This window comes from Heterodontus francisci, chromosome 14 (genome assembly GCF_036365525.1).
Source record: "Heterodontus francisci isolate sHetFra1 chromosome 14, sHetFra1.hap1, whole genome shotgun sequence".
NCBI classification, from domain to species: domain Eukaryota; kingdom Metazoa; phylum Chordata; class Chondrichthyes; order Heterodontiformes; family Heterodontidae; genus Heterodontus; species Heterodontus francisci.
The window spans coordinates 71,169,026-71,241,114 of NC_090384.1; the positions used below are offsets into that span (position 1 = coordinate 71,169,026).

General features: G+C 42.5%; 3 protein-coding genes across 5 annotated transcripts; 2 read left to right on the forward strand and 1 right to left on the reverse strand.

The window, feature by feature from the left end:
• Positions 1-462: 462 nt before the first annotated feature.
• Positions 463-15,658, forward strand: ptpmt1 (protein tyrosine phosphatase mitochondrial 1). Of its 3 annotated transcripts, none has more exons than XM_068046435.1 (4): positions 463-585; positions 4,391-4,471; positions 6,029-6,220; positions 14,754-15,658. In XM_068046435.1, the coding sequence occupies exons 1-4, from the start codon at positions 478-480 to the stop codon at positions 14,919-14,921; spliced, it is 549 nt and encodes a 182-aa protein (XP_067902536.1). In that variant the 5' UTR covers positions 463-477; the 3' UTR covers positions 14,922-15,658. The 3 variants fall into 3 exon arrangements, with proteins under 3 accessions (XP_067902536.1, XP_067902535.1, XP_067902537.1); XM_068046434.1 differs by having other exon boundaries at positions 532-735; XM_068046436.1 differs by lacking the exon at positions 463-585 and adding an exon at positions 763-1,693.
• A 5,665-nt stretch (positions 15,659-21,323) lies between these two features.
• kbtbd4 (kelch repeat and BTB (POZ) domain containing 4) lies at positions 21,324-41,865 on the reverse strand. Its single transcript, XM_068046438.1, has 4 exons — positions 41,753-41,865; positions 35,060-35,685; positions 29,888-29,994; positions 21,324-27,500 (listed from the first exon to the last, which is right to left on the reverse strand). Exons 2-4 carry the CDS (start codon positions 35,661-35,663, stop codon positions 26,643-26,645), a joined length of 1,569 nt encoding a protein of 522 aa, XP_067902539.1. The 5' UTR covers positions 35,664-35,685; positions 41,753-41,865; the 3' UTR covers positions 21,324-26,642.
• ndufs3 (NADH:ubiquinone oxidoreductase core subunit S3) lies at positions 41,568-55,936 on the forward strand. The gene is made up of 7 exons (XM_068046439.1): positions 41,568-41,970; positions 47,974-48,036; positions 49,094-49,191; positions 50,422-50,571; positions 53,731-53,856; positions 55,253-55,372; positions 55,640-55,936. Exons 1-7 carry the CDS (start codon positions 41,598-41,600, stop codon positions 55,805-55,807), a joined length of 1,098 nt encoding a protein of 365 aa, XP_067902540.1. The 5' UTR covers positions 41,568-41,597; the 3' UTR covers positions 55,808-55,936.
• The last annotated feature ends 16,153 nt before the right edge of the window (positions 55,937-72,089 follow it).

Genomic DNA, 72,089 nt, shown 5'->3' on the forward strand with positions numbered 1-72,089 from the left:
TTTTCCTCTGCACAGATGCTGCCACACCTGCTGGGGGTATTTCCAGCATTTTCTGTTTTTGTTACCACTGTAACACTAACTGGTTGTTCATCTTATTGCTGTTATGGTTCTTTGTTGTGCACTGATTGGCTACTGTATTTGACTACATTTCAAAAGTGAAATGCTGAGGGCCAACCTGAGGACATGAAGGGCGCTTTATAAATGTAACTTTGCTTTTTTTCTGAGCAGCTCTGATATTGCCCAACTCTCCGAAAAAACAAAGTTCTCTTGGGTCTGTTTTTCAGTGGTGGTTCGAAGTCGCCAGTTTCCCCCCCCAGTTTTCGAAGTTGGCATCATGTTAAAAGAAGGATCTTTTCTGTTTCAGGGATTGTGTATTGCCAACACTCCCTGTTTTTACTTCAGATGACGTGAATTCCAACAGCCGCCAGGCACCTTACACATTTCACATCGCATGACTGTGGATAACAGTCTCACTCAATGCCTGGAACTTCCCCAGTTCCTGAGCAGAGCAGCGGAGACACAAAGCCGGAACATTCCAAAGTGACGGACCGGAAGTGGTGGCCGGCGTACCGAATACAGCCGTTGGTAATGGCGTCGCTGTTTGCGCGCGCCGTCTTCTACCCCAGTCTGGGCTACAACATCTTCATGTCGAAGGTGTGGGGCCGGCACTGGTATGACCGCATTGATGAGACCGTCATCATAGGGGCGCTGCCTTTCCGTTCGCTCACTGAGGAGGTAGGTGCGGGGCTTGGGGAACGGGATAGAGGTGCAGACCCTCCTCCCTGTCTCCATTCCTCTCCCGGAAGGTGTTAGTACCCGTCTGAGGGGAGGGAACTCAGGTTCATCACAGCCTTGTGGTACCTCAGTAGCTGTGGGAGGAACTTTCCGGTTGAGCCCTGTATTTACCGATATGGGAGTGGGAGGGGGAGGGGGAGGCCATTCGCTCCAAATTAATCAACAGAGATCCTTAAAGTCCACCTCTTTCCCCCCTCCCTCCCTCATTAGAAAACCTTTGACAGTCTGACTCGGCTACAAATCATCCACAGCGCGATGCTGTTATAAAGTTATAATATTTTTAACAAATTAAGTAATATCTTCATCCCCATGCCTCATTTCTCTACAGCCAAAATTGTTCACGTTTAGAGATTATGCATAAAATACACTATACTCATCAGTCTAAAATCACAGCTATGATGTGAAGCTGGAAATCATTCACATATTAAAAGAACGTAAATAGGAGCAGTGGGTCATATGGCCCCTCAAGACCTGTTCCTCCATTCAATAAGATCTTGGCTGATCTCCTACCTCAACACTTTTCCACCTGATCCCCATATCCCCTTAGTGCCCAAAAATCTTATCAGTCTCAGTCTTGAATGTACTGAATACCCCAGAGGGCTTTGGATGCTCAGTCAGAGAATTCCAAAGATTCATAACCCTCTGTGTGAAGAAATGTTTCTTCATCACAGTCCTAAATTACTAACCCCTTATCTGAGATTATGAACCCGAGTTCTAGACATTCCAGCCATGAGAAACAGCATCTATCCTGTCAAGCCCTTGAGGAATTTTATATTTTTTCAGTGAGCTTACCTCTCATTCTTCTAAACTCCAGAGAATGAAAGCCCTTTCTACTCAATCTCTCAATATAGAACAAACCTCTCTTCACAGGAATCAATGTATTGAATCTCCCTCCAAGGTAAGTACAGCTTTCTTGGGTATGGAGACCAAAACTGTACTCACTACTCCAGGTCTAGTCTCACCAAAACCCTATATAATTGCAACAAGACGTCCTTACTCTTGTACTCCAATTCCCTTACAATAAAGGTGAACGTACCTGTTGTTTTCATAATTGTTTACTCTACCAGCATGTTGACTTTCTGTGATTCGTGTGCCAGGACCTCCAAATCCCTCTGCATACCAACAATTACTGGTCTCTCATCTTTAAAAAATATTATGCTTTTCTATTTTTTCTATCAAATTGGATAATTTCACATTTTCCCACATTATACTCCATCTGCTACCTTCTTGCCCACTCTCTTGACTGATCTGTCTCCCTTTGCATCCTCTTCCCAGCTTACTTTCTCACCTAACTTTGTATCATTAGCAAACCTGGATATATTAAACAAAAACAAGAAATGCTGGAATCACTCAGCAGGTCTGGCAGCATCTGTGGAAAGAGAAGCAGAGTTAACGTTTCGGGTCAGTGACCCTTCGGAAGTGACCCTTCTGGATATATTACCCTTGGCATCCATTAATGATGTAGATTGTAAATAGCTGACGTCCAGCCGAATTTTGGTCCAGTAGACATTTGCCCCATTTCTGCCAACAATATATATTTATATACTTGTAATGTAGTTGAATGGACAGTGAGGACTAGCATAAGAAGTGATCCCATGGAGGGATTTATCGACAAGGATTCCGAATTCTTGGAGCCAATGAATGTTCACAAAGGCAGGGCTAATGGAGGGAAATAAGCAAAATACTGCAAATGCTGGAAACCTAAAAAGGCTGGAAACATTCAGCAGTTCAGGCAGCGTACGTGGAAAGAAAGAGTTAATGTTTCATGTCATTTAGAGTGGTGGAGTTTCTGCTTTGGGTTCAATTGGTGAAACAGGCAAAAATTGCACCCAAAGTTGCGCCTGTTTGATAATTGATTTTTGCTCAAATTTGTATGCAAAATCTGCCATGAATAGGTGCAATTGGGGTGTTCTAAAACTTACAAATATATTGCTTGATATCTTTAAGGTGGTAACTTTATGCCATTTGATTAATACAGCTGAAAACATGTTTATCATAAAAGCATTTTTAATCAGTGTCAATCCACCATTTGTGAGTAACCCAACTTTAAATTATTGAAAATGACTTAGAAAATACACAGAATCATTTTCTAGTTATATTGAGATATAGTAGTCGGTTTTAGTAAATTAAAGAACATTGTATTCAAAAGCTTTTAAAATGTTTCCATTGATGTTCTTGTGCCCCAAAGAACCAGTTTAATTTTTGGAGCCTCTTTGAAGGCTGGCAAACGAACACAATTAGCGAAACTCCCCATGGTGATTAATTCAACTGGAGAGGGCGTGGCCAGTTTTGTGGGCAGGACCTGTATCTAACACAATGTTTTAAACCCATGCAAAAGATCGCAGAAACTTAAGTTGCACTGAATGTGGACCTAAAATTTTGCAATACTTTGTGCCAGTTATGCCAATTTTGGGCAACTTATGTCGAAAGAACCAGCACAACTGAGCAGAAACTCGAGGCTTAATGGTATATGTGGCTTATGTGTTTACTCTTTCACTAACGAAACCATCAGCAGAGCAGCAGCTTTAATTGTAAGGTGGGACAAATTCTAATTGTAAAGCTTTTGTTAAAATGTGCCAAAAATATATTAATTGTCTATGAAAGAAGATGAAAGGACCTTTTAATGTTGGCAATTTTGACACACAAGAATACTTACTGGCTTATCGAGGCCAGGCCAGTGCTAGCTGCATTTGGAGCTTTCAACTCTAATATCTTCCCTGTACCCTTTATTATTTTTCTTCATGTGTAATTCCCTCTTAAATGTTATGATTGACTTTGCTTCAGTCAGATTTCATAGTGCTAATGCATTGTATATCCGAACAACCCTTTGCATGAAAAGAAACGTATCTTTTAACCTCCACTAGGAAATTTTGTGTCCTCTTGTTACTGATTCACTTATCTTGCACTATTTTCCCTGCTCAAACCCTTTTGTAATTTTAAAATATTTTATTGGATTGCCTCCATTTATTATTCTCTATTCAGTGAATACCTTGTTTCTCAAGTCTGTCCCTAATATCCTCTCAACCCTGGTATCATTATTGGTCTACATTGTACTCATTCCATGGCTCCATTGTGCTTTTCTACAATAGGTTGCCCAAAATCACACTGAACACTCCAACTGCTAGCCCATGGTATCACTTCCTTGCCTTTGTTATGCTATTTATATAAAAGACACGATCTCATTTTGTCTTGTTTATAGCTCTTTTTATCTACAATCCTGCTTTTTAACGATCTGTGTTTCTGTCCCTGAAGATCTATGTTTCTTTACTCCATTTGAGATTTTTATCATTACGTGTTATTTTAATTTATTTGTTTTTCCAAAATATACTGCTCCATATTTATCTCTCTGAACTGCATTTACCACATTGCTGCACAGTCACCGAACCCATCTCTGGCCTTCTGTATTCTCTCATGTTCTTCAGTTTGTCGTGCCCCAAAGTTGGTATTATCGGGAAATTTTGATGATCACGCCATGCTAATGTCCAGATTGTTTGTAAGCACGCATGCCTGAGGCGCACAAATTGGAGAAGCTTCCATTTACTCCTACTCTCTGGTTTATATCCTTCAATAATTTTTTGTGTGTTTGGACTTTCAGTTAGTAAAGAAAGAGAATGTGCGAGGAGTGATAACCATGAATGAAGATTATGAAACCAAATTCTTTGTAAACACAGCTGAGGTGAGTGGAAAAATGAAATCTAACAAACAAGGAGATTTCCCACTAGTTAATCTACCTTTCAGAACGAAACATAGTGTGGAGGGGAGCTCATTCCTTTGGTGTAGAGCTGGAACATTTACCAGCAGATGAAAAATGCAAAATACACTAGCTTTGTGATTAGGCAGTAATCTTTCTTTGTTGTCATTGTAATTTGTGAAAAACTGCAATGTAATACCAGTATCTATCATCCAGTGTCATCGGCCATTTTAATATTTGGCTGCTACTCATTTCCATGCAGAACTCAAACATTGCTGGACAATATTACGTGTCAAATTAAATAAGGAGAGTTGCAGGGTAATGATTTTAGAAGGAAGCTGTTCAAGCTTTGCAGTTCTGCTCTTTTAATGTGACTTTCAGAAGTGGTTGTTACCATTCCCATTTTTCTCTCCTGTCCTGAAAGTGCTGACTCTTGCTGGGGTACAGTTTCATTAGTGCTGACTGGCCTCCAGTATCTTGTCCAGGTGGTTGTACTTCATGTGTGATCTGAGTCCATGTGGCTTGGAAGGCTAATTCACCATGATGGGTATCACACTCAAGCCCAAACCTGTCCTTACTGGATGCCCACACATGCAAACTTTCCAGCACATGTCACTTTACATCAGTCAGGTAGCTATATGATAGCTGATTCTCTTTCCTTCTTTGGCTTGGGAGCTAAGTCCTGATATCGTGTTATTACTATCTTCTAATTTTCATAATCTATTTCATTGCTTTTGGTGATCTGCGAGTTGACTGAAATGAAAATAAAATGTACAAAATATATTTGATGAATGCAGAACCTGTGGCCAGATGGGATTTGTGCTATTGGCTTTGTTGCAGTTTTAGAGAAGGAACTCGTACTCATGTTATTAGTATTCTCACTCAGGATGAAAATGTGGTGCAATTGGAAATTTCTACTTGGATACAGTAACACGTTGCATACTGTTGAAGATTTTGTATTCATGTGAATGCTTGCTTCTATTTGTTCTGCCACTTTTATGAGAGAGAAAATCCAGCAAAGATGTGGAATGCTACTATACAGCATCAGTTGAGTTTTTTTATTTTTTGGTATTATCACCACTCTTTGTAAATGCATTTAATTTATACCAGTATCATTTGCAATAAGAAAATGTGGAGAATAATATCAAATAATGAGACCTTTCAAGATTTATTCTGCAAATGCTGCAAAATAAAAATCTGAAACTTGCTATAATGCACATTGGAATGGTTTGAATGAACAAACCAGTTATTTAAAAAAATATATAAATTCACGTTGTTACCTAGTTAAAAGCCGAAATGAGCTTTCTCATTCGAATTTTACGACCTAAATTCATGTCTTGCCTTGGCGCTGCTGTTGCATCTGTTGCTTGGCTTTGACTTGTGACCAGAAGCGAGATTGTTTTACACATTGATTCTATCCTGAGATTATACACAGGAAGCAGAAATTTTATTGGGAAATACTGCATTGTTTGAGTTGTTACACTCCTTTTGTATGCTTTCAAGCTAAACCTAGCCCATTTCCTAATTGAGGTCATCTTGCAGGAATGGGAGACATTTGGTGTGGAACAGTTGCGCCTCAGTACAGTCGATATACTTGGAGTACCGAAATTAGAAGACCTGAAAAAAGGCGTTGAATTTGTGATGAAGCATCGTAAAAATGGAAGCAGCGTCTATGTGCACTGTAAGGCTGGTCGGTCACGCAGTGCTACTATGGTAGCAGCATATTTAATTCATGTATGTTGACCAGTGCAAAAGATTTTAGTAATAAGTATAAGTAGCACATTTATAGAGCAAGATTACAGTGGGGTGAGCTTTAAGAGTAGTTATTTTGTTTTTGAAAACTTAGAAACTTCAAATTAAATTACAAAATCACAGTTGTAATGAAAGTTTATATATCTGCTGTGTAATTTTTGTGACCTTTTTATTATCAGTACAATTTAAATGTGAAAGAAAGGTAAGTTTAATCTTACCACAGGGTATTTAACTTCTAAACCTTCATTCCAATTGCAAGATCAAGTGCCGAAATATTGTTTCATTCCAAGCACCCTTCACTGCTCTTGTTTTCAATATGTGGTAGAAAGAAGTGGGTTCTGGGAGCGAAGGCTAGTCTCGCAATTGCAGCAATGTTAGTGGCCCCAACTTGATTTAGAAACTTATTGGTAAAATGTGTTTTAAATGGTGTTCGGGCTGTTTTTATTTAGTTTATAAGAAATATATTGCAGATGCTGGAAATATGAAGTAAAAACAGAAGATACTGAAAATACTCAGCAGGTCAGGCAGCATCTTTTGAGAGAGTAAAAGGTAATTTGCCTGAAACATGAACTCTTTTTCTCCACAGATGCTGTCTGATCTGCTAAGTATTTCCAGCATTTTCTGTTTCCAACTGGACTTTTTAGTAAGAATTATTATAATTAGTACACTTTAAAACTCTTAGATTGTGAACTTTCATTGCCTAAGTCTGATGTAGACAAGTTTGGATCAGAGCAAAAAATGTGGAATGTGTGAACCTATAAAGCTGAGCAATTTATTTGTCCCTTTCTAAGCATCCTGAAGTTGGGTGTATCCCAAATCATTTGCCTTTTTGGTTACACAGCACATTTGCACCTGTAGGAAAAAGAGTCATAGAGTCGTACAGCATAGAAACAGGCCATTCAGCCCACCGCATCCATGCCAACCATAATGCCTATCGATACTAATCCCATCTGCCTGCATTAATTCCATATCCCTCTATGCCTTGCTCATTCAAGTACATGTCCAGATGCCTCTTAAATGTCGCTACTGTTCCTGCCTCCACCACCACCACAGGCAGCTCATTCCAGATACCCACTATTCTTTGTGTGAAAAATTTACCCCTTTGATCCCCTTTAAACCTCCTCCCTCTCACCTTAAATCTATGCCCTCTAGTTTTAGTCACCCCTACCATGGGAAACAGACTCTGGCTATCTACCCTATCTATGCCTCTCATAATTTTATATACATCTATCATGTCGCCTCTCAGTCTCCTTTGCTCCAGGGAAAACAGACCCAGCCTATCCAATCTCTCTTTATAACTCAAACCCTCCAAACCAGGCAACATCCTTGTGAATCTTTTCTGCACCCTTTCTAGCTTAATCACATCTTTCCTGTAGTGCGGCAATCAGAACTGCACACAGTACTCCAAATGCGGCCTAACCAACGTTATGTACAACTGTAACATGACGTCCCAACTCTTCTACTCAATGCCTCGGCCAATGAAGGCAAGTATGCCATGCGCTGCCTTCACCACCTGTGTTGCCACTTTCAGGGAACTATGTACTTGCACCCCAAGGTCTCTCTGCTCAACAACACTCCCCAGGGCCCTGCCATTCACTGTATATATCCTGCCCTGGTTTAACTTCCCAAAATGCATCACTTCACACTTGTCTGCATTAAATTCCATTTGCCAATCCCTTGCCCACTTTCCCAGTTGATCTATATCCTGTTGTAACCTTAGCCAACCTTCTTCACTGTCCACTATACCACCAATTTTGGTGTCATCTGCAAACTTACTAATCATGCCCCTTACATTCACATCCAAGTCATTAATATATATGACAAACAACAGAGGGCCCGGCACCGATCCCTGCGGCACAACACTGGTCACCGGCCTCCAATCTGAAAAACAGCCCTCCACTACCACCCTCTGCCTCCTATCACCAAGCCAATTTTTATCCAATTTGCTAGCTCACCCTGGATCCCATGTGTTCGAACCTTCTGGACCAGCCTACCATGCGGGACCTTGTCAAAGGCCTTGCTAAAGTCCATGTAGACAACGTCCATCGTCCTGCCCTCGTCAATCCTCTTGGTCACCTCCTCGAAAAACTCAAATTCGTGAGACATGATTTCCCACGCGCACAGCCATGCTGACTATCCCTAATCAGACCATGCCTTTCCAGATGTATGTAAATCCTGTCTCTCAGAATCCCTTCCAATAACTTTCCCACCACTGATGTAAGGCTCACCGGCCTGCAGTTCCCTAGCTTATCCCTGCTACCCTTCTTAAATAAAGGCACAACATTAGCTATCCTCCAGTCTTCCGGTACCTCACCCGTGGCTAACGATGATACAAAAATCTTTGCCAGGGCCCCAGCAATCTCCTCCCTTGCTTCCCATTGCATCCTAGGATACACCTGGTCAGGCCCTGGGGATTTATCCACATAAATGCGCTTCAAAAACTCCAACACCTCCTGTTTTGTAGTGTTGATATGCTCCAGGATATCGCTGTTCCCTCCCTTGAACTCACTAGCTTCCATGACCTTCTCCATGGTAAATACAGACAAGAAATATTCATTTAAGACCTCGCCCATTTCCTGTGGCTCCACACATAGATTGCCACACTGATCCTTAAGGGGACCTACTCTCTCCCTAGCTACCCTTTTAATATACTTATAGAATCTTTTAGGATTCTCCTTTATCTTATCTGCCAGGGAAATCTCAAGGCCCCTTTTTGCCCTCGTAATTTCCTTCTTAAGTGTAGTCCTACATCCCCTATACTCCTCGAGGGACTCGCTCGATCCCAGCTGCCTATACCTGACATATGCCTCCTTCTTTGTCCTGACCAGACCCTCAATATCCCTCGTCAACCAAGGGTCCATAAACCTGCCAGCCTTGCCCTTCCATCTAACAGGAACATTCCGGCCCTGAACCCTTCCTATCTCACTTTTAAAAGCCTCCCACTTGCCAGACGTCCCTTTACCTGTAAACAGCCTCTCCCATTCCATTTTTGAGAGTTTCTGTCTGATGTCATCGAAATTAGCCTTCCCCCAATTTAGGACTTCAACCTGAGGACCAGTCCTATCCTTTTCCATAACTATCTTGAAGCTAATAGAGTTATGGTCACTGGTCCCAAAGTGCTCCCCCACTGACACATCAACCACCTGCCCATCCTCATTTCCTGGGAGGTGGTCGAGTGTAGCCCCTTCTCTAGTAGGGCTATCCACATACTGTTTCAGAAAACTATCCTGGACACACTTAACAAATTCTTCCCCATCTGATCCCCTAGCACTAAGGCAGTCCCAGTCAATATTAGGGAAGTTAAAATCACCTATAATTTCTACCTATCTGTGATTTCCCTACATAAATGCTCCTCCACTTCCCTCTGACTGTTGGGGGGGGCCTATAGTATAATCCCATCAAAGTGGTCGCCCCTTTCTTATTTCTAAGTTCTACCCATATGGCCTCGCTAGACATTCCCCTCGTGATATCCTCTCTAAGTACTGCCGTGAAGTCCTCCCTAATCAATAGTGCAACTCCCCCTCTTCTCTTACCTCCACCTCTGTCACGTCGGAAAGATCAGTACCCTGGAACATTGAGCTGCCAGTCCTGCCCATCCCTCAACCACGTTTCCGTAATAGCAATAATATCACAATCCCATGTACCGATCCATGCTCTGAGTTCATCTGCCTTACTTGTAAGGCTTCTTGCATTAAAGTAAATGCAGTTTCGCCGACCAGACCTTCCACGCTCCCTGTCCTACCCCTGCCCGGCCTGCCTACTGGACTTGCTTGCTTTAACCTCTACAGTTGCCTCAACTATCTCATCTGAGAGACTACTACTTTGGGTCCCACCCCCCTGCAAAACTAGTTTAAACCCTCCCGAGTAGTGCTAGCAAACCTCCCCGCAAGGATATTGGTCCCTCTCCAGTTTAGATGCAACCTGTCCTTCTTGTACAGGTCACCTCTGCACATAAGAGATCCTAATGATCCAAGTAGCTGAAGCCCTCCCGCCTACACCAGCTGTTCAGCCACGCATTCATTTGCCTAATCCTCCTATTCCTACCCTCACTAGCACGTGGCACAGGGAGTAATCCTGAGATTACAACCCTAGAGGTCCTGCTTTTTAACCTTCTGCCTAACTCCCTATATTCACTTTGCAGGACCTCATCTCTTTTCCTGCCTATGTCGTTAGTACCAATATGGACCACGACCTCTGGCTGCTCACCCTCCCTTTTCAGAATGTCCTGCAGCCGCTCCGAGACATCCTTGACCCGAGCACCAGGGAGGCAATATATCATCCTGGAGTCTCGTTTGCGGCCACAGAAACGCCTATCTGCACCCCTTACGATAGAATCCCCTATTGCTATAGCTCTTCCAACCCTTTTCCTTCCCTGCTGTGCTGCAGAGCCCTCTGTGGTGCCACAAACTTGGCTGTTGCTGCTTTCCCCTGGGAGATCAACCGCCCAACAGTATCCAAAGCGGTATATCTGTTTGAGAGGAGGATGGCCACAGGGGACTCCTGCACTACCTGCCTGCGCCTACTACTCTGGTGGTCACCCATCTCGTTTCTGCCTGTGTAGCCATTACCTGCGGTGTGACCATCTCACTAAACGTGCTATCCACGACGTCCTCAGCATCGCGGATGCTCCACAGTGAATCCACCCGTAGCTCCAGCTCCGTAATGTGGGTAGTCAGTAGCTGCAGATGGATACACCTCCTGCACACATGGTCGTCAGGGACACTGGAAGCGTCCCTGATTTCCAACAGAGCGCAGGAGGAGCATATCACGGGGCTGAGCTCTCCTGCCATGACTTACCCTTCGGTTAATTAGTTACTCCCTGAATTAAAAAATACTAATTATACTAGGGGCCTTGTTCTAACCACTTCAATCTAAGATTCTTTTTTTAAAAAAAAACACTTTAGGAGTACTCACCTTATCTCCAGAGGTTTTATTTTCAGCAAAAAAAACTTGCCCCTTATTTTTTAAGATGTTCCAGCAGCTACTACTCACCAACCAATCACCTTGCAGCTCTCCTGTGATGTCACTGTTGGCTTCCCCTTCCAAAACTCAGGCGTGCTGTCGCTGCATTTTTTAAACACCGCTGGTCTCACTCAGTCTCCTTCTTTCTCGCTGTTGCTGCTCTTTTTAAACACTGCTGGTCTCACTCAATCTATGTTAGAGTTTTATCTTTAAGTGTTCCTTTTAAAGTTGGGAGATCAAACCACAACAATGGGTACTTATAACTACTTTGCATTGAGAGGTTTGATTCTGTTGGGCTAACAATAAATAAAAAGTAAAATGAAACATAGAGTCGTACAGCATAGAAACAGGCCCTTCGACCCACCGCGTCCATGCTGACCATAATGCCTATCGATACTAATCCCACCTGCCTGCATTAATTCCATATCCCTGTATGCCTTGCTCATTCAAGTACCTGTCCAGATGCCTCTTAAATATCGCTACTGTTCCTGCCTCCACTACCACCTCAGGCAGCTCATTCCAGATACCCATTATTCTTTGTGTGAAAAATTTACCCCTTTGATCCCCTTTAAACCTCCTCCCTCTCACCTTAAATCTATGCCCTCTAGTTTTAGTCACCCCTACCATGGGAAACAGACTCTGGCTATCTACGCCTCTCATAATTTTATATCCCTCTATCATGTCCCCTCTTAGCCTCCTTCGCTCCAGGGAAAACAGACCCAGCCTATCCAATCTCTCTTTATAACTCAAGCCCTCCAAACCAGGCAACATCCTTGTGAATCTTTTCTGCACCCTCTCTAGCTTAATCACATCTTTCCTGTAGTGCGGCGACCAGAACTACACACAGTACTCCAAATGCGGCCTAACCAACGTTATGTACAACTGTAACATGACGTCCCAACTCTTCTACTCAATGCCTCGGCCAATGAAGGCAAGCATGCCATACACCTTCTTCACCACCCTGTCTACCTGTGTTGCCACTTTCAGGGAACTATGTACTTGCACCCCAAGGTCTCTCTGCTCAACAACACTCCCCAGGGCCCTGCCATTCACTGTATATGTCTTGCCCTGGTTTAACTTCCCAAAATGCATCACTTCACACTTGTCTGCATTAAATTCCATTTGCCACTTCCTTGCCCACTTTCCCAGCTGATCTATATCCTGTTGTAACCTTAGACAACCTTCTTCACTGTCCACTATACCACCAATTTTGGTGTCATCTGCAAACTTACTAATCATGCCCCTTACATTCACATCCAAGTCATTAATATATATGACAAACAACAGAGGGCCCGGCACCGATCCCTGCGGCACACCACTGGTCACCGGCCTCCAATCTGAAAAACAGCCCTCCACTACCACCTTCTGCCTCCTATCACCAAGCTTATTTTTATCCAATTTGCTAGCTCACCCTTGATCCCATGTGTTTGAACCTTCTGGACCAGCCTACCATGCGGGACCTTGTCAAAGGCCTTGCTAAAGTCCATGTAGACAACGTCCATTGCCCTGCCCTCGTCAATCCTCTTGGTCACCTCCTCGAAAAACTCAAATTCGTGAGACATGATTTCCCACGCACACAGCCATGCTGACTATCCCTAATCAGACCATGCCTTTCCAGATGTATGTAAATCCTGTCTCTCAGAATCCCTTCCAATAACTTTCCCACCACTGATGTAAGGCTCACCAGCCTGTAGTTCCCTGGCTTATCCCTGCTACCCTTCTTAAAGAAAGGCACAACATTAGCTGTCCACCAGTCTTCCGGTACCTCACCCGTGGTTAACGATGATGCAAAAATCTCTGCCAGGGCCTCAGCAATCTCCTCCCTTGCTTTCCATTGCATCCTAGGATACACCTGGTCAGGCCCTGGGGATTTATCCACCTTAATGTGCTTCAATACCTCCAACACCACCTCCTTTGTAATGTTGATATGCTCCAGAATATCGGTGTTCCCTCCCTTGAACTCACTAGCTTCCAACATATATTGACCTTTACCCCTACTCCTCCATTCCCCTTTTTATTCCATCATTTTTTTGCTGTATACTTCCATTCCCTTCCCTTTTCTGACTGTCTCATCTGCCGACCACCCTCCCACCCCAACAACCCTGCTTGACCTGAATACAGCACTTGGACTTGACTCCCCCATGTGCAACATCTCTGGTGATTAACTCAACAATAAAAAAGTTTCCTTTTATATTGTTGAAATGTTCCTGATTAACTAAGCCACTGTCTTTTTTTATGTTCCTGAAATGTTATAGCCAGAAATATATAGTTTCCTGTCCTGTCTGTACATACGAACATATGAATTAGGAGCCAGAGTAGGCCACTCGGCCCTTCTAGCCTGCTCCGCCATTCAGTAAGTTCATGGCTGAACTGATTACTCCACATTTCCACCTACCCCCGATAACCTTCCACCCTCTTGCTTATCAAGAATCTATCTACCTCTGCCTTAAAAATATTCAAAGACTCTGCTTCCACTGCCTTTTGAGGAAGAGAATTCCAATGACTCACGACCCTCTTGAGAGAAAATATTTCTCCCCCTTTCTGTCTTAAATGGGCAACCCCTTATTTTTAAACAGTGACCCCTAGTTCTATATTCTCCCGCAAGGTGAAACATCCTTTCCACATCCACCCTGTCAAAACCCCTCAGGATCTTGTATGTTTCAATCAAATCACCACCTACTCTTCTAAATTCCAGCCTAGCCTCGTAAGATAGTCTGCCCATTCCAGGTATTAGTCTAGTAAACCTTCTCTGTACGCATTTACATCCTTCCTTAAATAAGGAGACCAGTACTGTACACAGTACTCCAGATATGATCTCACCAATGCCCTGTATAGCTGAAGCATAACATCCCTACTTTTGAATTCAATTCCCTTCGCCAAATTTCCATTAAGGATATAACCCCAGAGTTTTCAATCTAATTAGCACTTCTAGTTCCACATCTTTATTTCTAAAGACATGTATATTTACATATGAACATTGCAACTGTGACCATTCATATTCCTGAATTCTACTTTGCCTTCTATTTTGTGTTTCCTGCCCTTATTAACCTTGTATTTGCACAGAAATGTGTCTGTTGAACTCGCTATTCTTAAACTGTTTTAACCCATCAAAATATGTTTTTATAATCCCTCTCCCATATTCTCTTTGGTAGCTTTATTATATCTCCAACTGAACTTGCTGAACTGAACTCTCATCCACTTTATCTCTACAGCTACTTCTTATCCCAAAGCTGGTCCAGTGCTCCTCCATCTTGAAACCGGCCTTACTGTGCTATAATTTTAACATTGCACTCTGCTATCTGTTCTTCCTCCATTTGCCTGCTTTCAGTTCTTTTCCTAATATTTTTTCAATCCTTTTATGCTCAATTTTTGCTGATGTTTATAGTGTTTTGTGTTCTCATTTGGTGTCCTTGTAGTGGTGTGATAGAATCAACTAAGCTATAAAATATTGTAAGTTACTTTATGCAGGTCTAATCTTGTCCTAAATAAAACATAATAATCCTTAGCAAAGATTCCTTTTTAACTGTTTATTCCTAAATTACCCTTCCTTCAGCTGCATCACTGGACTCCAAAGAAGGCATGTGATCATATTGCTTCCATCAGACCTCACATTATTATTCGCAGTGGCCAGTTTAAAATTCTGAAGAGCTATTATTGTGAACTGTTCTCAGAAGAACCAGACATCTTGTGTGAAAGAAAAAGCACTGCAACTTTCAAGTAGTAAAGCACTACATTTGTGGACATAATAAATGTTAATGTCTTTAAGTGATCTTAAAGGTTTAAAATCGAGTGTGGCAACTGGACATAATATGATTACAGTAAAATATCAATTTACTGTGATCACCAGTTTTCAGAGTCACCAGTTGATATATTTATTTGTGCAAAATTGGAGACATTGTGGTACAGTTGCACTGATGTACTAGATATTTGTTATTTATAGACATTGTCAAAGCAATTTACAATTCAGAGGATAGTTTTTCATATTTTTGAGAAATTTTCAGAGATACCAGGAAATTGATAGTGCCCTTCTTTGTTAATTTCAATGAAATGTAATGCAACATCAGTTTTGTGAACTCTGTGTCACTTGTACTGTAAATGCTGTATTGCAGCGTTTTCAAAGAGACAGCTTGGATCAGTAAGATGATATTGTGCATTTTTTGGATCACTTGTTACGCGCAGACACTTCGTCTCCTGTCACCTAGCAAAAAGAGTAAAACAGTTTTTTTGTTATGTATGTAATTGGAAGCATTGGCTGAATGGGGTTAATTCCATAATCCCATGCTCCCAGCAAGGAGCTTTTTTTCTTGCACGGAGCTCCGACCTGCAGTCCCTGCTGAGAGTATGGGATTGCAAGATTACTCCTGAAACATACCCATGAACAAATAGGGTTATGATATGTAATTTATAAAATGTATTTCAATGTTGTATGCAATTAAACAATTTTACATTTATAGATCATTTCATTGAATTTAGTAAAATTAGCTGTTTCCTGTATTGCAGATATAGGCAACACCAATTTTGATTGTTTTTGGTAACTGGCATGGTACACATCTATGTAGACATTTGGGAGGGTGCTTTGAAACATTTAATAATTCATACATGGGATTACTCAAAAGTAACTCAATTAATTAAAGGCTATTTTCCATCAAGGAGAAGTTATTATGTAAATTAGTGAGTGATTAGATGAAATGAAACTTTTAACTGACATTCTCAAACCCTATCCAAATAATCAGTTGCATAACTAGATATTTTAATCAATAGCTGTTAAATTTCAATACTAAATTTGAGCATCCAACTAACATGTAACCTTTGGGTTTTCAGTGAAGTTGAATTTTTGGTGGTCTGTTAGAGAATAGGAACCCTCTACTGTTGCCATCAGCAATTTCAGTGTTTTACATATATTATACCTGCCCAGTGACACCACGTTTTTCGAGTTATATTCAACTCGGTGTCGCTGTAGGGCTAGTTTTGTGTTTATTTATTTAGAGATACAGCACTGAAACAGGCCCTTCGGCCCACCGAGTCTGTGCTGACCAACAACCACCCATTTATACTAATCCTACATTAATCCCATATTCCCAACCACATCCCCACCATTCTCCTACCTACACTAGTGGCAATTTACAATGGCCAATTTACCTATCAACCTGCAAGTCTTTTGGCTGTGGGAGGAAACTGGAGCACCTGGCGGAAACCCACGCGGTCACAGGGAGAACTTGCAAACTCCGCACAGGCAGTACCCAGAACTGAACCCGGGTCGCTGGAGCTGTGAGGCTGCGGTGCTAATCACTGCGCCACCATGTTCTGGATCATGTCCACTAGATACTAAGTTGAGACTGTCCAAACACATTTCACATAGAGCCTTTGCAGACAACAAAGAGGAGACTTTAATCTTATCAGTTTGAACTGAATTTGTATCTAAAGGTTTTAGTTATGAAAAAGATCCACTGCATCCCCCAAGCAAACAGTATATAAAATGAATGTTGCATTTTTAAAATGATGTGCCGAATAAACAACTTCCGTACAAGAAACTTTTCAGTCCTTGAACATAAATAGTACATATTCTTACAAGTCATGTCAAGAATCTAATTGAAAAGTAATTCATTGAAATCAAGGATGCTATTGTAACACCAGTTTGAAATGTTTACAAAATAAGAACCCCAAATATTCATTGCTTCTATTCACACTGCTTTTGAAGTTTGCTAATATTTTGCTGCAGTGAAATATTTTGATACATTGAGACAAGATGCATCTGAACCAAACAATTAACAAGTTGCATACACAGAACTTTTTACCTATACTTTATGTACTAAATTATCCTGTTAAAACAGATCAATAACAATTTAAAATCAGTTAGGAGAGAGATTGGGAGAAGTTGCTTTAAGCGAAGTGTTGTTGCAATATGGAATTACAGGAACAGAGACAAGGAAAGGGTAGGTAAAGTTTGAAGCATATATAGCTGGGGACAGTGGAATTAATTTTGGATTGCTTTAGCAGAATGATTTCCTTCTGTGCTGTTAACTTATAGTTCTAGGTCAGTGAAAACTTCATGGGAACAGCTAAACTATATTATGTTTATCCAGATTTAAAAATAAAAACTGCTGATGACTGTGGGAAATAATGAATGAATGGTTAATCTGTTTTCATGGAGTTAGTTGAGGGATAAATTTGAGCCAGGAGAACTCTCCAGCTCTGAATAGTGCCACAGGATCTTTTACGTTCATCTGACAGGGCAGATAGACCTCGTTCAACATCTCATCAGAAAGATAGCTCCTCTGATGATGCAGTACTTTATTGAAGTGTAACTCTGGATTATGTTCTCAGTGCCCAGTTCTACCCTCCACAGAGTGAGATTCAAAAATCTGTTGCCGTGTTCTAACGTGCAATAAGTCCTGCTCACCCATCTCCCCTGTACTCGCTGACTTACATTGGTTTCCAGTTAAGCAATGCCTTGATTTTAAAATTGTCATCCTTGTTCTCAAATCTCTTCATAGCTTGGCCCCTCCCTATCTCTGATCTCCAGCCCCTGAGATCTCTGCCAATTCTAGCCTCTTGAGCATTCCTGATTTTAATCGCTGTACTATTGGTGGCTGTGCCTTCAGCTGCCTAGGCCTTCAGCTCTGGGGTTCCCTCGCTAAATCTCTTTTCTCATGTGGCTTAGTGTCAAATTTTGTTTGATAATACTTGTAAGGCAGCTTGGGATGTTTTATTTTGCTAAAGGTGCAAGTTGTTGTTGATTGAACCCATGACCTGACTCGAAGGTGCGTGTGTCTCACCTTTCCAGTACCTTCTGCTCCACACAGCTCCTGCGGAAAACATATTAGATCCTTGGCGTTATTAATAGATGCTTGGAGTACAAAAACAAAGTTATGCTAAACCTTTATAAAACTGGTTAGGCTTCCACCTGGAGTATTGTGTCCAAATCTAGGCACCAACCTTTAGGAAGAATGTCAAGACCTTAGAAAGGGTGCAGGAGAGATTGACTAGAATGGTACCAAGGATGAGGGATTTCAGTTATATGGAGAGACTGGAGAACCTGGGTTTGTTGTCCTTAGACCAGAGGAGATTTGATAAAGGTGTTCAAATCTTGAACAGTTTTGATAGCATAAATATGGAGAAGCTGTTTTCAGTGGCAGAGGACACAGATTTAAGATGATTGGCAAAAGAACCAGAAGCAATATGAGGCAACATTTATTTTTACTGAGAGTTGTGATCTGAAATGCACTGTGTGAAAGGGTGGCAGAAGCAGATTCAATAGTCACTTTCAAAAGGGAGTTGGATAAAAGGTTGAAGGAAAATAAGTTGCAGGGCTATGGGGAAAGAGTGGGGAAGTGGGATTAGTTTGATGATTACCAAAGAGCTGGCACAGGCACAATTAACTGAATGGACTCCTTCTGTGCTGTATCATTCTATGATTCTATACTTTCAGGAATGAATGCTAAACCCCACTGGCATGTTTTTTTTTCAGCAAGGCTTGCCAAGAGTAGTTGAACAAAAGTGAACTGTCTGACCTTCAAAGATCTATTGTCAGATTATTTGATGTCTTATATATTAGATATAGAATCTCTAAATAGCAAATGATTTGTCTCACTACAGTGAATTTTTTTTTACAATATATAAGCTATCTCATACGATAATTATTGCATCTTTATTTTGGAAGTTTCAAGACAGGTGCAGGAGCACTGACAATTTACAATACATCTCTATGTACATTTTTGGTATGACATCAATGTGTTCTTTGTAATAAAAAAAAACACCAGATTGATTGAAACATACTGACAATTTATTCCATTACTGAAATAGGAGCTTAAAAGTGCATGTAAAATAGACCCTGATGGATCAAGTTGCAGCTCATTATCTCTCACGCAAATACTGCTTCAGATTGGGAAGGGGTTATATTAGTAGATATTTATTATGCTTGCAATGACTTCTCATGCTGGTTAGCACTGATGCATATTTCAACATCATGTTTTATAAATGATTATTCCTTTATCAATTGGTTATATTTATATTTTTATATTTAGAGATACAGGACTGAAACAGGCCCTTCGGCCCACTGAGTCTGTGCTGACCAAGAACCACCCATTTACACTAACCCTACAGTAATCCCATATTCCCTACCACCTACCTACACTAGGGGCAATTTACAATGGCCAATTTACCTATCACCTGCAAGTTTTTGGCAGTGGCAGGAAACCGGAGCACCCAGCGAAAACCCACGCAGTCACAGGGAGAATTTGCAAACTCCGCACAGGCAGTACCCAGAATTGAACCCGGGTTCCTGGAGCTGTGGGGCTGCGGTGCTAACCACTGCGCCATTGTGCAAATGAACTGTCCATAGTAAACAAACTCAAGACTTCTAAGCCTGGTAAATAGTTTAAAACATACTGGTTCTTGGTATTTCCAAGATTATTTGTTAAATTAGCTGTAAATCATAATGTACTTCCTTGTCAGTGTTTTACAAATATAATATTTTTTTCCACTTTTGAGTTAAGTTGCTGTGGATTAATTTAAGAAACATCCCAAACTATTGTAAATGTCTTCATTCAACATTCAGTCTTTCATTTTGATGGAAGAAAGTCAGTTTGAAAAAAAGTTTCCTTTTATTTGACAGTTTTTTTAATAAGCATGTGATATGTAAGAGAGAAAGCTACGCTGCAGAACTAGCCCAAAAATAGTGGATGTTTCATTCAGGTAAAATAGTAGAAGTATTACATTTCAGACCTTCAAAGTCTGCTACAATATAATCCGACAGAACTTGCGTATGTTATTGTCCAATAAAACTCCGCGCGAGAAGTTTAGACATGTCTGATGGTTATTTTAATTATAGTCTCCTTGAATGTATTATTTAAATTAATTTGGATAGTTATACTGTTTGCAGTTGGTCCTGATTCATCATATGCAGAATACTGTAACAGGTTTTACAAGTATGTCTATAAATTCCCATCTAATAACATAATTTAAAAATGTGATTTAAGTAACTGATTATTTTACAAAATGTATAAGGGAAACTGCTCAATATAAAAGGCACTTTGTTCATAACTCATTGTTAAATTATACATTTCATTAAACCACCAAATAACAATTTACAATTGTAACACATTTAAAGAACTTGCATTTATAAACTACCTTTCTTGACTTTGGGATGTCTCAAAGAGCTTTACAACTAATGAAGTATATTTGAAGTGTTGTCACTTGTGTAATGAAGGAAAACACAATTTGCGCACAGCAACATTCCACAACATCCAACATCGCTAGCTGAAAGAACAAATATTCTCCAGCACACTGGGAGAAAACTTCTGCTCCTTTTTGTCATGCAATCTTTCACATCTGCTTGTGAGTACAGATGGGTCCTCAGTTTAGTCTTAGCCGAAAGCCAGACCTCTGACAGTGCTGCACTCCCTCAGTACTGCACCGAAGTGTCAGTCTAGATTATGAGCTCAAGTCTCTGAAGTGGAACTTCAACCCACAACCTTCTCACACAGAGCTGAGTTGTGCTATCACTGAGCCAAGGCTCGTAGTACAGCAAATGAGAAGATGGTTTGGCAACCACTTGCATGTCAAGAAAAATTACATTGTAGAAGGAATTCAGGATCCATGTATCTATCGATCTCTCAATTCTTTGTAGATCTGGATCTTAGACCAACTGCCATTTGTATAAAGCTTTGTATTAGCAACAAAGGCATTTAATTTAACAATCATGCAGAATTATCACCATATTGAAGCAATGCTATTTCTTGAACATTTCATTATCAAAGCATTTATTTCAGCAACGTTTAGAGCTGCAAGTTGTCTGAACTGTTGTAGCTGTAATTTATTGATATAATTCCAATGAAAAATCATCTCATTGTATTCAGAATTTTGAAATGTCTTAAAACCAAAGCCAGGAGTATGACTATGTCCATATTTGTTGGCAGAACTTGGTATACAACTAATTTTGAATTAAAATATTGTGCTAATTTTAACACTTTTCATAGCCTGCTTCCTGTCTTTTGGCTAGGACGGTCGAGCGTTTTGGATCCAATATCACTTTGTTGTAGCAGCAGAAGCACTTTTGTGATTCAGCTTGGTGCCACTGTTGATCCATTTTCTCTAGTCTCTCCCCCCCCCCCCCCCCCCCTTTTTTGCTCTTGGGAAAGGGTGATATTGGCAAGGATGCATTTTGCCCATCCTATGTTGCCCTGAGAATTGAGTGCCTTGCTAGGCCATCTAAGATAGCATTAAGGATCAATTGTATAGTGTAGGACTAGGAAGGGGTGGCAGGTCTCCTTCTCTGAAGGATATCAGTGAAACAATTGGGTTTTTACAACAATCCAGCAGCGTTCATAATTTTTTCTAGTGCTAGTGTCCCAGCTCTTGCAATGGTGGTGATGAACATATTAGCAAATCATCTACTGAGATGAGTTTACTCGCTCCATAGAGTCCAGATGTTAGATCAAGAGAGGACTCGAGCTTTTCCACTCTGAAATGGTTGAGAATCACATGATGTACTGTTGTTAACGTGGTTAGAAAACATTGAGACAGCATTGAATTTGTTGATCTTGTCCTGTTCTTCCAAGAAAGTGATTCACAAATGACATCGCCTGTGACCATGACAGAGGCCTTTATTCCTCCTGTAGTTAACCATTGCGGGACCCTATAAGCTGATTATAAGCAGGCTTAGGTTCGAGCCCTATCCTATCCTATGGTGACATCCATACTTATGTACATCCAGCACAAGTTGCTGCACAGGGATTAAGAGTAGGAAGCCAGGACAATTCTTTCCTCCTTCAGAATGCTGAGTGCCTCTACTGTTGCCCTGAATGATGTCAGCTAACTCAGCAGTCTGGGGATCCTAGTCTATAAAGCTGGCCAATTACAGCCTTAATAACTAGCAACCAGCAATACTTGGTGTAACTTCATGAAGATAAAAATATACCAAGGAAGAAGTTTGGAGAAACTGGGGTTGTTCTCCTTGGAGCAAAGGAGGCTGAGGGGAGACTTGATGGGCATGTACAAGATTATGACAGGTTTAAATAAGGTAGACAAAGAAAAGCTGTTCCCATGAGCTGATGGTACAAGGACCAGGGGAAACAGATCTAAGGTTTTGGGCAAGAGATAAATGGGGATGTGAGGAAGAACTTTTTTTTTACGCAGCAAATGGTAATAACCTGGAAAACTCTGCCTACGAGGATGGTGGAAGTGCAAATGGTCAATGATTTCAAAAGGAAATTAGATGGGAACTTGAGCGAAATAAACTTGCAGGTCCGGGGAGATAGATTGGGGGAATGGGACTGATTGAATTGCTCCAGAGAGAGACAGCATGGACTTAATGGGCTGAATGGCATCCTTGTGAGCAGTAGAGAACAAAGCATGTACTGAAGGTTAAAGGTTGAAATATATCCTATAGTGTATTGCTTATGGGACTAGATGGGACAAACTATGCTAAGGTAGATTTTCAACCTGTCACCTGGGAGTAAAACTGATGCAGATCAGCCGCCCTTTGTAGAAACCACTCGACTTTCAGCTGGTTAAGTTGAAAATATAGCTTGTATTCTTAAAAAACTTAAATGGATGGTGTCTAAATGCCCTCTTTTGGGAGGGTGGTATATTCATAAAGTATTCTATTGCAACCAAATGCTGCTCATCTGCTTTTTTTTATTCATTCATAGGATGTGGGTGTCGCTGCAGCATTTATTTCCCATTCCTAATTGCCTTTGAGAAGTTGATGTGAGCTGCCTTCTTAAACTGCTGCAGTCCATGTGGTGTAGGTACTCCCGCAATGCTGTTAGGTAGGGTGTTCCACGATATTTACCCAGCGACAATGAAGGAGTGGCGATATATTTCCAAGTCAGGACTGTGTGTGACTTGGATGGAAACTTGCAGGTAGTGATGTTCCCATGTGCCTGCTGTCTTTGTCCTTCTAGGTATTAGAGGTCGCAGGTTTGAAAGGTGCTATCGAAGAAGCCTTGGTGAATTGCTGTAGTGCATCCTGTAGCTGGTACACACTGCAGACACGGTGGTGGATGGGGTGCCAATCAAGTGACCTACTTTGTTGCCTGTGGGCACGGACTGCTTCATTATCTGAGGAATTATGAATGGAACTAAACACTGCAATCGCCAGTGAACATTCCCACCTCTGACCTTATGAAGAAGAGGCATTGATGAAGCAGCTGAAGATGGTTGGGCTTTAGGACACTTCCCTGATGTCCTGCAGCTGAGATGATTAGCCTCCAACAACTATCACCATCTTCCTTTTTGCTAGGCATGACTCCCACCAGTGGAGAGATTTCCCCTAACTTCAATTTTGCTAGGGCTCCTTGGTGCCACTCTCAGTCAAATGCTACCATGATGCCAAGTCACTCTCACATTACCCCTGGAATTTGCTTTTTTGTCCAGGTTTGGACCAAGGCTGTAATGAGGTTTGGAGCCAAGTGGTCCTGGCAGAACCCAAACTGAGCCTTGGTGAGCAGATTATTGATGTGTAAGTACTGCTTAATAGCACTATTGACAACACTTCTATCACTTTGCTGATGATTGAGAGGAGACTGATGGAGCGGTAATTGACAGGATTGGATTTATCCTTTTTGTCAACGAGACACACCTGGACAATTCTCCACTTTTTGTCAGATATAGTGTTGTAGCTCTACTGGAAACTGCTTGGCTAGAGGCCCTACTGGTATGCCTGATGCTGTTCCTGGGATGCTCTTCTATACTCATTAAACTAGGTTGATCTCCTGGCTTGATGGTAACCGTGGAGTGAGGGATATGCTGGGACACGAGGTTACAGATTATGGTTGAATACAATTCTTCTGCTGCTGATGGCCCACAGTGCTTCATGGATGCCCAGTTTTGAGCTGCTAGATCTTTTCTGAATCTAGCACGGTGGTAATGCCACACAGCAGTGAGAAGTTGGGACTATATCTGTGAAAGCAGTAGTCACAGAAATCCTACAATATGATAGATTGATTGGATTTGAGGGGAGGATTTAAAAAAAAAACTTGCATATATATTGTACCTTTCATGACCTCAGGATGTCCCACGTAGTCATTGTTCTGTAGGAAATGTGGCAGCTAATTTGCACACAATAAGGTCCCGCACACAGTAAGGTCCCACAAACAGCAATGACCAAAGAATCTGTTTTATGATGTTGAGGGATAAATACTGACCAGAACAACAGGGGTAACACCTCTGCTCTTCTTCAAAATAGTGCCAAAATCTTGAGTTACGAGAATTTTCATCTCTCGTAACTTTAACAAAGTTGATGATAATGAGATTAGCAACTCATCTCCTTCCACAATTTTTTTTAGTTACTTGTTGTCTTCTTCACCTTGTTCCATGCCATGCACTACTAGTAGTCAGAGGGTGGGCAGGTTGCCTGCTTTTAGGTCTGTTAATACCACGAGGTGAACAACAGTGATAAAGTCCTTAAATTTTCTCTTCCTTTTTGAGGAGTCCCTGGTAGAAATTGCAACTTGGGAGGGTGGGGCTTAAAGATGCAAACCAGGGGACAATTACTCAATGTCATAGTATACTAATACACCAGTGCACTGTTGCACAAGGCCACTTTCAGCAATATTTCAGTCAATGAAATATTGTGGACTATTTCCTCTGTATACTATTATCATGCAGGCCCCCACCTGCCAAGAATGAGTCACATTGATTTTGAACTGTTGCTGGAGTGAGGAAATGACTTGAACAGATCAGCCATGGCTGGAAAAAAACATGTGCATACTAACACACAGTGCTTGTGTAGACAAAGGACCAGAACCTGACACATTCAACCCACAATACATGTTGATCACTGGACAGTGAGGGGTTGGGGAAGCACATTCCAGACCTTGCTAAGATGATACAATCCACAGAGCCAAGAAGTGGTCAGACCAGTTAGTCACATGACTAACCTGCTTGGCAACCTGGGTTCTTCTGAATTGTACAAACAGTTTGAACTCAAGAGTGTTTGCTCCTGGACAGAAAGGACCTCTCCTGTCTGTCTGCTTCCATCTCTTTCTCACAAGCCTCTGAATCCACTGAAGACACATAAACCCCAAGAAAGAAAAGTCTCCTACAGCGAACAAGGTTTAAGAAGAATACTGGGCCCCAATGAAAAGCAAGAGCTACTTACAATCAAGGACTCTACAGTGAGCTCAAAGAACCCTAACAAAAACTATTCAGATATTGCCTCAAATTTTTCCTCTGCTCTGTTCTGTATCTATTTGCATGTGTGTATCGCGTATGCATGCTAGCCTGGGCGCGTCGTGTATCCGTAGGCGTCAACCGAATTAGAGTTTAAGTTTAATAAATTTCAACCTTCCTTCTTTAAACCTAAGAAAACCTGTTTGCACTGTTTTTTTTTGGCCTTATAATTGGAAAGCAGTGAACAAGGGTTCACCAAGGGGGAGCTAAAAACACTGTGTGTTTAAAATTAAACCCTGTTACGGAAAGACCAGGTGAAAGCTGAGAGGGACCCCTAGACACCTTTCTCACCTGGTCGTAACACTATTTCTGATTTTATTACATACTTATATATATTTGTAGGTGCACAAAGGAAATCTTCCCTGATTGCGTCTAAAACAAGAATACATTTGTTAAAGCATGTATTGCAGAAGACATTATTACTTTGTGGTTAATCTCTTTTTCATAAAAGGAACTGACATCATAATGTTACGATAAAAGTAATGTTGGCACCAATTTAATTGAAAAATATTTCTCGACAGAGCACTGTCACCCTTATGTAGAATTATGTAGTTCTTTTCTTATCCTTTCTAGTTCTATCTTAGTTTCAAATAAAGATGGTTGAAATATTTTTTATTTTATTTCTATTTAGAGATACAGCACTGAAACAGGCTCTTTGACCCACCGAGTCTGTGCCGACCAACAACCACCCATTTATACTAACCTTGCAGTAATCCCATATTCCCCACCACCTACCTATACTAGGGGCAATTTATAATGGCCAATTTACCTATCAACCTGCAAGTCTTTGGCTGTGGGAGGAAACCGGAGCACCCGGTGAAAACCGACGCGGTCACAGGGAGAACTTGCAAACGCCGCACAGGCAGTACCCAGAATCAAACCCGGGTCCCTGGAGCTGTGAGGCTGCAGTGCTAACCACTGCGCCGCCCTAAATAATTTGTGAGGCAATATTTATTAAATTATGTTTAGGTCAATTAATGCCAGATCAAATCAAAACACAAGTATTGACGTTTTGTTATCAACAGCAGTAGTTTTAAAAACAGGTGCTCTGGCCAGTGAACTAAATACCTAAAAACTGCAATTAAATCTTAAATTGGTTTGTGATATGTGGTAAACATTTGATCACTGCTGGCTTTTGGAAAATAGATGATGCAATTATGGATTGACATTGAATTAAATTGTGTCAATGAACCATTACAAACTTTCACAATGCAAATCTGTCCTCCAATCACTTTACTGCAAGTTTAATTTCAGGATTCATTTAAAATTATGCCAAAACAAACTGCCAATTGGTCAGCAGTATCTCAATTCCACTTATTACCGAGACCACAGATGTGGCTGGGTTCAATTTTAATGTATTGGCATCACCCTTTTTACACTTATCTCTGAAAACATAGATACACCCATTGCAACTAGCAATCTTCCAGAGGGAGGGTACACGACTCCAAACCTCTGGGAAGCGCAGTCTGGTGAAGCTGTCAAGCAGTGGATTGTAACATACCAAAGAGTCCCCCTCTGCTACAATAAAAATCAGGTCCTTGTGAATAGCGGCATGCATACGGCCTGCAAAGGGAAGGAGGTACGACTTTAATTGGCATGTTCTGGAGCGTGTGTCAAAACATTGTATGAGACGAGATGGTTTGGTAAAGAAGTCCAGGTCATTCTCCTCCCCACCCAGAAGATAGATAGTTCCATTAAGATTAACACCGGCAGCACAAGATACTGCAGTGTCCAGCTGATTGGTTTCAACCCATACATTATCACAGACCACATAATAAATGATGGCACTGGAAAGCGTATCCTGTAGCGTTTTTCCACCCAGTGAATAAATGGCATCCTCACTTGGAACGGACACCAGTGTGTGCTGAAGGCGATCTCTTGGCAGTGATGCGCACTGTTCCCAGTCCATTGTTTCCATGTTACACTTCCACATCCGTCGTGGGATAGGGCCACCTACAACATATAAGTCACTGCCATGCTTACATGCAGCCGTGATCTGCTGGCGCAATCTATTTTGCCCACTGACACTGATGGCATCATCATCACAATGCAAAGAAACTGCCAATGAGTGTGTCCGAGTGTCTTCCTTTCCAATCAGATAAATATGAACAATCTCACCAATTTCCTGTTTGAGACATAAAAAATTACAAACCTGATAAACAACAATCACTGTGTTTCTTTAAATGATAATCCTAAAATCAATACAATAAACTGCATAGCTGTGTCATTATTGGGCTGATTCCAAAAGACTTTCTTCTTTAGACAGTAAGACTTAAGTGCTTACCACGACTTGTTGAATCATTTTTCTGTTTATCACCAGAAGCACTTTTTATTCTGAGTTGAGGGTAAATCAAACATGTCCCCTACCTTTGATCACTTTCTCTATACAAGTAAGACAAGCAAACCCATCCTATCAGTAACTGATGCAGCAAAACAACTGTACAATCCCCTCTGCACATTAGAGTGAGGTGTCCTCCAAAAACCTGAGTGAATTACCTACAATTTCTGATAACAGCACTTTTGGTTAATAAAATATATTTCAATTAATATTTTCAAACTCCTGGAGGATTATTTTTTTTGGGTCATAAGGAAAATAATGTAAAAATTTTGATATATTAAATTTGGGGCAATCGGCCAATGCGTTTAGTAGTTATTGTAGTAACGTAGTAAAATAGTCTCTCATTAAATCATTGGTGGCAAGGTTCAAATTACATTTGATCAAAATTAAATCTTAAATTTTAAGTGACCAGCAGCTAAGTTTCTGGAATTGGCAGCTATGCCGATATCATCAGTTACTGAAACCATACACTCGACTCAATGAAGCGGTGTTGTAGTAGCTGCTTTGGGCTCCACCTGCCCAGATTTGACTGCAAATATGGTAAGTCATGCTTCAGTGCTCTATGATTTACACATTTGATGACCCTTAATAATCTTTCAATGAGTGAATTTGATTAAAAAAAAGGATATATATGCAGAGTGGAAAAAAATCAAAGTTCAATGTTTTTGCCTGCAAATGTTAAAAACTATGGTTTTTAAAATTCGTTAAAAATTCGATATAGAGTCATACAGCACTGAAACAGGCCCTTCGGCCCACTGAGTCTGTGCTGACCATCAACCATCCATTTATACTAATCCTACATCAATCCCATATTCCCTACCACATCCCCACCTTCCCTCAATTCTCCTACCACCTACCTATACTAGGGGCAATTTACAATGGCCAATTTACCTATCAACCTGCAAGTCTTTGGCTGTGGGAGGAAACCGGAGCACCCGGTGGAAACCCACACGGTCACAGGGAGAACTTGCAAACTCCACTCAGGCAGTACCCAGAACTGAATCCGGGTCGCTGGAGCTGTGAGGCTGCGGTGCTAACCACTGCCCCACTGTGCGACAATGGCAAGGTTGAATTTGTTGCCCATCCCTAGTTGCTATGAGGTGGTGAGCCGTGTCCTTGTGGTGATGGTGCTTTCAAAATAGTGCCAGATAGGAAATTCCAGGATGTCAACCAAGAAACGATGAAGGTACTGCAAAATATGTCCAATTCACGATAGTGTATGACTTGGAGGGAAATTTGATGGTTAACAGCGTTCCTCCAACATTGTTGCTCTTGGCCTGAATGGTAGAGGTGACTAGGGAGGGAGATTGTTAAAATAACGTTAATGAATTACTGTAATGCATTCTATAGACCGTACAAACTGCAACTACAGTGCGCTGATGAAGAGGCTGGAGTTCAATGTCAGGGTCACTGATCAAGTAAACGGTTCTATTCTGGATGGTACTGTTCTTCGAGTACTGTTGTAGCTGCACCGATCTAAGCAAGTGGTGAGTACTCCATCATATTCTTGACTTGAGCCTTATAGTGGAGAGGGTTTAGTGGTCAGGAGGTAAGCCACTCACAATACAGTATCCAATCTCTGACCTGCTCTTGCTGCCATTGGCTGGACCAATTAGGTTTCTGGTCAATGGTGATCCCCCTCACAAGATAGTGGGGAATTTGGCAATGGTTGCAATCTTGAAGGTCAAGGGAAGATAGTTGGGCTCTCTGTTCGAAGTAGTCATTACCTGACACTTAGGTGGCATACATATTACTTGCCACTTGTCTGCCCATGCCTGGATATTATCTGACTGAACACTGTGGAATCGTTGGCAAACAGCACCACTCCTGACCTTATGATGGAGGGAAGGTTACTGCTGAAGCAGTTGCAGATGGTTGTGCTGAGGATGCTTCCCTGAGGAACTCTTGCAGTGATGATTTAACCATGTAGTAATGCTGTATCATTCAGAACTCTACAAATCTATGGACACAACTCATTTAAGTCATCTAAGCAATGCTTCTCACTGTGTAAACTGTAACAGTTTGGATTAATGCATTTCCATTAAGGGTAAAGGTTAAACTCTGCAAATAGCAATATTCTGTAGGAATCATTCTGTTTCACACTTATGGGAAACTTTAGTTTCAGGGAATGTATTGGTGGGGCATTTACACTGGCTAGTATTGAGGTAATGTACCTTTAAACTGGATGTCAGGTTCTCAGAGTATTGTGCTCGCTCTTCCTTGTTATGGTCTATCCAAGTTTCTATGGCTTTGGCAGGCTTCTGAGAGCTGGGAACACCATCTACAGTATCATGAAAGAAAAGGTTATTTTAGTTTCCTAGCATCATTTGGCACAAATGCAGACTGGGCTGACTTTTGGCTCACAACCACACATTTTATGCCTGTGAAAAGTCCAACCCCAATTTTTGTGTGAACCTTGCTTAAGGCTTAATTCAAATATTGAAATAGGAGTCAGATGATGCAGTTAAGACCTCAATGTGATTTTCATGTCAATCAGCATTCCACTGCTGCCTCCTGAACCAGTCCACTAATCGTGGGCGGCACAGGCCAGGAGGTGACCATTTCCAGTACTGCTGAAAGAGATCATTAGCTGCAATTAGGGAAAGTTGCAAGCAGGTCTGGTACTCCTTTTTCCTTGATTAATTTAAGAGTCTTGAGCATTAACTGCATTGATCCCACTGATCTTTGTCCTTCAAGGTGCTGCTGCAGGGCCATAATCACTGTCTGTTGCCCTGGATTTCCTGCTTTTTTAAAAAGGGAAGTTACCTAGAAGCAGTGCAATTAGCACTGGTAACTCACCTATTCAATGATAAGTAAGTTTGACTATGAAAATCAATCGCATCCACTACCAGTTGCCCTACCCACCACTTGCCTGATTACAATGGAAAAATAAATCATCTTCACTGTCTCTCTTATACACCCCGTCACAGAAATGGGTCCACAGAAGAAAGTTATGGATCTTGTCTTAATGTTAATGACTTGTGCTCCCTTTAACCAACATGAACTGATGATTACTGTTGATTAATCTCCATTAAATTACCAATTTGGTGTATTTTCTTGGTGAGAAATTAATTTAAAATAGTTCATGAAAATAATCCAGTTCAAAACATCAGTTTATAGAAAGAATTATTCACGATGAAATAAGAGCCATTACTTACAAGAAATCCATTGTGGGACCATTTCTATGACAAGCAGTATGGGGAAGACAGTGTCTGGATTCTTGAAAGGTAATTGCTCTCAATTTAGTGACAAGTTAAAATAACCATTGCTAGAGAGAGAGAGAAATTGAGCTTTGGTTTATATTCAACCTTAAAATACTCTTAACAGATATTTATGGGTTATACAAATTTCTGATAGAAACTTTACTCCCCATTAAGAATTCCAAAGGTTCCTTTAAAAATGTATTTACAACAATAGAGTGTTTCTTTTCAACTCACTATATGAACTAAATTGGTTGGACTTTCCCCAGTCTAACAGAAGCAAAATCTTACCAGAAACTATCTTCATCAGTTTTGTTTACTCGGCTTCACCCTAGTTCATTTCCATTAACATATAAACAGTGATTAACCATTTGGCTTTATCAACACTGAACCGTAGCTGTGCACAGACTAAGTTAAAAACCTATGGGGTGAAATATCTTTTAACAAAAATATGTACTATTTTATATAATAAATGATGTAGTACAAAAGTTATATTCTCAGATATTCCACTTTTCAAAGTTATACGCTCATGTTAGCAGACCATTAATTGCAGAGAAAAACATTTTCCTATTTTTATTATTTTATCAAAAACTTTCTCTTTAATAGTCTTTAGCTTTAGGGGAGGCAGTGGCATAGTGGTATTCTCTCTGGACCTGTAGCCCAGAGACCCAGGGTATTGCTCTTGGGCATGGTTTTGTATCCCACCACGGCAGAAGGTGGAATCTGAACTCAATTAAATATGGAATTAAAAGCTAGTCTAATGATGGCCATGAAACCGACGGTCATAAAAACCCATCTGGTTCACTAATGTCCCATACGGAAGGAAATCTGCTGTCCTTACCTGGCGTACATGTGACATCAGACCCACAGCAGTGTGGTTGACTCTTAAATGCCCTCTGAAATGGCCTAGCATGCCACTCAGTTGTATCAAACCGCTACAAAGTCAATAAGGAATGAAACCGGGCGGACCACCCAGAAATGACAACATCAAACCCAGCCCTGTCGACCCTGCAAAGCCCTCCTTACTAACATCTGGGAGCTTGTGCCAAAGTTAGGAGAGCTGTCCCACAGACTAGTCAGCAGCGGGACATAGTCATACTCACGGAATCACATCTTACAGACAATGTCCCAGTCATCACCATCACCATTCCCGGGAATGTCCTGTCCCACCAGCAGGACAGACCCAGCAGAGGTGGTGGCACAATGGTATGCAGTCGGGAGCGAGTTGGCCTGGGAGTCCTGAACATCCACTCCAGATCCCATGAAGTCTCACGGCATGAAGGCAAACATGGGCAAGGAAACCTCTTGCCGATTCCCACCTACCGCACCCCCCACCCCGAGCTGATGACTCAGTACTCCTCCATGTTGAACACCACTTGGAGGAAGCACCAAGGGCGGCAAGAGCGCAGAATGTACTCTGGGTGGGGGACTTCAATGTCCATCACCAAGAGTGGCTCAGTAGCATTACTGACCGAGCTGGCCGAGTCCTAAAGGACATAACTGTTTGACTGGGCCTACGGCAGGTGGTGAGGGAACCAACAAGAGGGGAAAACCTACTTGGCCTTGTCCTCATCAATCGGCCTGTCGCAGATGCATCTGTCCACAACAGTATTGGTAGGAGTGACCATCGCACAGTCCTTGTGGAGACAAAGTCCTGTCTTCGCATTGAGGATCCCCTCCATTGTGTTGTGTGATGCTACCACCATGCTAAATGGGATAGACTTCGAACACATCTAGCAACTCAAAAACTGGGCATCCATGAGGCGCTGTGGCCATCAGCAGCAGCAGCAGAATTGTACTCGACCACAATCTGTAACCTCATGGCCCAGCATATCCCCCACTGTACCATTACCAACAAGCCAGGATAAAGATTGCAGGAGGTCATGCCAGGAGCAGCTCCAGGCATTCCTCAAAATGAAGTGTCAACCTGGTTGAAGCTACAACCCAGGACTACATGCCTGCCAAACAGCAGAAGTAGCATGCGATAGACAGAGCTAAGTGATCCCATAACCAACGGATCAGATCTAAGCTCTGTAGTCCTGTCACATCCAGTCGTGAATGGTGGTGGGCAATTAAACAACTAACTGGAGGATGTGGCTCCACAAATATCCACATCCTCAATGCTGGGGGAGCCCAGCACATCAGTGCAAAAGGTAAGGCTGAGGCATTTGCAATAATCTTCAGCCAGAGGTGCCAAGTGGATGATCCATCTCGGCCTCCTCCTGAAGTCCCCAGCATCACAGATACCAGTCTTCAGCGATTTAGATTCTCTCCACATGATATCAAGAAACGACTAAAGGCACTGGATATTGCAATGGCTATGGGTCCTGACAACATTCCGACAATAGTATGAAGACCTCTGCTCCAGAACCTGCTGCGCCCCTAGTCAAGCTGTTCCAGTACAGCTACAACACTGGCATCTACCTGGCAATTTGGAAAATTGGCATCCTGACTTGGAACTATATCACCATTCGTTTACTGTCGCTGGGTCAAAATCATGGAACTCCCTTCCTAACAGGACTCTGGGTATACCTACCCCACATGGACTGCAGCAGTTCAAGAAGGCGGCTCACCGCCACCTTCTTAAGGGCAATTAGGGATGGGCAATAAATGCTGTCATAGCCAGCGATGCCCACATCCCATGAATGAATAAAAAATCCAGCCAAGCTGTTCTAGTACAGCTACAACACTGGCATCTACCCGACAATGTGGAAAATTGCCCAGCTATGTCCTGTCCACAAAAAGCAGGACTAATCCAAATCCGGCCAATTACTGCCCCATCAGTCTGCTTTCAATCATCAGCAAAGTGACAGAAGATGTTGTTGCCAGAGCTATCAAGCGGCAATAAATGTTGTCCTAGCCAGCAATGCCCACATCCCATGAATAAAAAAAAAAGTTTTTGAGATGTGGATTATGAGAATGTTTTATATAAATGATGGCAAAGCCTTCACAGAAAGACTACCCAAAAATTTTTTTACATTCTACGTATGATGATAAATTATTTAGACAGTATATAGATGCTATGATGGTACATCAGGAGAGCATACCAATTCGTTCAGAGTTTAACTAGTTCACAGAATGAGTTCAAGGCCTTGGAGAGAGTGCAGAGTAGATTTGTCAGAATGATACCAGGGATGAGGGACTATCGTTATGTGAAAAGACTAGAAAAGGGGAATGTTCTTCTTGGAGCAGAGAAGATCAAGGGAAGACTAAATGGAGATATTCAAAATTACCAAGGGTTTTGATATAGTAAATAAGGAGAAACTATTTCCACTGGCAGAAGGGTCAGTAAACAATAAGATAATTGGCAAATGAACCAGAGGGGAGATGAGGAGAACTTTTTTATGCAGCAAGTAGTCGTGATCTGGAATGCACTACCTCAAAGAGTGGTGGAAGCAGATTCAATAAAACCTTTCGAAAGGGAATTGGATATATACCTGCAAAGGAAACATTTGTATGGTGATGGGGAAAACAGCAGGGGAGTGGGCCTAATTTGATAACTCTTTCAAAGAGTTCAATCAGGCATGATCAGCTTAATGGCTTCCTTCTGTGCTGTATAAGTCTATGAACAATTTATTGGAATATATAAAGTGTGTCTTACTGTCTTTTGATGTTCATGCACTTTCTTCTATGTGCCTCTTCTTTCCCAAAAAAAAGCATAATTATTTTATAGGTAATGCATTCCGATAAATTAGAATATTCCTTTTTGTGAAGTTGATCCACTCATATAGAATCATGGGTATGCATAACTCAGACACTTGAGTTCCCACCTGAAAGGGAATTTTGCAACAGATATTTAGCAAGAGCTAAAGTCTGGAAGGAATACACCTTTGACGTTTTGCAGCTGGCCTTAAATTTAAAATGGGACACTCTTGGGTCTGACTTTCTCCGTAATCAATATTGGTAGGAAGGGATGGATATAAAGTTTAAGCGTGATAGAGAAGGACAAATAAATATTTCTTAATGTACCAGAGATTGTTTATTCTTTTAGAAAGCCTATATGATTATCTGCTACGTCAAGGAGTGTTCCCTCCAACAGTAAAACTGGCTTAGCCACCACAAGGGGCCATGTACTTTTCACTTACAAGTAATCTCTTTCCAGAAGTTCCATTCCATCAAGAAAAATCAAGACAGATAAATATGTACCTTTAATGATGTCTGTGAACAATCTTACAGGTAGTTTCACAAAATCTTCTGTCTTGTGAAGCTGTAACAGGTGTGTTTTTGCACATTGTTTTGCTGCTGTGTACAGTTTCTGGTCACTGTGCTGATCTGCTAACCACATGACCTGTAAACAGTTCCTGATGTCAACTGTCCGAGCCAGAAACCGAGAGCACTCTTCAAAAAGTGAGGTCAACTGGTACATATCTGCCACCTCATATGTCTCCTGGAGGTCCTCCACCCTCAATTTTACAGTGCCTCGGTAGATATAGTCCACAAGGAGCTGGAAAACACTTGCATTCACATCTTTGAGTTCTATAACATCATTATGAGCTTCTTTTAAATTAGAGGTGAACATCGAACGGAAGAAGCAGCTCTGAGCAGAAAGCACTAGCCGGTGCAGCTGAAATTCTTTACCTTCCACGGAGATGGTAACGTCTGCAAACAACCTGTCATCAAGGCACAGATCCATAATGCTCTGAGCAACTCGTACAGAATGTAATCTGTCTGTGAAGGTGTAGCTCATGAAGTAACTCTCCTCTGTTGCATCTGCAATGGTTGCACCTCCTGCATCACCACTTGGCTCCATTTCGCAACAGTAAAATCAGGACCTAGGGGAACAATTTAATTTTAAAAGATAATGTCAGTTACAATTTTCTTTGTATTACTATCATTATATAGAGAAACATCACTATGCTACTAGATCAGTAGAAACAAAAAGTTAAAAATTCCTTTTGCTAACCTAAATCTATCCAAACACCAGCACCCCCCACCCGTCAAAATCATGAACATTGTACATCACACCAATACAAAGCTGCAACGCCTTGCTTGAATGTAAATGCCTTCAACCTGGATTAAATCTGTACACAAAATTTGAGCTAAGCATATTAAACGCAAGGAACACATGTAATGTTGGTACACATGGTGTAAATGCCAAGAGGAAATCACGTACAATGGTGTTACAAAACCATTAACTTTATTTTTCGGAATTTCAAATGAAATTAATACACAGTAAATCAGATGGACTCAAATTATCCTCTCTCCAATGGGATTTCTGTTTGTCTCTTTCACCATGTCCACCTTCACTGCTTTCCATTTCCCTTCTCATGTTTAGTCAGGTATCTACCAAATCATCAGCTGTCTCAATTTTTCTACTCAGCTCACTCACCCTAACCTACCTCCCGCTGAACTTGCAGGACTCTGTGTTCTCTCAGGGCCAACTCTAACCACCATCATTAAACCTATTGACAAAGGCGGTGCTGTGTTCTTTGATAAACTAACTTCTACCTAGCGGAGACTGAATGCCAACTCACTGACACCTCCTCCTACCTCTTCCAGGACCATGACCTCACCACTGAAAATCGAGCCATTCTTTCCCAGACTGTCACTGACCTCATCTGCTCTCGAGATCTTCCCTCCATGGCCTCCGACTTCATAGTTCCGCACCCTCACCCCCACAAGCCCATTTCTATCTCCTTCATAAGATCCACAAACAGGACTGCCCTGGTAGATCCATCGTTTTAGCCTCTTCTTGTCCCTCAGAACTGATTTCTTATCTTGACAGTCTTTCTCCTCCCCTTGTCCAGTCTCTTCCCACCTACTTCTGGGACTCTTCAGACGCTTTCCTTCACTTTAACGGTTTCCAGTTTCCTGGCCGTAACCATATGTCACCATGGATGTCCAATCACTCAACACTTCTATCCCCCACAAAGGTGGTCTGAGAGGTCTCTGGTTCTTCCTTGAACGGAGGCCCAACTAGTCCCTATCCATCACACCCTCTTTTGCCTGGTTGAACTTATTACATTGAACAACCTCTCATTTGACTCTACTTACTTCTTCCAAATAAAAGATGTTGCTTATGGGAACCTGTATGGGTCCTAGCTATGTCTGCCTTTCGTGGGATTATGCGGAACATTCTTTGTTCAAGTTCCATCCTTCAGCTCTTTTTCCGCTACACTGATGACTGTATCAGTGTTGCTTTCTGCTCTCGTCCCAAACTAGAAAATTTCATCAACTTTACTTCCAATTTCCAGTCTTCCCTCACTTTCACATAGTCCATCTCCGACTCCTCCATTCCCTTCCTCAACTTCTGTATCTCCATTTTTGGGGATAGGCTACGAAATAATAGCCACTATAAGTGCTTCCACAGCTAACTTGATGATACTTCCTTGCATTCCTATAAGGATTCTATTCCATTCTCCCAGTTTCTCTGTCTCCTGTTGCATCTGTTCTGACAATGCCACGATCCATACCAGTGCTTCCAGTGCCTCCCTTTTTCCTCAATTAAGGATTCCCTTTCACTGTTGCCGACAGGGCCCTCAACTGTATCATCCCATTTCCTGCATTTCTGCTTTCGCCCCTTCCCCACCCTCTCAGAACCATTATAGGGTTCCCCTTGTCCTCACCTTCCACCCACCAGCTTCCAGATTCAACAGATCAACCTCTGCTATTTCCACCACTTGCAAACACATCTTACCCTCCCTTTTCGACATTCTGAAGGGACTATTCCTCTGCAACCCCCCGGGCCACTCTTCAATAACCCATAATACCCCCTCCACTTCACACATGGCACTTTCCAATGCAAGCGCAGTAGATGCAACGCCTACCCTTTCATTTCCTCCCTTCCTGCTGTCCAGCGTCTCCTTTCAGGTGAAACAGCGAAACAGGGCGGGGGGGGGGGGGGGGGGGGGGGAGCAGAATGGCCGGAGAGAGCAGCGAGGGGGGGAGCGGAGCTTGACGCATGGGTGAATACGTTAGCGTTGCATTGCTGCACACGTAAAGCACATGTGCAGAGGCTGACCAGGCGCAAAGATGCACACGTCACGCGACGACATCATCGGCGCATGCGCTAACCAGTCCTGGCAAGTCAGAACGCAACGCATGCGCAGAGAGCAGGAGGCCGTCTGCGCAAGTGCACACCTTGGCGCAGCCTGATGATGTCAATGGCCGGCTGCGTTGTCAGGAATCATTTTGTTAAAAGAATTGAGGGTCTCTTCCTCCACCACCATTCCTGGCAGCGAATTTCAGACACCCACCACCGTCTGGGTGAAAAAGTTTCCCCTCATGTCTCCTCTAATCCTTCTACCAATTACCTTAAATCTGTGCCCCCTGGTAACTGACCTCCACGCCAGGGGAAACAGAACCTTCCTGTCCACTCTATCTAGGCCCCTCATAATTTTGTACACCTCAATCAAGTCACCCCTCAGCCTCCTCAGTTCCAGGGAAAACAACCCTAGCCTCTCCAATCTTTCCTCATAGCTTCAACCTTCAAGTCCTGGCAACACTCTTGTTAGAAAAGCAAAGGGAGGACATGAAAAATTATTGGCAGGTAAAATCAAGGAAAACCCCAAGATGTTTTTATCAGTACATTAAGAGCAAGAGGATAAATAAGGAAAGGGTAGGGCCTATCAGAGATGTACAGGGGAACTTATGCTGTTGATGATGATTTCGCTATAGCATTTACACCTCCTTGAGATCCATCTTTTGTTTCTTTACTTATCCCATTACCACCTCCTTTGGCCTTGTACCATCATCCCTTTTGTCATTTAATCACTCCTGGCTTCTGCCCTATCACAGACCTTCTCCCTGTTCTTTCCTTCCCTGCCACTGCACTTCTTTAAAACCTGTTACATCTCTAACTTGTTCCTCTTCTAATGAAAGAAGGTCATCAATGTGAATGAAAGAAGGTCATCAATGTGAAACATTAACTTTGTTTCTCTCTCCACAGATGTCTGATTGGCTGAGTATTTCCAGCATTTTCTGTTTCTACTTCAGATTTCCAACATCTGCAGTATTTTGCTTTTGGACTCAAATCATCATTTGATTACCAAATAAATTAAGATTTTAAGAGGAAAGGATAATTTGAGTAGTGGGATGAAATTCAAGTAAAGCTAGTGAATAAAATGATATCAAATCAAATGGCAGATAATATGTGATACTATGTTATGCAGAATAGTTGTAACATAATAATTCAAAAAGAAATATTGACCACATCATTCAGAGGGTGGTGAATCTTTGGAATTCTCTATCCCAGAGGGCTGTGGAAACTCAATCATTGAGCATGTCCAAGACAAAAATTGATAAATATCTGGATACTAATGACATCAAGGGATATGGGGATAGCGTGGGAAAGTGGCATTGAGGTAGATGATAGGCCATGATCTAACTGAATAGCCTACCCCTACTCCTATGCTCCCATCATGACTTCATGAAAATACTTAGAACAGAAACTTTGCATTTCAATGACAGTGATGATATTAAAAGATCAGCCTCTTCGGTGTGTAGTTTTGGTGTGGTGCTACCATAGTATATCACAAGAATAATGCTCCCCCAAAAATGGACAATATTTATTTTATGCTGACTTCTAATTTGTCAAGTTGGGCAGACTGGCAACCCCACAAAACCTATCAACAAACATGGCTCAGTAGATCTTTCATATATAACATCAAGAGACAATTAATTATTTTTGTAGCTAAAAGTTAATGTATTTAAAATACATATTTGTTTTAAATTGTGTTATTCGACACAACTTCCATCCCATGATAGGATTCCCCTTGTACTTACCTTCCACCCCACCAGCCTCTGCCATTTCCGCCACCTCCAGTGCGATGCCACAACCAAACGCATGTTCCCCTCCCAGCTTTCCGAAGGGACCGTTTTCTCCACAACACCCTGATCCACTCCTCAATCACCCCAAAACATGCAAAAGTAGGAGATGAAATAGCTGCCCTTTTAACCTCCTCCCTTCTCACCATCCAAGTCCCCAAACACTCCTTCCAGGTGAAACAGCAACTTACTAGTATTTCTTTTAATTTATAGTGTATTTGTTGCTCACGATGTGGCCTGCTCTACACTGGGGAGACCAAACGCAGATTGGGTGATCCCTTTGAGGCGGCACAGTGGCACAGTGGTTAGCACTGCAGCCTCACAGCTCCAGGGACCCGGGTTCGATTCTGGGTACTGCCTGTGCGGAGTTTGCAAGTTCTCCCTGTGTCTGCGTGGGTTTCCTCCGGGTGCTCCGGTTTCCTCCCACATGCCAAAAGACTTGCAGGTTGATAGGTTAATTGGCCATTATAAATTGACCCTAGTATAGGTAGGTGGTAGGGAAATATATAGGGACAGGTGGGGATGTTATTGGAATATGGGATTCGTGTAGGATTAGTATAAATGGGTGGTTGATGGTCGGCACAGACTCAGTGGGCCGAAGGGCCTGTTTCAGTGCTGTATCTCTAAACTAAACTGAACTAAACATCTCCGTTTAGTCTGCAAGGAAGTGTGACCCCGAGTTTCCGGTCAGCTGCTATTTTAATTCTCCACCTTGCTTCCACTTTCACCTTACTGTCCTCAGTCTCAAGCAGCGTTACAACGAAGCTCAATGTAAGCTCCAGGAACGGCACCTAATCTTTCGATTAGGCATGTTACTCCTTCCAGTTTCAACATTGAGTTCAACCATTTCAGATCGTGACCTCCACCCCCATTTTCTTTCCTTTTTCTTTGCTGGTCTTGTTTTTTCTCCCTCTTTCCTTTTTTTTTGCTTTCAGATCACAAATGTTCATCATTCTGCCATTCACACCTCCTCCAGACACATCTTTTGTTTCTGATGTTCTGATGAAAGGTCATCAACCAGAAATGTTAACTGTTTCTTTCTACACATATGCTGTCAGTCTTTGAGTATATATATATATATATACACAGCATTTTGTTTTTGTTTGGTTTCTTTACGTATCTCATTGTCATTCAATCTCACTTCCACTTCATCCTATCACACCTTCCCTTTTGTTCTTTTTCCCACCCTCTCACTTGCTTAAAACCTGTTCCAGTAACTTTTCCCAGTTCTAAGGAAAGGTCATCGACTTGAAACGGTAAAATAAAAGCAAAATACTGCGGTTGCTGGAAATCTGAAACAAAAACAAGAAATGCTGGAATCACTCAGCAGGTCTGGCAGCACCTGTGGAAAGAGAAGCAGAGTTAACGTTTCGGGGTTCCGAAGAAGGGTCACTGACCCGAAACGTTAACTCTGCTTCTCTTTCCACAGATGCTGCCAGACCTGCTGAGTGATTCCAGCATTTCTTGTTTTTGTTGTGACTTGAAACGGTAACTCTGTTTCTCTTTCCACAGATGCTACTGGCCCTGCTGAGTATTTCCATCATTTTCTGTTTTTATTTCAGCTTTCCGGCATCCGCAGTATTTTGCTTTTGTTTTATTGTTTAACATTTTCTGCTCTTAATTCAGATTTTCAGCATTTGAGCATCGTCCTATCATTCTTTCCGTTTTAAAACATTGGATTTTAACTTCGGCTCCTTTCAACTTAAGGGCGGGGTTGTAACAATGAATCTATGTGAGCCAATAAAAAAAAGGCGAAATATTCCGAAAGAAGGCTACACATTGACAGCGAGCACTGGCTTTGAGCAGGTCCTGATGGAGCGGACCTCTCTTAACTGACCCCGGGCTGGGATCGGTCCGGACTCCCAACAGCAGCCGAAGGCCACGGTTGAGGGACTGGAAGGAAAGGCTCATCAACAACATGGGCTGGCGGCGGTTTCAGGAAAAACAACCCAGGCCCGAGACACGCTCAGTGGAACAGACGAAGGAAGCGCCCCTCAAGCTCCATTTAATTAACGAAGCTGAAGCTAATTTCCCTCCCTGTCATAGACCAAAATTTCACAGCTTTTTCTTTACCTTGATTCTTAACAACTTGTCCGAAACCTTGGCGACCAGTTCAGCGTCCGAAGGGAGGGATGAAAGAAAAGGGGGAATTGTTAGGCGGGGCACACTGCCCGTGGTGCCGGAAGGGATTAGCGAGCGGACAGCAGCTGGTGTTTCCGGTTCCGTTGCCATGGCGGCCAGGCTCCTGAATTTGACTCGCGCCGGGTTGAAGAGAAGTTTCCGGAATTTGGGTGAGGAGCTGTGGGGGTGCGGGATGGTGAACGTGAGTGCCGGCTGATAGGCAGGTAGCCTGTCCACGCTGGGGAGAAGAGAGGAGAGGGTGTCGGTGTGTCGCGGCTTGACCTTCTCAGCCCCACTGAGGGCGAGCATTTATGGAGGGGAGAGAATGTCAGGGTTTAGGATTCAGGCAGAACTGTGAGTGATGGGGGCTAGGAATCCGTGGATGCAGAATTCGTGTTCGCGGCGGGGCTGTAAGGCAGAGATATTTGGGAGAGGAACGTACAGAGTCACAGGGAGAGTCTGTTTACTGCCCAACAAGCTCTGGAAGAAATGAGGACAAGGTGTGAGTATTGATGATTCCATGATCAAATAGCCAGCTGGCAGGATAACGGCCACCTGATACTGTAGAGAACCCGCGGGTTATATTCCAACAAGGAATTTAATGCCTTCGGGAGAAAAGGGATGGAGAATGTTGTGGGGGAAAATGTTGTTAAACTAATCCTTAAAATAAATTTCCTGGTGGGGGCTCCTGTAAAGAGTGAGAATTTCTGTCTGTCCCCTGAAACGCTGTGAATGCTAGGGAATTGGAGCTTTCAAGATTTTATTTTGTTGGACAATGGATATGGAACAAAAATGGGAACATTGAGTTGAGATGCAGATCAGCCATGATCTAATTGAATGATGAACTGAATGGCCTGCTCCTGTTCCTAATGATTCCATGATTCACATTGTTCAGCTGTTAGAGTATGTTGGTCTACATTGGTCTACATGTGGAGATTTTCTGCAATGTGTGAGCAAGAATGAAGTGATTTGGGAAATTTGTAATGGCTGAATTTTTCATTCAATCAACATCACTAAAGCAGAATATCTGATAAGTTCATAGCTATTTGTGAGACTATGTTGTGGGAAAATTGGCTTCTGTGTTTGCCTACATTACAACAGTGACTACTTCAAAAGTAATTGTGAAGTGCTTTGGGGTGTTATGAGGTTGCTAAATAAATGCAAGTGCTTTGTTTTATTTAATGACATATTACTGCAGTAGAGCTATAAAGTCATAGAATGATTACAGCACTGAAGGCCATTCAGCCCATCGTGTCTGTGCCAGCTCTCTGCAAGAGCAACTCACCTAGTCCCACTCCCCTGCCTTTTCCTTGTAGCCCTGCAAATTTTTTCACTTCAAATAATTATCCAGTTCTCTTTAGAAGGCCTCAGTTGAATCTGCCTCCACCATACTCTCAGGCAGTGCATTTTAGATACTAACCACTCACTGGGTAAAAGCTTTTCCTCATGTCGATGTTGCTTCTTTTGCCAATCACCTTAAATCAATGTCCTCTGGTTCTGAAGCCGTCAGCCAATGGGAAAAGTTTCTCCCTATCTACTCTGTCCAAAAATGGCTGATAGTTACATTGTTGTAGAAATTATGTGGCTTTAGCTTTGTCTCCTATATCCTTGTCTGGCTGAGCCTGGTAGAGCGAAGCCACAGTGTGCTATTTGACTGCATTTAATTTGTTAAGACTGCTGTGTGCTACCATTGCACCCTATGACCATACCCCCATCTTATTGCTATATGTGAGACTTTGCTGTGTGGAAATTAGGAAGATTAGTCATGCCTGTTGTCATGCAGACCACCCCCCCCCCCCTCCACCCCAAACTGCCAATAATGAGGCATATCAATTTTGTCATACGAACATTGATTTTAAACTCTTGCTGGAGTGAAGAAAGGACTTGTTAGAAAATCACCAGTCACTTGGCTGGAAAAACATTTGCATACTAACAGACAGTGCTTGGAGAGACAAAGGACTATTCCCTGATCCACTTAACCCAAAATGGACTGTGATCACTAGATATTGAAGGCAAGGAAGCTCGCATTCCAGAATGACTGCTAAGATGGAGGAATCCACAAACCAAAGTGGTCAGCCCTGCTAGTCACATAACTAACCTGCTGGGCAACCTGGGTTTTTTTGAATTGTGAAGAGAAAGGCAGAAGGCTGTTAGAACTGGAACCTGGAACAAGGAAGCCTCTCTTGCTTTCTCCCAAGCCACCGGACCCACGGAAGACATGTAAACCTTGAGAGAAAAGACTCCTACATAGAAACAAGTTGAAGTGTGAACTGGGCCCCAACAAATTGCAAGACATACCGGTAACCAAAGACTCCACATTGAGCTTAAAGGACTGTAACTACCAGCTATTACCTCAAACTGTTCCGCTTTATTCTTTCTACTTTTTCTGTCTCTCTGCATATGCATGCTAGCGTGGTCGCATATTCGTAGTCATTAACCGGATTAGCGTTTAAGATTAATTAACTTCTACCTTGTTTAAATCTAAGGCAACCTGTTTGATTTCTTTGTCTTACAATTGGAGCAGTGAACAAGGCTAAGGGGGAGCTAAAAACATGGTGTTTTTAAAATTAAACCCTGTTACGGTTAAACCAGGCAAAGGCTGAGAGGGAACTCTTAGACCCCTCTCACCTGGTTGTAACACTGTTCTGCTATTCAGTTAGTTCTTTGCTGATCTGTAACTTAACTCCATTTATGTGCTTTGGTGCCATATCCCTTCATATCCTTAACTAACAAAAATCTATCATTTTTAGTTTTGAAATTTTCAATTGGCTTAGCCTTAATAGCTTTTTGGGTGAGTTTTAGATTTCCACTCTTCTTTGCGTGAAGTGCTTCCTGACATCACCCCGAATGGCTCAGCTCTATTTCCCCTTGATGTGGACTTTCCCCACGATCAAATCCTTTAATCATCTTAAATACCTCAGTTAGATCATCCCTTCATCTTCTATTTTCAAGGGAAGACAAGCCTAGACTATGCAACTTGTGCTCAATTTTAGCATTGATATTATCCTGGGGCATCTGTGCTGCACACCTCCGTAGCCAGTATATCCTGCTCCATTTGGTAATGCCACAACTGCAAAGGGCACACTTACCCCACATGCACAGTTGCAGTGGCTGTGACCTCAAAGCCTGTGATGACCAAGGCAGCTGCCTGCATCAAAGATGGCGTGGATCTAGGAAAAACAGATCCCAAGGGAGGGGGCAGGTCTGCCCGGTTAGAAAGTGAGGAGCTGAGTCCCAGTGGGAGCGAGATAGAGCCTGATAGACCAGAGCACTGAGTGGCATGGAATGCGAGAGGTGGCCAGCGAGAGGCGCCGCAGGGAGCAGTGGGGTAGTAGCGAAGAGGACGGCTCCCTGAGCTGCAGGCAGCAGTAGCTGGAGATGGAGAGAGTGGCTGAGCAAGTGGGCATTGTGCCGAGCATCACCAGGTAATACCGGCTCTGAGGAAGAGGGCTAAATTTCTGGTGCTCGATGACATTGCCAAGTGCAGGCACAAACCAGTACTGACACCAGTGAACAGCCTTTTGGATGCATGCTGATGACATCATAGATGGGAGAAACTGTGCATGTGTAGGCGGATGCAGTGTGAGGTGTGTGCACATGCGCAAAGACGGACAAAGATTGGCATCAGGAATTAGTGATATGACAATACCATAACCTCCATCCCTTTGTATTCCAACTTCCTTAAGGAAATGGCTTTTTAAATTAGCCTTTTAAATTATTTTTGAACCTCTCCACTAGTCTTCGTGATTTCTGTAAATGAAACTCTAATCTACCTGCTTCTTCATAGTTTCTCACCATTTAGAAAATACAATAATCCATCAATCTTGGTTTCACAGTGGATGATTTCTCACTTCCCCATACTGAACTCTATACCACAGTTTTGCCCACTCAAACTATCAATGTTCCTTTGCAACTTTCTGCCCCCATCTACACTGCTTACTATACCATCTAGTTGTCAACTATACTAGTTGTCAAATTTAGATTTATAACTCTCTTATCTAAATCATTGATAAATACAGTTTAAAAAAAACTGAGGCTCCAGTGCAGATCCCTGACGACACCACTAATCAATGCTGCCAATTATTATCTGTACTCTTTTCTACCTAATTCCCTACCAATGTCAATAGGTTGCCATGCACTTTCATTTTTGCTAACAATATATTATCTCTAGTGGGATAAATGTTGGCCAATATAATCTTCCAATCCTTCTTAGATACGGGATGCTGCTAGAGGACTGGAGAATTGCAAATGTTGAACGCATGTCCAAGAAGGGTGTAAGGTTAAACCTAGCAACTACAGGCCAATCAGTTTAACCTCGGTGGTGGGAAAGCTTTTAGAAATGATAATCTGGGAAAATACTTGCGCAAGTGTGAATTAATTAAGGAAAGCCAGCACAGTTTTGTAAAAGGCAAATAATGTTTACCTCATCACGTAATTGAGTTTTTTTTTTGAACAGAGGGGGTTGATGTGGTGTACGTGGACTTCCAAAAGGCATTTGCTAAAGTGCCATATAACAGGTTTGCCAGCAAAGCTGAAGCCCATGGAATAACGAGGCAAGTAGCGGCCTGGATTCAAAGTTGGCTGAGTGACAGGAAGCTGAGAGTAGTGGTGAACAGTTTTTTTAGACAAGAGGAAGGTATACAGTGGGGTTCCCCTTGAGGTCTGTACTAGGATCACTGCTTTTCTTGATATACATTAATGACCTAGACTTGGGTGCACATGGCACAATTTCAAAATTTGCAGATTGCATAAAACATGGCAGTATTGTGAACTGTCAGCATAGTGACAGACTTCAAGAGGACTGGTGGAATAGGTGGACATGTAGTAGATGAAGTTTAATGTAGAGAAGTGTGAATGATATATTTTGGTAGGAAGAATGAGGAGAGGCAATATAAATTATAGGGTATAATTTTAAAGCGGGTGCAGGAACCAAGACTTGGGGATGTATGTGCATAAATTGTTGAAGGTGGTATGGCAGGTTAAGAAAGTGGTTAAAAAGGCATTCAGGATCCTAGGGTTTATAAATGGTGGCATAGAGCACAAAAGCAAGGAGGTTATGATGAACCTTTATAAAACTGGAGTGTTGTGTCCATTTCTGGGCATCGCACTTTAGGAAGGATGTGATGGCTTTAGAGAGGGTGCAGAAAAGATTTAAGAGAATGGTTCCAGGGATGAGGGCTTGAGTCATGTGTATAGGTTGGAGAAGCTGGGGTTGTTCTTCGAGAAGAGAAGACTGAAAGGGATTTTGATGAAGGTGTTCAAAATCATGAGGAGTCTAAGACAGAGTAGATAGTAATAAACTGTTCCCATTGGTGGAAGGGCTGAGAACCAGAGGACAGCAACTTAAGGCAATTGGCAAAAAAAACCAGTGGCAAGATGAGGAAAAACATTTTTACACAGCGAATGGTTAGGATCTGGAATGCACTGCCTGAAAGTGTGGTGGAGGCAGATTCAAAAGAGAATTGGATAAACACCTTAAGAGAGAGAAGAAAATGCAGGGGTACAGGGAAAGGGCGGGAGAGTGGGACCAGCTGAAGTTGCTGTTGTGGAGAGACGGCACAGACATAACGCATGAATGGCCTCCTTCTGTGCTGTAACCATTCTATGATTCTTTGGATACTGGGACATCTTTGGCATATTGCCATGGAATCTCTTACAACGAGCTGTGCAGGAAAACTGGGCCTTGCTTTAACTTCTGATGTGAAAGACAGAACCTCTGACAATGTAGCACTCCCTCAGTGCTGCACCACATTGTGAGCCTAGATTATGCAAAAAAATTCCTCTCGTGGAACTTGAGCCCATGACTTTTTGTCTCAGGTGGGCCAATGCTGACAATCTCAATAAGGAGTTCTAATCTTTCATTTTACACTTCTGTCAAAAGGTACATGTTCAAAATGTTAATGTGCCGCTTTGCTGATGGACTTGCTATTTATTTAGATTTTCATTTTGTAGTTCAGATTCCATTAACTGCAGCTTTTAATCTTTTTAGAATTACCTTAGCGTTACTTTATCAAGCCAGCTTTTGATTCATATCCTCTCCCCATAATCCCATGAGACACAATCTACAGTATTTAGGGTTATGAAAAACATGTGGGTTCACTATCTTGAATTTTTTTGTTTGTTTTATTTATACAATTGAGGTGTAAAGTCCTGCTCTTGTGTTTTCATTGTAGCTTCTGGCCCTCGTGTTTTAGTGTCTCAGACCAGGTTTGAGGGATCCATTTCTGAGACCCAACGTAAGTAAATGCCAAGCCGTATTTTAATTCTATGTCTATTTAATAATATGCTACTCCATATATGACACTGGAATCTTTCTACATACATTAGCACTTTTATAGGGAAGATAATAGTTATGGTTCTGTATTTGAAAGAGACAGAAATTAGCAATGCATTCGAGGAATACCAAATTGGAAGTTTTCAGTCTTCAGAGAAGCCATGTGGATAGCTGGTGTGGAGTGTAATAAAGGATACTTCTTGAATTATAGCTATCACATGTTCTTGGTGCAGAGTTGATCATTTATCTTTTCTGACCTGTGAAATACCTAACTTGGGAGTTTATTATATCATTGTTCAGCAAGAGGGCATCACTGGTAAGGCCAGCACATTGCCAATCCTTTGTTGCCTTTGAGAAGGCTGCCTCCTTGAACTCTGCAATTGATGCGTGAAGGTACTTCCATTATTCTTTATCAGGCAGTGTGTTCCAGTATTTTGACCCAGTGACAAAGGAACGCCAATGTGTCCAAGCCGGATGCTGTGTGCCTCTGAGGGAAACTTGGAGGTTATGGTGTTCCCTGCTGCCCTTGTTCTTCTAGATGATGGGGGTCACAAGTTTGGCAGCTACTGCGGCTTGATACATGGTGACTTGCTGCTGTGCACTTTGTAAATAGTACACGTTCCAGCCAGGTTACTCTGCTAATGGAGGGAGTGGATGCTTAAGCCAGTGGATGGGGTGCCAATCAAGAGCAATGCTTTGTCGCAGATAATGTCGAACTTCTTGAGTGGTGTTGGATCTGCATCCATTCAGGTGTGGAGAATAATGCATCGTTCTTATTATTTGTGCTTTGTAGTTGACAGAGAGGCTTTGGGGAGTCAGGAGGTGAGCCAGTCACTGCAGAATACCCTGCTCTGACCTCCACTAGTTATTGATGCTTAGATCATTCATCATAATTTCCAATTTTTTTAATATAAACGTTTCCAGCAGAATGCACCAAGTATAAGCTTTCTTAATAGGGGAAAGTATGATAGAAAATGGATGAATGAAGTTTACTTAGTAATGCTGCACTTTACTTGCAGCTACTGTCCGACCAAAGAATGAACTACAGCGCAACCAGCTGTCTGCGTTTGGTGAATATGTTGCTGAAATTCTTCCCAAATATATCCAACAGGTGCAGGTAAGACTATCAGCAATTTGATTGGTACTTGACATAAATTGGGCTACTGAGTTTTATAAATCTGTCAAATATCTGAATTTTGTGTGGTCAAGTATAGGATTGGTGAATCTGAAATTAGGCTTTTCCAAGGAAATCTCTAACCTCATACCGTTTGGTCTAATAGTTTTCTGATGCCTGTATTAGAATCTAGTACTGTGCCACTGCTCATGTCCTCAGTACCTTGCTCTATGGCAGCGAGGCCTGGACAACGTATGTCAGCCAAGAGCGACGTCTCAATTCATTCCATCTTCGCTGCCTCCGGAGAATACTTGGCATCAGGTGGCAGGACCGTAACTCCAACACAGAAGTCCTCGAGGCGGCCAACATCCCCAGCTTATACACACTACTGAGTCAGCGGCGCTTGAGATGGCTTGGCCATGTGAGCCACATGGAAGATGGCAGGATCCCCAAAGACACATTGTACAGCGAGCTCGCCACTGGTATCAGACCCAGCGGCCGTCCATGTCTCCGCTTTAAAGACGTCTGCAAACGCAACACGAAATCCTGTGACATTGATCACAAGTCGTGGGAGTCAGTTGCCAGCGTTTGCCAGAGCTGGCGGACAGCCATAAAGGCGGGGCTAAAGTGTGGCGAGTCGAAGAGACTTAGCAATTGGCAGGAAAAAAGACAGAGGCGCAAGGGGAGAGCCAACTGTGTAACAGCCCCGACAATCAAATTTTTCTGCAGCACCTGTGGAAGAGCCTGTCACTCTAGAATTGGCCTTTATAGCCACTCCAGGCGCTGCTCCACACACCACTGACCATCTCCAGGCGCTTAGCCATTGTCTCTCGAGATAAGGAGGCCAAAGAAGACTGTGCCATTGCTAAAATAGTTATTAAATAGAAAGTAAACATCACCTAAAATAACAAGCAGGGTGTCTCATCCAAGCAACTTTATAAGATGTCTCCCTGTAACACTTTTTTGCAAACATAAGTTGTGAGAAGCCATAAAACCTTTGTTCTTCCCAATTCCTTCAATTTGGCTTTTTTGGCCTCTTTGATGCCAGAATAACTTACGATGAAAGTAACAGTGATAAAATGAAACAGAAAAAGAATTTTGGCCATTAAATTGTTTTACTTGTTCAGTAATATATTCTATTATGCTATTATTCAGATCAAACTTTTCTGTCAATACATCATAAGTGTTGGTCCACAAATGAGTAAATATCTTTGCCTTGTCTTTGTTATACAGGTGACATGTTTCAGTGAGCTGGAGATTTTAATCCATCCAGATGGCATAATACCAGTGCTGACATTCCTGCGGGATCACACCAATGCCCAGTTCAAATCTCTTGCTGATGAGACTGCAGTGGATATCCCTTCTCGTCCGTTTAGATTTGAGGTAATAGAGGAATGGGTCGGGGGAGAGCGAAATAGTCTCACAGAATTGTGCTATAAAATATTACATTTATAGCCGCTTTAAAAATGTACTAATTTTTAGTAACAATTTCAAAGTACTTTGCAAATATTAAATGTCAGATGTTACATGGAAGGATTATTTCTTGGTTTGGAGAGCAATTTTGGTGCAGCAATAATATATTTATCAAAAGATAATGATGGCTTAAACACCAAGCTTCTAAGTCTTAAGCTTTTTCACTCCCATTTACTAACAATGATGTTGTGAGAGAAGGGGTTTAATGTACCTTGACTTGAGGTAATGATTTTTCCACACAGAATCTCTTACTGTTTGTGCTGGAACAGAAGTATAGACTTAATTAAAAAAGAAATATCCCTGAAAACAATAACTTACAATGCCAAATCCCTTGTTGGATTCCATGTGTTACAATAAATTTGTTATCAAATACATATGCATTGACCTGCAGAATAGTTTTGAAAACATGAACAAAAGTCAGAAACAGGAAAGAAGCAGTCACTTTATTGGGAGTTTTCTATAGAGTCCCCCAATAGCAACAGAGACACGGAGGAACAGATTGGGAGGCAGATTTTGGAAAGGTGCAGAAGTAACAGGGTTGTTGTCATGGGTGACTTCAACTTCCCGAATATTGATTGGAACCTCCTTAGTGCAAATAGTTTGGATGGAGCAGTTTTTGTCAGGTGTGTCCAGGAAGGTTTCCTGACTCAATATGTAGATAGGCCGACGAGAGGGGAGGCTATGTTGGACTTGGTGCTTGGCAACAAACCAGGCCAGGTGGCAGATCTCTCGGTGGGAGAGCATTTCGGTGATAGTGATCACAACTCCCTGACTTTTACTATAGTCATGGAGAGGGACAGGAGCAGACGGGATGGGAAAATATTTAATTGGGGGAGGGGGAATTACAATGCTATTAGGCAGGAACTGGGGAGCATAAATTGGGAACAGATGTTCTCAGGGAAATGCACGACAGAAATGTGGAGGTTGTTTAGGGAGCACTTGCTGCGACTGCTGGATAGGTTTGTCCCGATGAGGCAAGGAAGGGATGGTAGGGTGAAGGAACCTTGGATGACAAGAGATGTGGACCAGCTAGTCAAGAGGAAGAAGGAAGCTTACTTAAGGTTGAGGAAGCAAGGATCAGACAGGGCTCTAGAGGGTTACAAGGTAGCCAGGAAGGAACTGAAGAATGGACTTGGGAGAGCTAGAAGGGGATGTGAAAAAGTCTTGGCGGGTAGGATTAAGGAAATTCCCAAGGCGTTCTACACTTATGTGAGGAACAAGAGGATGGCCAGAGTGAGGGTAGGGCCGATCAGGGATAGTGGAGGGAACTTGTGCCTGGAGTCGGAGGAGGTAGGGGAGGTCCTAAATGAATATTTTGCTTCAGTATTCACCAGTGAGAGGGACCTGGTCGTTTGTGAGGACAGCGTGAAACAGGCTGATATGCTTGAACAGGTTGATGTTAAGAGGGAAGATGTGCTGGAAATTTTGAAAGACATGAGGACAGACAAGTCCCCGGGGCCAGACGGGATATACCCAAGGATATTACAGGAAGCGAGGGAAGAGATTGCCGGGCCTTTGGCGATGATCTTTGCGTCCTCACTGTCCACTGGAGTAGTACCAGATGATTGGAGGGTGGCAAATGTTGTTCCCTTGTTCAAGAAAGAGAATAGGGATAACCCTGGGAATTATGGACCAGTCAGTCTTACGTCCGTAGTGGGCAAATTATTGGAGAGGATTCTGGGAGACAGGATTTATGATTATTTGGAAAAGCATAGTTTGATCAAAGGCAGTCAGCATGGCTTTGTGAGGGGCAGGTCATGCCTCACAAGCCTTATTGAATTCTTTGAAGATGTGACAAAACACGTTGATGAAGGAAGAGCAGTGGATGTGGTGTATATGGATTTTAGCAAGGCGTTTGATAAGGTTCCCCATGGTAGGCTCATTCAGAAAGTAAGGAGGCATGGGATACAGGGAAAGTTTTCTGTCTGGATACAGAATTGGCTGGCCCATAGAAGACAGAGGGTGGTAGTAGATGGAAAGTATTCAGCCTGGAGCTCGGTGACCAGTGGTGTTTCGCAGGGATCTGTTCTGTGACCTCTGCTCTTTGTGATTTTTATAAATGACTTGGATGAGGACGTGGAAGGCTGGGTTAGCAAGCTTGCCGATGACACGAAGGTTGCTGGAGTTGTGGATAGTGTGGAGGGCTGTTGTAGGTTGCAACGGGACATTGACAGGATGCAGAGCTGGGCTGAGAAGTGTCAGATGGAGTTCAACCTGGAAAAGTGTGAAGTGATTCATTTTGGAAGATCGAATTTGAATGCAGAATACAGGCTTAAAGACAGGATTCTTGGTAGTGTGGAGGAACAGAGGGATCTTGGGGTCCATGTCCATAGATCGCTCAAAGTTGCCACCCAAGTTGATAGGGTTGTTAAGAAAGCGTATGGTGTGTTGGCTTTCATTAACAGGGGGATTGAGTTTAAGAGCTGCGAGGTTATGCTGCAGCTCTATAAAGCCCTGGTTAGACCACACTTGGAATATTGTGTTCAGTTCTGGTCGCCTCATTATAGGAAGGATGTGGAAGCTTTAGAGAGGGTGCAGAGGAGATGCTGCCTGGACTGGAGGGCATGTCTTATGAAGAAAGGTTGAGGGAGCTAGGGCTTTTCTCATTGGAGCGAAGAAGGATGAAAGGTGACTTGATAGAGGGGTACAAGATGATGAGAGGCATAGAGTGGATAGCCAGAGACTTTTTCCCAGGGTGGAAAGGGCTATCACCAGGGGCCATAATTTTAAGGTGATTGGAAGAAGGTGTCAGAGGTAGGTTCTTTACACAGAGAGTGGTGGGTGCGCGGAATGCACTGCCAGCGGTGGTAGTAGAAGCAGATACATTCGGGACATTTAAGCGACTCTTGGATAGGTACATGGATGATAATAGTATGAAGGGTATATAGGTTCCTAGAGTAGGTTAAAGGTTCGGCACAACATCGTGGGCCGAAGGGCCTGTTCTGTGCTGTACTGTTCTATGTTCTAAATTGTGGAAGAGCCTTACCTTGCTTGGTGCCTAGGTTCACAATGTGCTGATATTGTGGTTGAGATTTAATTTTAAAATCTTTTCTGTTACCTTTCAAACAGATTGTATATAACCTGCTTTCACTGCAGTTTAACTCTCGTATCCGTGTGAAGACTTACACTGATGAGTTGACGCCACTGGATTCCTTAGTACCTGTATTCCAAGCTGCAAACTGGTATGAGAGAGAGGTGAGCTGAACCAATTGGAGGAAATGTTATGCCCAGTTATTTTATTACTAGTTAATCTTCAAGGAAGCCAAGACCAAATGCAGTCTTCAAAGTACAGCAGGGTTAGAGAGCAGGATATAATTGAACCAAGGGCGAGGGAGTATTGAACATTGGAGGCCAGAGGGTGCAGATAGAGTGGGGTGGACAGGAAGTGACAAAGTACAGTGATATTATGAATATGTGCAATGAAATCTTAGCAAAAGCAGTTTATGCTCTGTAAATTTAACTCCGTTTTAAAAATATACATCGAGTCTGGTTGTGAGCAGGATTGCAGATTGAAGGAAAACTGCAAAGAACTGCTGAGTCAGTCAACATCTGAAAGGCAAAGGTAAGATACATTACGTTTGGGGCTTTTCTGTTAGTTCTACCCAAAATATTAACTTTCTTTTTCGGATGCTCACTGAACATAGAGACTTGGCCGATTTGAGTTATTTTTCATGCTTGTGTGATTATGGGGCTGGCAAAGAGTTGTCTGTGGATTCCAGGAGGCCAGAGTTGAATTGGAGAGATGGACAAAAGTTTTTGAGGTTCAGCTTGAGGTTTGGGGATAGCTGGGATAAAGTCCGAGATGGATTCAATGTATATTGTCCATGGAAGGAGCAGACCTGATAAGCCAGATCACCTTTTCTCCATTCTCTATTGAAATCAAGAACATGGGGCTTTGAGTAGTCAAAACACTAATTACTGTATGCTGTATTTATAGGGTGCTTGATTCCCAAAATTAGCCATGTGATTAACAGTACTGTGATTCAAAACTATTGCACTGTGCTTATGGCCTCAAATTGCATGGAATATAGTGTTAAACTCCAGAAAGCTTGTTATGGAAGGATAATGCTGGAGCCTATATTTAGTCAGTTTCACGTTTATTGTGCAGAATAAAAGGATCACAAACATGTTGTTCCTCACTTAAAACTCTCCCGCAGTCTGAGTGTCTGCTTATAAGTGCTTAACTATGACTCCGATTAACACCCTTCACCTGCATATAGTCAAACCATTGATACACAATTAACAGATTAACATATAGGACATAACATAAAACTGATATTTATTATTTTACAGGTTTCACAGTTTATTTTCATAGAATCATAGAAAGTTTAAGGCATAGAAAGAGGCCACTTGGCCCATCGTGTCTGTGCTGGCCGAAAAACGATCTACCTATTCTATTCTGGTCTTGTACTTGTAAGAGGGATACACTGGCTTTTTCTTAAAAGTGCTGTTTTAGTACTTATGTTTAAAATTTAACACAAGTTCATGGATGGGTGAATAAACATTTTGATGCTTGTTATTTAAATCTCTCAACTTTTTAATTTCTTAAAGAAACCTAGGATGTTACACTTTGTACTCCAATTTGTTCCAGATTTGGGATATGTTTGGTGTATTCTTTGCTGACCATCCAGACCTAAGACGAATCCTCACAGACTATGGATTTGAAGGCCATCCTTTTCGCAAAGACTTCCCACTCTCTGGCTATGTGGAGGTATAAAATAATGTTTTTTTTTAATCGTGTACATCTATTGAGTCCTTTTTTTTTCTCCTCTTCATCCTTGTCCTACTCAACATCGACACCTCACCCAAGTCATCTTTGTAAGGGTTGGAGTGAAAATCTCTTCCAATAAAAGTACATCAGCCATTGGCAGATTTTGTTTGAAATAATTGCAAATAAAATCCTGGCATTCATTGTCCTATCTCATCATGTATTATAACCATGTCCTTGTCTTTGATTAACCATTCCTGTTCTTTCTAGGTACGCTATGATGATGAGGTAAAACGTGTCGTAGCTGAGCCTGTTGAACTTGCCCAGGAATTCCGCAAATTTGACCTCAACAGCCCATGGGAAGCTTTCCCAGCACACCGTGAGCCAACTGAACTGCCAAAACTTGAGGCAGGAGAGAAAAAGCCTGAAACAAAATGAACGGACTGCTGAATCTTTGGGGGAAATCTTGACTAATGTCACTTTTAATGTGGAGTAGATAGCTGTTTTTCTGTATAACTTAATGGTTGTGTCAAAGTTATGTAAATAAATTACTTGTATAAGGTTAAATTTTTTGTTGCAGTTTCAATTGTATTAACTATTAATGTCTCTGCCAAGAAAGAACAAGTTTAACACTTGGACATTTGAACAACAGTGAGGTGCGGATGCAGCTGGTGGGATTTATTTTGCTTTGGCCCATGAAGCTCCTGCTGGTTTCTTTCTTTGTGTTCTTCAAAGTTCCTGGGGCTTCAAGGTTGGAAAAAGCTGCTCCCTGATTGATGGATTGTGGCCATAAAAGAGCTGGTGTTTCCAAATTTTCTGGCTTCAGAGAGAAAGGGGAAGGATGGGGTTTGTGGGGAGGGACTGAAGCTTGTATTTTGTGATTGGTGGGATCTTTGTGGGAGGTTTTTGCGTGTATGGGGATTTCAATCACTACATAATCATATGAGGCTCACTCATTGGTTTTTACCCATGTATGTGGTTCTCAGCTGTAAAAAGTTAAGTATCCCTGCAGTAAGTCACAGGGTATGAACTTGTTAGTCATGTTTTCAAGATTTTAATATTGGATTTGATGGCCAGTATATTGGGTTTTGTAATAGTTTGGTAGGATGTGTGAAATTGGTACAATACCATAAAATGACTAGATATAACTAAATACTTTGAGTCTGTCTGTCTTCATGGAGGAAGATTTAAAAATCCTCCCACAAGTACTCGAGAATCAAGGGACTAAAGAGAATGGGGAGCTGAAAGAAATTAGTCTTCGGAAAAAAGTAGTACTGAAGAAATTAATGGGATTGAAAATTGGTGAATCCCTGGACCTGATGATCTGCATCCCAGAGTGTTGAAAGAGGTGGCTGTAGAGATAGTGGATGTATTGGTGGTCATCTTCCAAAATTCTATAGATTCTGGAATGGTTCCTGCAGATTGGAAGGTAGCAAATGTAACCCCACTATTTAAAAAAGCAGGAAGAGAGAAAAAGGGGAACTACAGACCTGTTAGCCTGACATCAGTAGTAGGGAAAATGCTGGAATCTGTTATAAAGGATGTGATAACTGGACACTTAAAAAGAATGGTAGGATTGGGCAGAGTCAACATGGATTTATGAAAAGGAAATCATGTTTGACAAACCTGTTGGAGTTTTTTGAGGATGTAACTAGCAGAATAGATAAGGGGAAACCAGTGGATGTGTATTTGGATTTTCAGAAGGCTTTTGATAAGGTCCCACACAAGAGGTTAGTAAACAAAATTAAAGCATATGGGATTGGGGTTAATACACAGGCATGGATTGAGAATTGGACAGAAAACAGAGTGTAGGAAAAAACGGGTCATTCTCAGGTTGGCAGGCTGTGATTAGTGGGGTACCGCGCGATTAGTGCTCGGGCTCCAGCTATTCACAATGTGTATCAATGATTTGGATGTGGGGAACAAATGTAATATTTCAAATTTACTGATGACACAAAAATAAGTGGGAATATGAGTTGTGAGGATGATGCAAAGAGGCTTCAAGGGGATTTAGACAGGCTAAGTGAGTGGGCAAGAACCTGGCAGATGAAATATAATGTGGAAAAATGTGAAGTTAACCACTTTAGTAGGAAAAACAGAAATGCAGATTATTTCTCTGGCATTTCCCAATCTCTCTCCATTTAATGTCCAAAGGGACCCGGGTGTCCTTGTTCATGAGTCACTGGAAGCTAACATGCAGGTACAGCAGCAGTTGGGAAGGCAGATAGTATGTTGGCCTTAATTGCAAGAGGATTTGAGTACAGGAGTAAAGATGGAAAGAGAAGCAGAGTTAACATTTCGGGTCAGTGACCCTTCTTCGGAACTGACATATTAGAAAAGTCACAGATTATAAACAAGTGAGGTGGGGGTGGGGCAAGAGATAACAAAGGAGAAGGTGCAGATTGGACCAGGCCACCTTCTCCTTTGTTATCTCTTGCCCCACCCCCACCTCACTTGTTTATAATCTGTGACTTTTCTAATATTTGTCAGTTCCGAAGAAGGGTCACTGACCCGAAACGTTAACTCTGCTTCTCTTTCCACAGATGCTGCCAGACCTGCTGAGTGATTCCAGCATTTCTTGTTTTTGTTTCAGATTTCCAGCATCCGCAGTATTTTGCTTTTATTGCAGGAGTAAAGATGTCTTGCTGCAATTGTATAGAGCCTTGGTGAGGCCGCACCTGGAGTAATGTGTGAAGTTTTGGTCTCCTTACCTAAGGAAGGATATACTTGCCATAGCGGGAGTGCGACGCAGGTTCACCAAACTGATCCCTGGGATGGCGGGATTGACCTTTTGAGGAGACTGGGCCTGTATTCTCTCGAGTTTTAGAAGAATGAAAGGTGATCTCAGTGAAGCCTATAAAATTCTTACTTGACTCGACAGGGCAGATACAGGAAGGATGTTTACCCTGGCTGGGGGGTTCTAGAACCAGGGGACACACTCAATAAGGGGTAGGCCATTTAGGAACATAGGAAATAGTAGTAGGAGTAGGCTATTCAGCTCCTCAAGCCCGCTTTGCCATTCAACTAGATCATGGCTGATCTACCTCAATCGCCATTTTCCCACACTATCCCCATATCCCTTGATGCCTTTACTATCTGGAAATCTATTGATCTCCGTCTTGAACATACTCCATGACTGAACCTCCACTGCTCTCTGGGTTCCCCCCACCTTTTCACTCTGGCGCTAGGAGCCCCGCCTCCTCCACAAAATCTGTATCTGAAGTTGCTGAAGTCAATATTCGGACCTCAGCACTGCATCCGGAAGGAGATGAGACCACGCTCCTGATATTAAAATATTAGAAAAGATTGTGCTAAATAGAATGTCGAATATATCATACTTGGTATGAAATTAGGCTTTGATTAATGCAATGAAACTGAAGAAAACTGATTTTGCTGGCAAAATAATGGTGCATTTAAATGTGTAAATTGTTCAGCAATTTGTAGCAAGGGAGAGATACTAAGAGGTAAAGTCAATTTCATCTCTAGTTTCTTTAGGCCATATGCTAATCAAACACGCCTCTGTCTGTTTAGCTCACTTGATAGTACTTCTGCCTCTGAGTCAGTGTTTGTGACATTCAATCCTACTTCAGGATTGAAGCACATATTCTACGCTGAATTGCTGCATTCAAGCAATTCTTTTCTAATCCTTGGCAGTTCTGATGAAAGGTCGCAGACCCGAAACGTTAAGTCTGCTTCTCTCTCCACAGATGCTGCCTGACCTGCTGAGTATTTCCAGCACTTTGTTTTTATTTCAGATTTCCAGCATCTGCAGTATTTTACTTTTGTTTTAGAACATTTATTTGATTGCACTTGCTCTTACAGACCTTTAACCAGAATTTTTGGAAAAACAAAACCCAAAAATCAAAGGCCCTCTGAGTGTAGCTGTATTTACAAAGTGTCAAGGCAACATTAAAATGTATTGCTATACTGTTGTTTACAAATGCAATTAGATTAGAAATGAAACATTATGTTAAAGCTCCCTGATTCATTCAGATTGAGTGTGTACGTTATTTTTCCCTGTTGAGCTGTAGTATAAAAATGAAATTTTAGAAAAGAATAGCAAGATAAACTTAAGGAGGCTAATAGAGAAAACTGAGAATTATAAACGTTTATGGAAAGGAAACAGCGGGGTTAGGAAGGCTTAGAGGGAGTATGAAACATGACTTGCAGTTTATGTAAAGGGAAATAGCTTTTAGCAGATAAATTGTGAAAATTCTCAAAGGGTGCAACCACTTGGTGATGAAAGGGATCATTTTGTACTGGAGAGTGAAGTGCCAGAAATGTTTAACATACATTTTACCTTTAACTCAGTTTTTATGGAGGAATGTCAAAGTTATGCAGTAAAATGACCTAAGGAAGATGCAAAAGAGCCATTCCTCAAGGTTCAAAAGAACACTGCACAAAAAAAGTTAATAGGTCCAGAAATGGACAAAGCATCCGGCTCAAATAGTATAAATCTCAGAATACTGAAGGGAAGTTCGGGAATGAGATAGTAGAGACATTAACTATAATCTTTCAAACAAGGAATTATGTCAGAGTTGAAAAATCAGGGGAGGGGTAGGCTAGTTAATCTTACTGACTTAATGGGTAAACTTTAGGAGTCCATAATATAGGATAAATGTAGTGAGAATGTCACATTAACAATGGTCAGCATAGGGTTTGTGAAGGGCAGGTTTTGCTCGGCTAGTTTATTTAAATTTTCTAAAATTGCAAAGTGTATAGATAAAGGGAAAGTAATGTTTATAGATTTTCAGAAGGTGTTTGATGAGGTGCCATGTAGAGATTTACTATGGAAGTTAAGGCACATGGTATTAAGAGAATCTAATCATAGGAAAAGAGAGCTAAACAGGGAGCAGGAGAAAAGAAAACTAGGGTAAATTAATGTTTTTTGGAATAAAGCTAGGAACAGTGGAGTCCAAAGAGACTCTGGGGTCCATGTACATAAATCATTTAAAATGTCATGAAAAGGTACAGAACATAAAAAGGCTAATGGAATGCTGGCCTTTATAGCTGGACAACTATACTACAAGGAGGTAGAAGTTATGCTACAGCTATACAAAGCCTTGGTTGGACCACACCTGAAGTATTGTGAACAGTTCTGGCCTCCACACCTTTGGAAGGATGTTTTGGCCTTGGATGGAGTACAACGTAGATTTACCAGAATGATACCTAGACTCCAAGGACTAAATTATGAGGACAGATTACACAAACAATCACTCCAAGAATGAGGAATTAATAGTTTTGATGCTTAAAACAATTATGATCATTACTGGAGCAATAAAAGTTAAGCAGGATTAAATAGAGTTTTTTCAAAATTGAGATGGTTAATAGTATAAAATTGTTTCCACTGGTTGGGAAATTGGTGACAAGAAGACAACTAGAAGAATAAAGGCATAATTGGAAGTTTTTTTTCCCCCGCAAGGGTGATAATTAACCACAAGTGACTATTGCGGTAGAAACAAAAATCCCTCTTTGAAACTTGTTACTGTGTCTTGGCTGCCTGAGCAGAAGGTTGTCTTTTGCAAACATAATGTGACTGTTGCTTATCCTGTTTGCATGCTATTTAGAAATTTACAGCTTGCCATTAAGTAGGCATGGATATTGGAAATGGTTGATATAGTGACCTTTCACCTACAGGAACTTAGTGTGAATTTCGATCATCTTTTCCTGCTCTCTGTAAGGATTCTACATGTAGTAAAGTTGGTGTTAAGGAAAGAAAGAACCTGTATTTGCCTTTCACGACCTTAGGATGTCCCAAGGTGCTTCAGAGCCACTGAATTACTTTAAGTAGTCACTATTGTAATGCAAGGGCATGCAGTGGCCAATTTATGCACAGCAAGGCCCCACAAACAGCAATGAGGTAAATGACCATTTAAAGAAAGAAAGACTTACATTTATATAGCGCCTTTCATGACTACTGAATGTCTCAAAGCGCTTTACAGCTAATGAAGTACTTTTTGAAGTGTATTCACTGTTGTAATGCAGGAAATGGTGTTGGTTGAGGCATAATTGTTGGCAAGACCCTGGGAGAACTCTCCTGCCCTTGAATAGTGCCATGGAATTATGTTTTTGCATATTTTTACTGTAGATATTCTGGAGTACAGCATCTCGGGCCGCTACCATTAAGTGAGCTCTTGCTCCCTAAGAGCTGGTTTGTATTTAACTATTCCCTGTAAGGGAATTGGATAAATATTTGGAAGAGAAAAATTAGAGAGTGTGGGGAAAGGACAGCTAATGGGACCAGATGACCAACTCTTTCAGAGCAGGCACAGACATAATGAGCCAAATGGCTTCCATTTATGCTGTAAAGCAGGCTGCTGATTGGCTGTTGCCCATTCTATGCTACTGCCCAAGATAAATTACACCCCTAGATCTCTTTCTCGCTGATGCCTTCAGATGAACTACCCAATTTGAATGAGGCAGACTGACCAGGACTAATGAAATTCAAGTATGTGTTACTTAAGCTCAAAGAAAATGACAATCAAACAGTTTTGGAAATAAAACCAAGATATTTGTATTTTAATTGAATGGTTTGGCCTCTGTCTTGTATACTTGGCCAGATTTAACACCTATACCCTGTTTGTGCATCAAAACAAGCGATGCCATTTTCTGACTTCTAGGGGGACTTATTCAACTTGCTGACTTGGTTAAAAAAAAAACTGGCAGTGTGAATTGAAGCCTGTTATAAGTGCTGTCTAATTTCCATTTCCATGTTTTCAATGGAAATGAAAATCTATTGGTTTTTATAACCAGCTAGCCAATCTCCAACACCAGTTTTACCTCTGGGGGGTAAATTGAAAAATCTATCCTTTAATCTCATGATAAAGAAGCCAATGCAATGATGCATAATAAATAAAATGCTCTATTTTTGTTTGTGGTTGCTAGTGGATATAAGTCCTTCATACAAAATTACACACGAGCTGGCACTATGGAAGCTAAACTCAGGCCACAAAAATGGCTGTGTGAAATTGGAAAAAAAATTACTGGTGCCGTCAAACATGCTCTTCTGACTTCAGTCTTCGGGTGGCTGCAGTATACATGCTCTTGAAATACTTTGACACTTGAAGCATCCTACTACAATTGTCATTTCCCAAAACACCACTTGAATGGACACAGAAGTATATTTTCAAATCAAACTTTTATCCACCAGAGGGTATCCTTGGGCTAGTTAAGCTGTGAGTGAATGATGGGGTGGGTCTCGTACAGGTTTAAAGTTACAGTTTTTTTCAGCAATGTTCTCACGGAGAAGTTCATTCATACTGTTGGGGAGGGTTTACACTAATTTGGCAGGGGTGGGGAACCAGAAAATAGCAGAAATTAGATCAGAGACATAGCAGTAAAATTAGAAATATTCTAAAAATTGCAGGAACCAGATTGAGGAAATAGCAAAAGTGATGGAGCTATTAAATGTATGTATATCAGTGTCTATGGTGTAACTAATCAGGTAGGTGAACTGTAGGCCCAAATTGCTACATGGAATTATGACATAATTGCATTAACAGTGGCATAGCTCAAACAAGGCCAGGAATGGGTTCTTATTATTCCAGGTTACCACGTATTCACGAATGATAGAGAAGGAAAAAGATGAGGGAAAGTGGCAGTATTGATGAAGGATGATGCAATTATAAATAGAAAGGATGTACTAGATGGTTCTAGGACTGAATCTATTTAGCTTGAGTTGAGAATCATGGGGAGTAGTTACATTGTTTAAGGGTATGGTAGCATAGTACTTAAGTTAGTCTCGTGGCCTGGATTGTTTTTTTATTTGTTCATGGGACGTGGGCGTCGCTGGCTAAGACAGCATTTATTGCCCATCCCTAATTGCCCTTGAGAAGGGCTAATGAACTGGAGACATGAGTTCAAATCCTACATGGCTGATAAGGAAATTTAAATTCAGTAAATTAAATAAAACGCTAGTATCAGTAATGGTGACCATTAAACTACCAAATTGTTGCAAAAACCCATCTGGTTCAAATAATGTCTTTTAGGGAAGCAAATCTGCCATCCTTAGTTGGTTTGGCCTATCAGTGACTCCAGACTTACAGCAATGCGGTTGGCTCCTAACTTCCTTCTGAAATGGCCTAGTAAGCTACTCAGTTGTATTAAACTGCTTCATAAAACGATAATAATAAAAAGAGCAGAAGGATTGTGTGGCATCGACCAAGGCACCAGACACAACAAAGGCACACACAGCCCAGTCAACCCTGCAAAGTGGTCCTCACTAACATCTGGGGACTTATAATATTGGGAGAGCTGTCCCACAGACTAGTCAAGCAACAGACTGATAGTCACTCTCTCAGAATTATACCTTTTGGCCTGCATCCCAGACTCCTCAATCATCATCTCTGGGAAGATCCTGTGCCACCTCAGTATCGACTCCAGACCCCATGAAGTCTCATGGCATCAGGTCAAACATGGGCAAAGAAACCTCCTGCTGATTACCACCTACCACCCTCCCTCAGCTGATGAATCAGTACTGTTCCATGTTGCATACGACTTGGAAGAAGCACTGAGGGCAGCGAGGGCACAAAATTAACTCTGGGTGGGGGACTTCAATGTCTATTACCGAGTGGTTTGGGAGCACCACTACTGACCACGCTAGCTGAGTCCTGAAGAACATAGCTGTCAGACTAGGCTTGCAGCAGGTGGTTAGAGAACAAACATGATGGAAAAAGCCACTTGACTACTTCCTCACCAATCTGCCTGTCTTCAGTGATAGCACAGCCCAGCACGTGAGTGCAAAAGACAAAGCTGAAGCTTTTGCATTCATCTTAAGTTAGAAGTGCCGAGTGGATGATCAATATTGGCCTCCTCCTGAGGTGAGTCTGCAGCCAATTTGATTCACTCTGCCTGATATCTAAAAGCAGCTGAGTCGACTGGATAAAGCAAAGGATAGGCTCAAACAATATCCTGGCTGTAACGCTGAAGACTTGTGCTCCAGAATTAGTTGCACCTCAAGCCTTATTTGGAACTATATCGCTGTTCCTTTACTGTCGCTGGGTCAGAATCCTAGAACTCCCTTCCTAACAGCACTGTGGGTATACCTACCCCACATGGACTGCAGCGGTTCAAGAGGCAGCTCACCACCACACTGTCAAGGGCAATTAGGGATGGACAACAAATGCTGGCCTTGCCAGTGACGCCCACATCCCCAGAAAACGAATAAAAAAAGACCAAGTGTTTAAAATGATTAAAGGATTTGATTGGGTAAACAAAGAGAAACTAGCAGTGGGTGTGTAAAAGGGGCTTAATCTAGATAGTTTCAGACAGAAATCAGAAATCGTTACAGAAAGCACACAGGACAAATCCAATCAGGCCGATTACTGCCCCAACAGTCTCCTCTGAATCATCAGCAAAGTGATGAAAGTTGTCGTCAACAGTGCTATCAAGCAACACATACTCACCAATGAGCATTCTTTGTTCCAGTCCTACTCAGGCCCCCTCCCCCAACTCTTTTTCCAGTACATTGATGACTGCATCGGTGCTGTTTCCTGCTCCCGCCCCGAACTGGAAAACTTTATCAACTTTGCTTCCAATTTCCACCCTTCTCTCACCTTTACATGGTCCATCTCTGACACTTCCCTCTCCTTCCTCGACTTCTCTGTCTCCATCTCTGGGGATAGGTTGTCTACTAGTATCCATTATAAGCCCACCGACTCCCACAGCTACCTCGACTACACTTCTTCACACCCTACCTCCTGTAAGGACTCCATTCCATTCTCCCAGTTTCTCCGTCTTCGACGCATCTGCTCTGATGATGCCACCTTCCATGACGGTGCTTCTGGTATGACTTTTTTCCTCAAACGAGGAATCCCCCACACTGTGGTTGACAGGGCCCTCAACCGTGTCCGGCCCATTTCCCGTACCTCTGCCCTCAACCCTTCCCCTCCCTCCCAGAACCGTGACAGGGTTTCCCTTGTCCTCACTTTCCACCCCATCAGCCTCCATATCCAAAGGATCATCCTCCACCATTTCCGCCACCTCCAGCGTGATGCCACTACCAAACGCATCTTCCCCTCCCTTCCCCTGTCAGCATTCCGAAGGGATCATTCCCTCCACAACACCCTGGTCCAGTGCTCCATTACCCTCACCACCTCGTCCCCATCCCATGGCACCTTCCCCTGCAATTGCAGGAGGTGTAATACCTGCCCATTTACCTCCTCTCTCCTCACTATCCCAGGCCCCAAACACTCCTTTCAGGTGAAGCAGCGATTTACTTGTACTTCTTTCAATGTAGTATACTGTATTCGCTGCTCACAGTGTGGTCTCCTCTACATTGGGGAGACCAAGCGCTGACTGGGTGACCGTTTTGCGGAACACCTCCGCTCAGTCCGCAAGCAGGACCCTGAGCTTCCGGTTGCTTGCCATTTCAACACTCCCCCCGCTCTCATGCTCACATCTCTGTCCTGGGATTGCTGCAGTGTTCCAGTGAACATCAACGCAAGCTCGAGGAACAGCATCTCATCTACCGATTAGGCACACTACAGCCTGCCGGACTGAACATTGAGTTCAATAATTTCAGAGCATGACAGCCCCCTATTTTACTTTCATTTTTAGTTGTTTTTTCTTTTTTCTTCTTTTTTTCCTTTTTACATTTTTTACAACTTTTTTATGCATTTATTTCATTTCACCTTAGTTTGTTCAGTTTGCTTACCCACTGTTTGTTTTCATGTTTGCACTTGCTGCTGTTCAATATTCAGTCCGTTAACACCTATTCTGTACTAATGCTTTATCTTTCAACACACCATTAACATATTGTTTGCCTTTGCTCCATGACCTTTTGGTCAGCTATGTGGCCTTGTCCAATCTGCACCTTCTCCTTTGTTATCTCTTGCCTCACCCCCACCTCACTTGCTTATAACCTGTGACATTTTTAATATTTGTCAGTTCCGAAGAAGGGTCACTGACCCGAAACGTTAACTCTGCTTCTCTTTCCACAGATGCTGCCAGACCTGCTGAGTGATTCCAGCATTTCTTGTTTTTATTACATACTCACCAATAATCTGCTCACCAATGCCCAGTTTGGATTCTGCCAGGACCACTCAGCTCCAGACCTGGTTCAAACATGGACAAAAAAAAATAATTTTAGAGGTGAGGTGAGAGTGACTGTCAATAACATCAAACCAGCATTTGACTGAGTGTGGCATCAAGGAGACCTAGGCCGGAATTTTATGTCTCCTAAATGAGTGGGCTGGTGGCGTGGGGAGGGGTGTAACATTGAGTGGGAGGCAAGGGAGTGGGGCGGCGGCATTCCTGACCCCTTCCCTCCCCCATTTCCAATTTACACGGGGCGGCGGCAGCAAGAAACGGCCAGCCCCCCCAGGCGAATCGGGACTGCCATGGGTATTTTACCCTTGGCTGGCAGGCAGCTGAGGCCTCAAAATGCAGGCCTGGTGAAACCAGGCGCCCTGTTGTGGGATGGGGGGTCCTCCTGATAGGCACCCTGTGCCCCATGGAGGGCGCCCCCAAAGCCCCAACCACCCCCAACACACAACTGCCCCGCCCCCTAACTGACCCCCCCTTGCCTCACTGGGGCCTGACTGATTGTCCCCAGTGAGGCCCTTAAAACTTACCTTTTTTCTGGGGCCGTCCTTCATCTTCTTCTGATGGGTGTGTATAGTCCCAGCAGTGGCCACCTCTCCTGGTGGCGCTGCTGTGACTAAGAGCTGCCGGCCCACTGATTGGCTGGCAGCTCCATTAGGTGGGAGTTCCTGCCTCAAGGAGCTGTAAGTCCCGCTCAAGACCCAGTAAAGGCCTGCGGAGCGAAAAATCCCAGTTTGGCTCCCCTGGTTGTTTGGAGCGGGCTCGCCACCGACTTTTCGACCAGTGGATGGGGCCTCCCGCCCAATTAAAAATTCCAACCCTAGTAAAATTGAAGTCAATGGGAATCAGGGGAAACTTCACTGGCTGGTGTCATATCTAACTCAAAGGAAGATAGTTGCGTTTGTTGGAGGTCAATCATCTTAGCCCCAGGACATCACTGTAGGAGCTCCTCAGGGCAGTGTCATAGGCCCAACTATCTTCAGCTGTTTCATTAATGACTTGCCCTCCAGGTCTTTGGGTTTGAGAAGTGCTGTTGAAGATGCCTTGAGTTGCTGCAAAGCATTTGGTAAATAGTACGCACTGCAGACACTGTGTGCTGGTGTTGGAGAGAGTGCATGTTTAAGGTGGTGGATGGGGTACCTTTCAAATGGTGACCTGAATCATATGAAACGTCTTGAGTGTTGTTCTAGCTGCCCCACAGCAGGCAACTGAAGAGGATTCTATCACTTGCAGAAGCTCAACGCCAACTCACAGACACTTCTTCCTACCTCCCTCTGGACCAAGACCCCACCACCGAACATCAAGCTACTGTCTAAAGGACTGTCACTGACCTCATCTCCTCTGGAGATCTTCCCCCTACAGCTTCCAACCTCATAGTCCCGCAACCCCGGACAGCCCGCTTCTATCTCCTTCCCAAAATCCAGAAACGGGACTGTCCCGGCAGATCCATTGTGTCAGCCTGCTCCTGCCCTAGTGAACTTATTTCTTCCTATCTTGACTCTATCTTTTCTCCGCTGGTCCAGTGTCTTCCCACCTACATCCGTGACTCTTCTGACGCCCTACGTCATTTTGACAATTTCCAGTTTCCTGGTCCCAACTGCCTCCTCTTCACTATGGACATCCAATCGCTCTACACCTCCATCCCCCACCAGGACGGTTTGAGGGCTCTCCGCTTCTTCCTGGAACAGAGGCCCAACCAGTCCCCATCCACCACCACCCTCCTCCGCCTGGCTGAACTTGTTCTCACATTGAACAACTTCTCCTTCAACTCCACGCGCTTCCTTCAAGTAAAAGGTGTCGCTATGGTTACCCGCATGGGTCCTAGTTATGCCTGTCTTTTTGTGGGATATGTCGAGCATTCTTTGTTCCAGTCCTACTCAGGCCCCCTCCCCCAACTCTTTTTCCGGTACATTGATGACTGTATCGGTGCCGTTTCCTGCTCCCACCCGAACTGGAAAACTTTATCAACTTTGCTTCCAATTTCCACCCTTCTCTCACCTTTACATGGTCCATCTCTGATACTTCCCTTTCCTTCCTCGACTTCTCTGTCTCCATCTCTGGGGATAGGTTGTTGACTAATATCCATTATAAGCCCACCGACTCCCACAGCTACCTCGACTACACTTCTTCACACCCTGCCTCCTGTAAGGACCCCATTCCATTCTCCCAGTTTCTCCGTCTTCGACACATCTGCTCTGATGATGCCACCTTCCATGACGGTGCTTCTGATATGTCTTCCTTTTTCCTCAAACGAGGAATCCCCCCCACTGTTGTTGACAGGGCCCTCAACCGTGTCCGGCCCATTTCCCGTACCTCTGCCCTCAACCCTTCCCCTCCCTCCCAGAACCGTGACAGGGTTTCCCTTGTCCTCACTTTCCACCCCATCAGCCTCCATATCCAAAGGTTCATCCTCCACCATTTCCGCCACCTCCAGCGCGATGCCACTACCAAACGCATCTTCCCCTCCCTTCCCCTGTCAGCATTCCGAAGGGATCGTTCCCTCTGCGACACCCTGGTTCACTCCTCCATTACCCCCACCACCTCGTCCCTGTCCCAGGCACCTTCCCTGCAATCGCAGGAGGTGTAATACCTGCCCATTTACCTCCTCTCTCCTCACTATCCCAGGCCCCAAACACTCCTTTCAGGTGAAGCAGCGATTTACTTGTACTTCTTTCAATGTAGTATACTGTATTCGCTGCTCACAATGTGGTCTCCTCTGCATTGGGGAGACCAAGCGCAGACTGGGTGACCGCTTTGCGGAACATCTCCGCTCAGTCCGCAAGCAGGACCCTGAGCTTCCAGTTGCTTGCCATTTCAACACTCCCCCCTGCTCTCATGCTCACATCTCTGTCCTGGGATTGCTGCAGTATTCCAGTGAACATCAACGCAAGCTCGAGGAACAGCATCTCATCTACCGATTAGGCACACTACAGCCTGCCGGACTGAACATTGAGTTCAATAATTTCAGAGCATGACAGCCCCCCATTTTACTTTCATTTTTAGTTATTTTTTTATTTTTTTCTTTGTTACATTTTTTACAATCTTTTTTTTTGCATTTATTTCATTTCATCTTGGTTTGTTCGGTTTGCTTACCCACTGTTTTATTTCATGTTTGTACTTGCTGCTGTTCGATATTCAGTCCGTTGACACCTTTTCCGTACTAATGCTTTGTCTTTCAACACACCATTAACATATTGTTTGCCTTTGCTCCATGATCTTATGGTCAGCTATGTGGCCTTGTCCAATCTACACCTTCTCCTTTGTTATCTCTTGCCCCACCCCCACCTCACTTGCTTATAACCTGTGACATTTTTAATATTTGTCAGTTCCGAAGAAGGGTCACTGACCTTAACGTTAACTCTGCTTCTCTTTCCACAGATGCTGCCAGACCTGCTGAGTGGTTCCAGCATTTCTTGTTTTTATTTAGGATTCTATCACTCTCCTGGCTTGTGCCAATCAAGCTTTGCCCTGAATGGTGTTGAGCTTCTTGAGTGTTGTTAGAGCTGCACTCATGCAGTCAAGTGGATAGTATTCCATCAAACACCGACTTGTGCCTTGCAAATGGTGGAAAGTTTTTGGGGATTCAGGAGGTGAGTAAAAAGGGTGAAAGCAAAGGGTGGTGGTGGATGGATGTTTTTTCAGATTGGGAGGTGGTTTGCAGTGATATTCCCCAAGGGTCGGTTTTGGTTCCATTAGTCGTTTTGATTTTTATGAATGACCTAGACACAGGTATAGGTAGCAGCATGATAAAGTTTAGAGATGATATGGCAAAGTAGTAAATCATGATGAGAATAGTTTTAGGCTTCAGAATGGCATAGATAGGATGGTAAAATGTGCAGAAGCATCACAGATGAAGATCAATGAGAAGTGTGAAGTGATGCATTTTGGGAGGACTAATATGGAAAAACAGTGTACTATAAATGCCGAAATTTTGAAAGGGGTTGATGAGCAGAGAGTCCTTGGTGTTCATATACACAAATCCTTAAAGTTGGCAGGGCAAGTTGATAAGATAAGATAAAGTTAATAAGATAAGGTAAGCGCATATGGGTTACCTGGGTTTATAAATAGAGGAATAGAATGTAAAAGCAAGAGATCATGCTAGAACCTTTTAGATCACTGAGAAAGCCTCAACTGGAATATTGTGAACAATTTTAGGCATCACATTTCAGAAAGTTGTAAAGGCCTTAGAAAGGGTACAGAGGAGCTTTTCCAGGATGTTAACAGGGATGAGGGATTACAGTTATGAAGAGAGTTTGGAAAAGTTAGGCCTGTTCTCCTTGGAATAAAGAAGATTAAGAGGTGACCTATTAGAGGTTTTCAAGATGATGAAAGCTTTTGATAGAGTAGATAGAGAAGTGTTAATCCCTTTGTTGAATGGGTCAATAACTAGAAGTCATAGATTCAAAAACATTGACAAAAGATCTAGAGGGGAAATGGGGAGAAATATTTTCACTCACAAAATTGTTGGGATCTGTAATGTTCTACCTGAAAAGGTTGTGGAAGCTGATTTCAGAAATAATTTTAAAAGGGAGTTGGGCAGGTACTTGAGTATGAAGAACTTACAAACAAAAAGTGGGGATGTGGAATTAAGTACGACTGCTATTTCAAAGAGCCAGCACGGGCACAATGGGCCAAATGGCCACCTTCTGTCCTGTAAGTATCTATAATTCTAACCCTGGCTCATGTGCAATTGTCCACATCAAAAAGTGGGGGATAGAGGGTGAGAAATTAAAATAGTGAAATGCTGATATGTACTCTATTGCTATATGCTACTTCATTAACCACAAGGCAGGATCCCCAAGGACACATTGTACAGCGAGCTCATCACTGGTATCAGACCCACCGGCCGTCCATGTCTCCGCTTTAAATACGTCTGCAAACGTGACATGAAGTCCTGTGACATTGATCACAAGTCGCGGGAGTCAGTTGCCAGCGATCACCAGAGTTGGCGGGCAGCCATAAAGGCGGGGCTAAAATGTGGCGAGTCAAAGAGACTTAACAGTTGGCAGGAAAAAATACAGAAGCGCAAGGGGAGAGCCAACTGTGTAACAGCCCCGACAAACGATTTTATCTGCAGCACCTGTGGAAGAGTCTGTCACTCTAGAATCGGCCTTTATAGCCACTCCAGGCGCTGCTTCACAAACCACTGACCACCTCCAGGCACTTACCCATTGTCTCTCGAGACAAGGAGGCCAAAGATCAGATCAAAGTTCACTAACCACAATAATGTGATGATATTGTAAATATATTAAACCTCTCATATCTTAACATTTCCTGATAAAAGAGAACTTTTTAAAAATTCATTCTTGGGATATTGGTGTTGCTGGCATTTATTGCCTAGTTGCACTTGAGAAGTTGGTGGTGAGCCTCCTTCTTAAACCATTGCAGTCCATGATGTGAAGGTACTGCTACAGTGCTGTCGGCTAGCGAGTTCCAGAATATTGACCCAGTGACAATGAAAGAATGGCAATATAGGTCCAAGTTGGGATGGAGGGAGGTTGGTGATGGTGTGTTCCCATGCATCTGCTGCCCTTGTCCTTCTAGGTGGTGGGGGTTATGGGTTTGGGAGGTGTTACTGAAGAAATCTTGCCAATTTCCCGCAGTAAATGCTGTATGTAGTACACCCTGCAGCCATGGTGAGCCGGTGGTGGAGGGTGTGGATGTTTAAGCCAGTGGA

Coding starts and splice junctions, on each gene's coding strand:
- ptpmt1 (XM_068046434.1), top strand. CDS start 589: ATGGCGTCGCTGTTTGCGCGCGCCGTCTTCTACCCCAGTCTGGGCTAC. Junction 4,472..6,028: donor TCTTTGTAAACACAGCTGAG/GTGAGTGGAAAA, acceptor GTCATCTTGCAG/GAATGGGAGACATTTGGTGT. Junction 6,221..14,753: donor TAGCAGCATATTTAATTCAT/GTATGTTGACCA, acceptor CCCTTCCTTCAG/CTGCATCACTGGACTCCAAA.
- ndufs3 (XM_068046439.1), top strand. CDS start 41,598: ATGGGCTGGCGGCGGTTTCAGGAAAAACAACCCAGGCCCGAGACACGC. Junction 50,572..53,730: donor CTCGTCCGTTTAGATTTGAG/GTAATAGAGGAA, acceptor CCTTTCAAACAG/ATTGTATATAACCTGCTTTC. Junction 55,373..55,639: donor CACTCTCTGGCTATGTGGAG/GTATAAAATAAT, acceptor TGTTCTTTCTAG/GTACGCTATGATGATGAGGT.
- kbtbd4 (XM_068046438.1), bottom strand. CDS start 35,663: ATGGAGCCAAGTGGTGATGCAGGAGGTGCAACCATTGCAGATGCAACA. Junction 29,995..35,059: donor GTTCACAGACATCATTAAAG/GTACATATTTAT, acceptor ATGATACTGTAG/ATGGTGTTCCCAGCTCTCAG. Junction 27,501..29,887: donor ACCTGACATCCAGTTTAAAG/GTACATTACCTC, acceptor TGTCTCAAACAG/GAAATTGGTGAGATTGTTCA.